The sequence below is a fragment of the Sphaeramia orbicularis genome, chromosome 3 (assembly GCF_902148855.1).
Source record: "Sphaeramia orbicularis chromosome 3, fSphaOr1.1, whole genome shotgun sequence".
In the NCBI taxonomy this organism is placed as follows: domain Eukaryota; kingdom Metazoa; phylum Chordata; class Actinopteri; order Kurtiformes; family Apogonidae; genus Sphaeramia; species Sphaeramia orbicularis.
This window is the reverse complement of record NC_043959.1, coordinates 48,320,804-48,392,892: the sequence shown is the minus strand read 5'-3', so window position 1 is coordinate 48,392,892 and position 72,089 is coordinate 48,320,804. Positions and strand designations below refer to the sequence as shown.

General features: G+C 38.2%; 2 protein-coding genes across 4 annotated transcripts; one reads left to right on the top strand and one right to left on the bottom strand.

Annotated features, from left to right (window-relative positions):
* Positions 1–9,105: 9,105 nt before the first annotated feature.
* LOC115414316 (cytochrome b5-like) lies at positions 9,106–13,637 on the bottom strand. Its single transcript, XM_030127621.1, has 5 exons — positions 13,146–13,637; positions 12,053–12,181; positions 11,483–11,509; positions 11,292–11,323; positions 9,106–10,847 (listed from the first exon to the last, which is right to left on the bottom strand). The coding sequence occupies exons 1-5, from the start codon at positions 13,341–13,343 to the stop codon at positions 10,757–10,759; spliced, it is 477 nt and encodes a 158-aa protein (XP_029983481.1). The 5' UTR covers positions 13,344–13,637; the 3' UTR covers positions 9,106–10,756.
* A 3,789-nt stretch (positions 13,638–17,426) lies between these two features.
* dhx38 (DEAH (Asp-Glu-Ala-His) box polypeptide 38) lies at positions 17,427–47,435 on the top strand. 3 transcript variants are annotated; one of them, XM_030127580.1, is made up of 27 exons: positions 17,427–17,659; positions 19,146–19,474; positions 19,741–19,958; positions 21,182–21,337; positions 21,430–21,592; positions 21,825–21,943; positions 22,044–22,117; positions 22,211–22,366; positions 22,484–22,645; positions 22,817–22,924; positions 25,432–25,556; positions 25,681–25,818; positions 26,476–26,662; positions 29,233–29,418; positions 29,583–29,723; positions 30,009–30,119; positions 30,337–30,453; positions 30,546–30,653; positions 30,770–30,882; positions 32,549–32,757; positions 34,370–34,524; positions 36,342–36,497; positions 37,487–37,621; positions 38,081–38,206; positions 38,301–38,396; positions 40,389–40,510; positions 43,816–47,435. In XM_030127580.1, the coding sequence occupies exons 2-27, from the start codon at positions 19,149–19,151 to the stop codon at positions 43,895–43,897; spliced, it is 3,789 nt and encodes a 1,262-aa protein (XP_029983440.1). In that variant the 5' UTR covers positions 17,427–17,659; positions 19,146–19,148; the 3' UTR covers positions 43,898–47,435. The 3 variants fall into 3 exon arrangements, with proteins under 3 accessions (XP_029983440.1, XP_029983457.1, XP_029983447.1); XM_030127597.1 differs by having other exon boundaries at positions 19,750–19,958; positions 43,816–43,897; XM_030127587.1 differs by having other exon boundaries at positions 19,747–19,958; positions 43,816–43,897.
* The last annotated feature ends 24,654 nt before the right edge of the window (positions 47,436–72,089 follow it).

The following is a 72,089-nucleotide window of genomic DNA, read 5'->3' as shown; positions in this document are numbered from 1 at the left end:
GGCATATAACAGCTGGGAGAAGTTAACCTTTAAGTCACGGTGCTTCATGTACGCAAGGAGAAAAGTAATTAAGCAACCACACTGTAGAAAGGTCACCACATTTGTGCCGACATGAGATAAGTTGGGAAACTTCTGATGCTTTGGTTGTTTATTTTGAAATAATATGCCCATGATCTACGTCACAGTATCCTTTACTGCAGTAGGACTTAGACTAAATACCATACTGTCATATAAAAGTTGATTTTTAAAGCTGATAAGCAAGACTTTTGTTTTCCAAAAATATTCAAAATGAAACTCAGAGCTGTTTTATGCAACTTATTTTATCCTTCTGGGAATTGTTTAGCGTCACCATCATTTAAGTGTTGGCTGTGCTAAATGATAACCTTTGCCATATGTCAATTTGTTGGAAATATTTAAATGTCTTGAGCATCAGATATTAGTGGAGGGAAAAAAAAAAAACACTAACTTGAAACTGATCTTTGTCAAAATCAAATCTGTTTTCTTCGTAAAGTTGTAGTAATACTGTATATAAATGTAAATGTGTGAAAAATTGGTATAAAATGGTCTATAAATAAAGAATTATGTCTTTGAAATAGGGTTTTAAATGGTCTTTTCCTGTTGCATTACAAAACTGAAACATGAGAAATGACCATTAAATAAAAAGAATATGCTTATGTAAATAAAACTATGTGGTATTGATCAGTGGACATGAACAACCCTTTAGATTAGCAGTCTTTTATTGCATTGAGCAGACGTGTCTTTATAAAGCATCAGTCTGTTTAGATGTACATAATCAGCTTTCATCATTCTTATTCTTGCTGGTTATATATGTTCTGCAAAGGCTCCAATGAGCAAACACGGAGTTAAACATCCAAGAAACAACGAAAATATGAAATTCCCCTACAGGACCAGAATTCTGCTGCCCTTACTTTGGTATATGACATGACCTGCACCGTCAGCCAAAATGCAGCGGTAATAGCAGCATCAAAATGCTGAGATTGACAAAACCTGAGGCCAGGTGAAACAGAAAAATCAATATTTTCAGGAAATGTAGATTGGATACAAAAGTTCTGTCATAAGATGCATCCTTGTTTTTTCTGTAATGTGAACTATTGTAATACATGATAGACACAGGATGCTGTCATTGGCGTTATTCAAAGGGATATTTTTATATAATGAATGTTATCACTGAATGTACAAAGGTGTCAAATTTAATGGCTGGTACCGGAGATGAAGACTGTTTGTTTTTTGGGGGTTTTTTGCAAACATTTGACTTTAATATGTGTTTAGTGTTTAGTTTTTCCATAATTATCTAATCAAATGTATTGCAGTACATAATTTGAAATGAATTATGCAAATAGCTACCTACTAGTGCCGTGTTACATAACAGTTTGAGCCAGGGGTATAGAGTTAAGCAGTATTGTTGAAAATAATGAAAAGATGAAAATGTCTAGTTTTGGCTCCTGCATACCACAAAAAAAAAAAGAAAATGAAATGCAATAGATGGACTGTTCTTACAAAAGCAACAACAAAAAAACCACAGAACGGAGCAAAAACAAGGTTGTGAAGCAAAGTACAAACCTAGTTTACCTGTTATAAATTTTTAAAAAAAAAATGAAGAAAATGGGGGGGAAGAGGGAAGGAAGGAAAGAAGGAAGATTATAACTGATATTTCTTACTGTTTACAAATTAGCAATGAAATGTGGATTTGAAGGTTAACCCATAAAGAACCAGTGCTACTTTTGTGGCAGTTCCCAAGTAAATTTTTCTCTCTATTTAACCTTTCTTAAGTTATTTATCACCATTTATTGTAAAATCATCCTCTGTATTTTGCATTTTTTCAATGAAAATCAGCTATTTTCCTACATTTAATTCACCGATCATGTAAATGTTCATAAAAACTCAGATTAACGTTGAGGGTTATTGTATCAGAAACAGAAAAAACTGAAGAAAAAGTGACATTTTCAGTCAAATCTATCAATAGATGAACATAAAACAAGTGTTTCCATCTACTGTCGTTAATCCAACTCCATGGGTTTTGCTGGTGAATCAATGTTGTAGAAGATGAGGGCGTTTCCACGTTAACTACGGAGCCTCTGAACGTCCAAATGGGTCATATCTGATGACCATGAAAAGATGATAAACTGTATTTCATACCAATTATTTACATATATTGAAAGGATTAGTGGATCAATAGGCATTAAACAGTTTAGATCAATAGATGGTTTTGGTCGCCAGTGGCTGTTTGGGTTTTTATGGGTTAAAGGTTAATTTTACTTGAATAATGCATGACTTTATGTGACATATGTGTTAACTTGCCATCAGGAAAAAATCCACATTTTCCAGAGAAACAGCCACATCTGATTTATCATAAAAGTAAGTTATTCAGAAGTTTTTATCATGAGATGTGAGTGCTTCCAAGCCATGGTCAAAGCTGTAGAATCCTTTTGGGATTAGCCTTTTGCAGATGAGCTGTTTTCTCTGTGCACCTTTGTAGCATTAAATTGTCACTGGGTTGTGAACAAATGAGAAATTAAATCCTAGCACTGACCCATATATAATCAACCCGAAGTACACTCAGCGAAGAAGTTGACCTTTACAGCCAATTCAAGCCACCTTCAGACATCATGTTTATTCCTGCTGCTTCCCTGAGTGTTTTTCCAGGCTTTTGAGATTTTTGCCGAGCCAATCTCCCAGGACACTGGAGTGTTGTGCATTAGCAGCCTCAACTCTCCTTGAGGATCACGGTTGATAAAAATGACAAGTGACTCAGTCATGGGGAATGATGTGTATCTGAGGGCTTCATATACACCCACAGACACAATATGCTGTGTCATAAGAGCCCATCAGTCTGTCTGCCGGTAACTGCTGCCAAAATAACCCTTACTGATACAAATGTGTAATGACCATTTACTGTGGTGTTTTTTAGAACAAAAACAGAGAAGGTGTTCAGTGAGTCAGAATTCAGACCCAAACACAGTCAAATACCTTGGAGTAAGAGGAAATAATGTTAATCTGTTGCTCAGGAACAGTTAATCTGAACCAGAGGGTTTTTAGTTTGAGAAACTGGACAGAGATGGAACGTATCAGTATCAAACATCATCTGAAAGCACACCGTTTATGAAAAGCTGCTTTGTTTTGTTTACTTCTGCCCTGAGCCTGTGAAAACCATGACACAAACAATGTTAAAATCGGTGATACATTTATTACAGTTTGTGCTTGTGGTTTTATTATTTATTTTTACCAACATGGTGAAAGCCAGTGAAACAACTCATATGTTGATCTCCTGAGGTTGTAGTGCCACCCTGTGTTTATACTGAGTTTTACACAGTGGGCTTTAAAAACAGGAGATCTTATTTCTGCTGCTAAATTAAAAGAACTGGCAGTTTGTGTTATATGATAAATCTATCTTGGGTGGTCTTGAGGTGTCATGGTGTTTAAAGAGATGAGCAGTTATTGGTCTTTGTTTTATATACTATCGAAGCTTTAGATAAAATATTGTGCTTTTTTTTAAGCTACTCGTCAATTATGTAACTACAATATCATCAGAAGGACATCCAGTTCTTAATATACACCAGCTGATTAAAAAGGATGAATCAATGTGTGTTGATTTGCTGTCCATGAGCTCTCGGTGCTCAGAGGGCTCTTGTGGAGGTTGCAGATGGGAAAGCGCTAATTTCAATCATTGCTTCCAGCTCCTCTCCACAGGAAAGTAGCTGGACATAACGAGCATATGCAGGACTCAAGTGCTATTCACTTTGTGCTGGTATTAAGCTATGAAACAGTCCCCTAACAAAAATAAATCACAACAGAAGAACAGAACTGTGTTATTAAGTGTATCACTACAGTTTTCATATTAAATCACAAAGGGAAAAAGGAAACCAGAGTGGGAACTTTCAATTATTTTTCTTTATTCCATTCACCTGCCAGTAAACATGGGAAGTAAGACTCATTTTAGAAGACCCAGTGCTACTTTTGTGGTGCTTTCCAAATGATTTTTTTTTCTCTCTATTGAACCTTTATTAGGTAATTTATCACCATTTATTATAATATTATCCTCTGTGTTTTGCGTTTTTTTTTTTTTTCAGTGTATATCATGTATTTTTCTATATTTAATTTACTGATCATGAAGATGCTCATAAATCTCATATTAAAGTTGAGATTTATTATATCAAAAACAGAAAAAATTGAAGAAAAAGTGATATCATTAACTGAACATAAACCCAGTGTCTATCATTGATCAAACTCCATGGGTTTTACTGGTGAATCAATGTCGTAGAAGATAACAGTGTTTCCACGGTAACTACGGAGCCTCTGAACGTCCAAATGGGTCATATTTGATGACCATGAAAAGATGACAAACTGTATTTTACACCCGTTATGTCCATGTTTTAATAGGATTAGTGGTTCAACAGTTATTAAACATTATAGATGGGTAGATGCTTTTGGTCACCAGTGGTTGTTTGGGTCTCTATGAGTTAATTCAGAAGCCACATACAGTGTAATTTGATCTAAAACATACCAGTAAAATAATAGCATAATAACTCATAAATGATGTCAACTTCAAATGTTTCTATTTGTTTTAGTGCAAAATAGGTGTGAATGTGAGAGCGATTGGTTGTTCGTCTCTATATGTCAGTTGTCAACTAATTTACCTGGTTAAATAAAGGTTAAATAAATAAACAAACAAACAAACAAACAAATAAATAAATAGTAAAATTTAATAATGATGTTAACATTTACATACTATCCTTTCACAAAGAAAAATGTGACAAACATGAACAACCATGAACAACATGAAACTTCTGCAGAAAAAATAAGTGCAATTTTATGCCTTGATTTATCATTTACACATTTGCATTATAGATCACAGTGGATCTGGAATGCACAAAACATTTAGTAATAGGCATAATATTGTTAGGATTTTGGAGCTGTCATTATATATAGGTTCTTATATTATTACACTGGTCAACAACAAATTTATTGTTTAAGTTTTTTGAGCTGATTTAGGATAATTTCGGTGTGCTGAATCCAAAAATCACAACTTTGCTCAATCAGGTCAGCTTTCTGAACTATGCTACATATTGGCTTTTTAACATTTTTGCTTACATTTATGGGCATTTTCACATCATATGATACAAAATTCTTTCATATTTTTTGCAATAAATGAGTTCTGAAGATTTTACTTTTGCCAATTTATGATTGTTTTTTTTTATATTACAGGTGAATGAAATGGCTTCTACTAGAAGATCTTGCAAAAATAAGCCTGACGTATTCTGCTACATCTGCGGTGAATACACCATTGTACCTAACAGGAACCAAGTGATCAAATTTTTTTTTTTTTCTCTTAAAAACCTATTTTGGGTGAGAACTATATAAAAAATCAACTGATAAAGTCACAAAAATGTAATCAATTTTGTGAGAAGATCAAAATCAAATTAGCAAAAAAACCTGACCTGATTGAGAAAAACAGATGTCATTTTTGGATTTAGCGGTGCAAAATGGTCCTAATTCAGTTGAAAAAACCTAGACAACTTGCAAAAAACATTTTTTTGTAATCCAGTGTTATTTTATCAGTCTGACCTGCTTGAGTTTGTATTGGGTTGAATGTGGCCCCTGAACTACAATGAGTGTGACACCTTTTACTGTTAATGTCTTCAGTGTAATTTTTAAACTTTACAAATTCATCCCCAGGGCCAGATTCGAACCTTTGGTGGCCTGGTTTTGGCCCATGTGCTGTATGTTTGACATCCTTGCTGTAAAGCCTGAATACGAACTAATTTTTTTTTTTTTTTTTTTTTGCACAATATCAGCTGTTGAATGATGATAATGAGTGAAATTCTACCAGCTGTCAAATATTTCATTCATCTCAACTCAGTGCAATACAGGGTCCAATCAAGTGAAAGTGAACATCAACATTAAAAAGTAAATTTGTACACATCATTTTGTGAAGTGGGCTCATTTTTTTTAGCTAAAGAACTCTATTTTATGAAACTGTTGTCCATTTTAAAATACCACTTACACAGTACAGGAGAAGTTCCCAACCTTCTGCTATAGGCTGCATTAAATTAACAAAAAGACATGAAAAGACAGTCTATTACTGTGTCAAATTGAAATTCTGAATGATGAAGTTTGTGAGTTCATACACTGGTCACATTTAAAAAGACTATCTGTGAATTGTTATCGAGAATTTACTCTTCATTTGTAATTTACCTATATCAGTATGGACCACCACAAGTTGTAAATAACACTGTTAGAATTAAATCCATTAAATAAAGCATTGTAATTATATCTGGCTTGTTGTTTTAAAAAATAATTCAACATTTTGAGGGATGCATACAATGGTAAAGAGTCGTCCACGTGTTACTATGGCAACCTGTCCATGTGTTACCACATTCTCATGTCAATAAAACAGAGACTTTTCAATATTTTACTCCAAAATGTATTTTCAGCATAGTTGAACATTATATCTAAAAGGTTTTGTCCTACTTGATATCAATTTCTGTCGAGAACCGCACGTTTTGAATGTTTGTGTAAAGCTTAAAAAACTGATGTCCATTTGAAGTCCACATGTTACCGAGCAGTAATTAGACATTTTCGCCTAAAAGTTTTACCTCCCCAAATTTTGTTCTACATCATGTTTACTTATAAATACGTACTCAAATATTTATAATACATGCATATAAGTTATTCTGATTACATGATAGACTGTTGAACACCAAATGTGTCCATGTGTTACCGTTTCATCGGACCCTACAGTGTTCATTTAACCACAACAACAATGCTTTCAGCCATAATTATCTGAAATTGGAATCATACAAAAGCAGGCAGTTAAAATGCGAAAAGAACCTCCAGACCCAACAGTGTTGACCACAAGTCTGCATCCTGACAAACTGTCCTGATAACACTTTGGTGAGTGTTTTTCCTTGCACTGCTCTCATCACAGTTGAATTAGGTCTGGACTTCATACACATTCTGCTGCAGTTTGTGCCCAGCTGCTCAGTGCTTGTGTTTGGGATTATTTCTTGCCCCCAACATCACCCTGTCATTTCTAAACTTGTGAGTGGTCTCAGCAGTAATTGAGGTCAGACTTTTGGACTTTAAAGAGCCTGCAATCCAGTTCAGACGCCAATTTCCAGACATTGTGACACATCTAGGGTTTGTGTCTGACCTCTGCTAACATACTGACTGTGTTCTAATGCATCTCCAGTCTGATGTATTTTCTTTTTATAAGATTACACGTTTCTGCCTCAATATTTAATAAATCACTGTGGATTCCACCCTAACAAAAACTGAGTGAAATCACAGTGGAAGGGATCAAAACTAATTAGAAGGCTTTGTCCAGGAATAATTGGACTGTTTTTTTTTTTAAGTCTTTAGATTGTGTTTATTACCTATACCTTTTCTAAACTTTGTAAACTCATAAAATATTCCTATAAAAAGACACTCTTCCACAAACTTACTGGAGCACCACCTAAACCCTCTAAAACCTGTATTCACATAGTTCATTTACCAAAGTCTACTTTATATTTACCATAAATAAAGTATGTTTTCCCTGTAGACAGTGGCAATACAACTACAAGAATTAGAAGCAAAATAATTTAAAAACAAAATCAAATGTTTTCAGTAATTTACAGGTGGAATACTTCCCACAGTATTAAATGCTGTGCACATAAAGTATATTATAATCATTATATTGTTATAATATAATATAATATAATATAATATAATATAATATAATATAATATAATATAATATAATATATTATAATATACTTCAAGGCAAATGCTACAAACATTTATTTCAGCCATTGAACACCATCATACGCCATCATTTGACTTTTATATTTACATTACATGTGCATCTACAAAAACCTATAATGTATATTATATAAAATCCTAAGTTCTTGTGATGTTGTCTTAAAATATAAGGATATCTGATTTCTGATTTCAATTATTTCAAATAAATCACTATTTATGCAGGATAAATACCATGAATATTTCTGTCAGATTCAGTACACACTACCACAGTCATGAGGACTGCTGACTGGACAGTTGTCCAGAAGATACTCATCGATGTCCTCCACAATGAGGGAAAGTCACTGAAGACCACTGTTGAAAGGACTGGTTGTATCAGAACAGATTTATGGAAAGTTGACTGGAAGGAAAAGATGGACAACCAACAGGGATGACCACAGCCTTGGGACTGAGGCTGGAGTCAGTGCATAAAGAGTCACCACAGACAGACGAGTCCAGGGAGTGGACTACAAGTGTTGTATTCCTATAGTGTCAACCTAGTCCTGAACCACAGACAACATCAGAAGAGTCTTACCCGGGCTGAGGAGAAAAAGAACTGGATCACTGTTCATCAAAGTCTTGTTTTCAGATGAAAATACATGTTGCATTTCATTTATAAGTCGAGGTCCCAGAGAAGAGGAGAATCCAAGTTACTTCTAGCCCACTGTGAAGTTTCCACACTCAGTGATGATTTGGGGTGCCATGTCATCTGCTGGTGTTGGTCCGGTGTTTTATCAAGTCCAAGGTTGATGCAGTTGTCTACCAGGAGATTATGGAACACTCTATGATTCTCTCTGCTGACAGGTTTTATCAGGATGCTGATGTCCTCTCCAACAGGATTTGGCACCGGCCCATAGTGCCAGAACACCTCCTAAATGGTTTACTGATCATGGTGTTACTGTGTTTGATTGGTCATCGTACTCCCCTGACCCCAGTCCCATAGAAAAGCTACAGGGTTTTGTCCAGAGGAAGATGAGAAACATCAGACTCAATCAAACAGATGAACTTAAGGCCACTATCAAAGCTGCCTGGACCTCCATATCACCTCACACCTCATTCATGCAGTGATTTGAGCAAGTAGTCTCCTGAGTGAGCACTGTATGAGTGCATAAATAAACACACTTTTTGATCTTATGAAAAGTTTTATATGTGCAATAAATAATACACAATGAATCTGAAAGATAAAGTTTCACTGTTTCAATTTACAGAAAACCTTTAACTCCTTTACACTATTGGGGTTTTTTTTTTTTCCACATCTGTATTTATAATAAATGTCTGCTGTATATCAATAATAAACACTGGCACCTTCTATTTTCAAGTTTCAGTTTATTCAAAGAGATTTCTGATGACATGGCAGTTGAAAAGAACAGAACATTGCAATGACATGTAAAATAGCAGCAAGTTATCCTCCAAAATTGTGTTCTCATGTGAAGTGACAGAAGGCAGTTTTTAGGATCTTATAGCTGTATAAAGTTTTCCCTCATACACAGTAAAATAATGTCAGTATCTGTCTGTATGTACGACCTCTGATCTATAAACTGAAAGACTTGAAAGAAAGTTGAATTGTAAATTTGAATCTATAACTCAAACGACAAACCTTGTTTCCACACAGTGGCCGAACAAAAAAAAAACAAAAAACACCACTCTGGACTTCATTGAGTTGAACACAAACCCTCCAGTGAACAGCTGCCAGTTCTATCCATCCAAACCCAAGATGCAGACGTACAATTACACAAAGTTATGAAAACGCATCAGTTAAATAACAAATGGCATAGTGAGGAACACGATTAAGAAAAAAAAAACAGATCAACAGGGTTCTCCTCCATCACCTCCATAATTCACTTTCATCTATATCCTGATAATAAAATATTGTTTCTAGCATAGTACATAAGTTAATATTCATCTATGGATCAGGCAATATGTTAACACAAACGGGAAAGACTGAACACACTCTAACTTAAATAATCACAATCTGACACAATATAATTCTGAAAATGAATAGACACAAAACCTTTGACTTCTTTAGAACCAAGTTATAAATGCAATGACATAGTGCTGGAGTGATTAGTCAATAAATTATCAGACATGCAATTACTTTGAACTACTTATCATACCAAAATATTTGCACTTTTCAACTTCTCAAATATGAGAATATAATGATTGTTATTGTTTTGCTCTGATTAATGGAATATTAAGTTTTGCACTAAAAGTTGAAAATATTTGAATACATTACCATGGGCGGTATGGGAATTATATTTTTTCTGTAACTTTCTGCAATTTTACAGAATAAATGACACACTGCTTAGTGATAAATATAGTCAGCAGATTACTTTATATAGACAATAATCATTAGTTCCACCCTTGCAGCTTTGCTTTATTCCAAACTGGTGCAATAAGCCCTGCATGACATAAACTGAGACTTTAACAATGCTGGTTGGTCTGATTCTACTCCATTTTAGAAAACACATTAGAAATCTGAATTCAGTGTATAAAGTACAATGGTTGCTGTAAACCATTACAGAGGTTTCAACATCAATTGTCCATAGTAACAGATCTGTCTTTGTGTTGCAGTTTTAGTCCATCTGTGCAAAGATGATGAACGATCTAACAGGTAGCAAAAGCCTGTTGGTGGCATAAACAATTAATATAAAGAGACCAAACTGGGTCAAATGCATATGATATAAAAGTTATAAGACACAAAATAACAATTATAGCAACAGGCATGGAGACAATGACATACAAAGAAAAAGAAAATAAAACGTTGATAAAGACTGCTGCGCTGGCTATTTGGTACACTCTACATAGAGTGACAAAGACAAAGGTAATTTACAAAACGGCTCCTCTTGTATTCTCGCTGCAAAGGCATGGACACTCAAATGTGCGTTTGATGTGTGGAGGTTTTGGTCAACATTTCAAGGCCTCCGGATGAAAACAATGGGATGGAAATGGAATTTCAGCACTCAAGAAGACTTGTGTTCATACACAAAGTAACGATAAATGATGCCAATGACCGCTGCAACAACTGCAGGTATCAACCAGGTGGTATAGGAGCTGTTGGAAAGAAGCAAATACCTTTTTTAAGAAAGTGTGACTAAAATACAAGAAAGGTGAGACAAATAACAATTGATTTTAAATAGAAATATTTGAGTCTCAGTGCTTACTTTGTTCCAAATTACCATATAAACCACAGACCAATAAATCATCTCTAAAATGTCATTCTGTAGGTAGAATTCATACTTGAAACACTGCAGTTGTACTGTTTTTCCTTATTCACATTACATACATTTGATATTTTTGATAAAGGTGTCAGATCATAGTTTCCTCTACAGTGGTTTATGTTTTGTAGCAAAAAAACACAATTATGGTTGGAATTGTTGCTAACCATTTGTTGATTGAAAAAAAGAGGGTATGTATTTCTTTAGAAATATGGGACAACATCAACAAATAATTAAAAAATTCTAAGCCCTACATGTGGTGTATGTCATGATTACTGACCTGGATTCTCCTGAATTTGTGACATTTTCTTCCTGAAAAGGAAAGAAAGACAAACAAAAATGTCAAAGAGAGACAGAATAACTTTACATTAAAATATTTACCAAAGGTCAAAGCATTTCTCATTACTTCTGTTACAGTGCACTTTGTACTGAGGTTAAGATAAGGCGAGATGATTGGACAACACCGCTTACCTTTGCACTGGCTTTTTTCCTGTCATCCTGCAAACAAAAATAATATAACGGACATCACGTGATTGCTCTCAAAAATGTACATTCATACACAAGCTTAACTACTAGGAAACATAATTGGACTGCACATGTCTGACATGTATCACACTACAAAATACCCACATTTTCATGGGTTCATTTTACTCTATATATGTATTGTTGGAAGGACCAGGTCTTCCCTCACCCTTATAAAAACTGTAATTTTTGTAGTATTTTCAATTTTAACAGACTGTTAAAATTACGCAAGAAATAAAATAAAATCATACTTAGAAGCGTCATTATTTAATGGATTAGTTAAAAAAAAAAAACTATATCTAGCATAATTTCATGCTTTGTCTCTTTATATAGTGCTAATTTTCCTTTGAGAACCTTGTGTAAAATATGGCATCCTAGATTGAAGTGCTTGTGTAAATATTAATGCCTTAAAAATACAATACTGGAGAGTAAGTAACTAAATGAAACACATTAACAAAAAGTCACCTGCATATATAAAACAGGCAGTACACTACTGAGGAGACAGAGGTGTGATCTTACCATATGTAACTCCCCTACGTAGTACTGCTGAAGCATCTCCCTGGCATCTGTGGAATGACCCACATCCTCAAAGCTCTCTGTAGCATCTGCACCGGCTTGTTCCAGTAAAACCTCCTCACCACCTGGATGCTGATATTACACAGTAATAGCTCTGGTTACACACATTTAATGTCACTGCTATGGTGAAACGTCAGTAATAACAAACCACAAGTAATCACTGAGTATGTTTGTAACTATAGTCTTCTGCATGTCACTGTCGATGTGTATTTATTTAGTATTCTTTAACAAATGCCAGCAACCAAGACATTTCAGAGACAGTGTCATGTTATAAAGTAGTGAGAAAAATCCTAGTTTTACTTCAAATTATCCATTTTTGACTTATGTGTTTCAACTTTAACAAAAACATTTGTGTCTCACTTTTCCCGCTTGGTTATTTTTATAGCCAGATATAACGATAGAGTAACTGAAGTAAGTCTGCAATTATTACATATGACAGAATATTGTACATTTGGAAAATACAAATATTAAGACATATTAATACTTTGCAACTAATTGAAGTGTCATTGGTCAACAGGAGTATTGTTTAAAAGGTATTCAATGTTGTACTCAATACTTCATTTGGAATGTCTTTAACCCACAACAGTACGTCAGGGATTAAGGATTTGTTTTGGACCTGTAAGGTTTACTGAGCTGTAATGTAAGGCTGACATTCACTGGTGCTAAGTGCATCTCAAATTCCCATCATCAGTGGCGTTACCATTGTGACAATGTCACAACTCATCCCCTGTTTAGTAACTAGAGCTGGAGCGTTAAACATTAGCGCTGATCTGTGTGTTTTAAAGACACCCCATGATAGCGGTAATAATGGCTTACACTGAGAACACCTAACCTTTGATAAAATAAGGTTGTAATATCATGCGAGCTAAAAAAAACCCGTTCTGCTCGCTGGGCAACACCTCCTTACAGCGACTTTACTGGGAAACGTCATCATTACACAGCAACACAATGCTAGCAATTGTTCTGTAAATCCAGGAAGTAGTCTTGTCCGAAATGTGACATAAACCATAACCTTGTTGACGGGAGTGTCTCTTACCTCTTCAAGAAAACTTGTGATGTCGTATACTTTGTCGTGGATGATGAGCCATGTGTCATTGCTCATATTATGTACTCTTATTTCTTCTAAAGTGTAATACTTCATACCATCATCTACTGTTTCGCCGTTTTCCTCAACCCGGTTGCTGCCAAGTGCACAGTCTGTGTTTTTTACGTTGTCGTTGACTTCCTCTCCCATTTTTACGTTTATAGAAGAACGTATCTAGCCTTCCACGTTAGCTAATGTTAGCTTGTTAGCCAGGTACTTGCTAGCAAAGGTTAGCCGCTACACCAGTTTGAGTCTTGAGTAAATTAAACTGGTAGCTGTCGAACTGCTCCACAATAACACCGTGTAAAGGATACACACCAGTAAACACCCTATTACCACCGATTACTCAACAATTATGGTTACGACATCAAATAACCCTAACCCGGCGCGTCCATGGATGTATTAAGTAAAACATATCACCAGCACATCAGCAGACATGTGGAACAGACCAATGACATGCGTTGTAATTCACCATCCGGCACAAACACCCAAACTGACCAATCAAAAGCAGAGTTCAGGCATACTGACCAATCACAGCTGACCACTTGAGGATCATGAGACGACGACCTTTACAGAGGCAGTCAACTGTGCGTCATAGGTGCGCATAATGTTATTTACGTACGTTCCCAAATTCTACTTAATTGCATTTATTTCATCTCCACGTATACTACTCTACAAATGGAAAAATATATAACTATAACTGATTTGAATTTATAAGTAATAAAAGAGTTATTGGACAATTCACCTGTAATGTTATTGTAATGTTTTTAGGTTTGCTTTTTTGTTTGTTTTTCTTTTTCTTCTGTGGGACAACAGATGAAAACTGGCCTTTGGCTAAAATCTGGAGTGTTTACATTCATGTGAAAACATGTATGTTCATTAATGCTCACTGTCCCATTCAAATAAATAAATTGAAATTGAAAGACTTCAGTGTGAACTAACAGAAAGAAATGCCGTATAAATACATATAGCTTTCTTCAAAATGTAGAGAGCAAAAAAGTTGCTCTTTTGTAATGAAAGACTTTGACATGTGAGGGAGTACTGTAAGAGAAATAGTATTAGAAATTAATGGTAGAATAAATACAAGTAGATTATTTATTTGTTTGTTTATGGAACTGAAACAGTTTCATTTACAATATAAAAATATCAACTCTTGCATTTGCATTTGCTTAAATTGTTGCCCGGGCTTTGTTTACAATGTTGTAATCACTATAAAATGGTTATGTTGATGATGAATAAACATCCCATAAATAAGGAACACTAGATAGAAAATATGATATCTAAATCAAACCTAGTAAGACTGAGTTATGAGCTTTAAATATAGCTTTTCATCTCAAAACCTTTTCAATACAATGCTATGACAGAAATAATGGATTCTGCTAGATCATATGTTAAACAATGAGTAAATGGGTTTATAGATGCCATCTGTAGGTTAAATACGCATTTCCTCCTAAAAAGGAAATTTCATCCGAAAAAGTCTTCTGAGTGGACACTGCTACCAAACAGGCATTTAAAAAAAAGTCAGATACAGGCCCAACATATTTTTTTAAAGTTTAGTGAACATGAAATCTGATATTTTTGTCCTTCAAATTTCAGTGTAATAAAGTCTTTTTAAGAGTCTTAAGAGTTTTAATAAGTGTAAATAAGTCAATGTCAGAAGAGTAGCTTCATGACAACTGTATACAGCAGGGGTCAACAACCCTGGTCCTCGAGGGCTACTATCCTGCATGTTTTAGATGTTTCCCTCTTCCAGCACACCTGACGGTCGTTATCAGGCTTCTGCAGAGCTTGATGATAGGCTTATCATTTGAATCAGGTGTGTTGGAAGAGGGATACATCTAAAACATGCAGGATAGTAGCCCTCGAGGACCAGGGTTGGTGACCCCTGGTATACAGTAAAGAGAGGTAAGGACAAACAGGCAAAAATGGGTGTTTCAGTGTTGTCATTGCAGCAGTTTGATCACACTCTTCCTGATAAAAGTGTTACAGCAGTGTGCCCACTGAGCACATGGATCCAACTGATAAGATAGGGGACCAGGACCACAGTGACAAAAACATTATGTTAGACTATGGACATGTCATGTTTTACAGCGCACTGAAATATATTTAATGACTTATTGATGATTAAACATATAGACATAATGTACAGTATGTTTATTTAATCTAGTTATTACAGTGATTACCACCTTTCCCATTTTAGTTGCATATATTATTATTATTATTACTATTATTATTATTATTATTATTATTATTATTATACATTTAATGGTCCCCAAACTGTAAAGTAGTGTATTTGCTAGATCTACTAAATAATATCAGGACTGCTAAAATTGGTTATATGAAGTGTAGATTAATTCGTACACCATTTCTTTGATTAACTTAGCTGTTTGGTTTATAAGATGTCAGGTGCAAAATGACAAATGAAAAAGTCATTTTCACCTGACATTATCTGACATATATGAGGTTTTTATATATATATATATATATATATATATATATATATACACACACACACACACACACATACAGGGGTTGGACAAAATAATGGAAACACCTAACATTGTGGCATCATAGAAGGTGTTTCCATTATTTTGTCCAACCCCTGTACATACTTACATACACACACGTCTTTGAACCGGCAATTGGGGAAGTGGGTGATCGATAAAACATACCAGTTGCTGGAAAATGCTGGACTGAAGGACAGTGTAGAGGCACCACACATGACTGCCCAAAAATAGGCCCTGGACACCAGAGCAATAGAGGCCAGGGTCCACCACACCAAACAAGACCCCAGGTGTAGGCTGTGTAAAGAAGCCCCTTAGACAGTCCAGCACATCACAGCAGGGTGTAAGATGCTGGCAGGCAAGGCATACATGGAGCGGCATAACCAGGTAGTGGGCATAGTCTACAGGAATATCTGTACCCAGTATGGACTGGAGGTCCCAAGGTCAAGATGGGAGACACCCCTGAAGGTGATGGAGAACAAACAGGCCAAGATCCTGTGGGACTTCCAGATCCAGACCGACAAGATGGTGGTGGCCAATCAACCTGTCATAGTAATGGTCAATAAATATCAGAAGACACTGGTAGTGGTGGGTGTAGCAATCCTTAGTGATAACAACATCAGAAAGAAAGAACACGAGAAGATTGAGAAATACCAAGGGCTGAAAGAGGAGATAGAGAAAATGTGTGGTGTGAAGGCAACAGTGGAACCAGTAGTGATCGTGGCACTAGGGGAAGTGACCCCCAAGATGAGAGGATGGCTCCAGCAGATACCAGGAACAACATCAGAGCTCTCTGTCCAAAAGAGTGCAGTCCTAGGATCAGCTAGGATCCTGCACAGAACCCTCAGGCTCCCAGGCCTCTGGTAGAGGACATATCTCCTGTCCTGTGCTGTCCTGCGCTCAGGTCTCTGCACTAGCTTCCTGTCACTCAGAAAATAGACTTTAAAATAGCACTGCTGGTATATAAGTCTCTCCATGGTCTAGGACCAAAGTACATCCCTGACATGTTGGTCCCATATGAACCATCTCATACCCTAAGACCCTAAGGGGTTCAGTTCCATACAGCTAAACTCTGGAACAGTCTTCCTGATAATGTGAGACAGGCCTCTATTCTGACAATGTTTAAGTCCAGGCTGAAAACGGCTCTGTTCACATGTGCAGAACAACTGAAAGTGCTCTATCTGCACTCTTCTCTTTTACTTTATTTTAATTGATTATTATTTATGTTTTATTGATTATGTTTTAATTATGTGTTTTTACCTGGTCTCTTTTCCATTTTTGTAAAGCACTGTGAATTGCCCTGTGTATGAATTGTGCTTTACAAATAAATTTTTCTTGCCTTGCCATATATAAATGACATATCATTGATATAATTAATGCTGTTTTGTTAAAAAAAAAAAAAAAGAAAGAAAGAAAAAGTATAGTAAAATGTTACAATGTACTTATTCTAAAAAAAATGGAAATGATCAATAAAATCACCGAAATAACCAACAAAACAACAGTCTAACTTTGCCTTACTTTGGTTAATAGTCAGTAGCCGATAGGTGGTTAATTAATTCGATAATCGTTGCAGCTCTGAATAACTTTTTTTATCATTACTTTTTAAATTACTGTTAATTAATTTTTATCACATGAAGAATCCCATTCACACACGGAATACTGAGTCTCTTGTTAAAATGCGCCGTTTAAATTAAGATTTTTTTTCCTTTCACCGCATGGGATTGTGGGATTGAAATGGCTGCTCCCTTTCTGTAAACATTTGCGTTATGTTTACGAAATCTGCGTCTTAAAATAATCCTTTCGGTGACAGCCACTGTGCTGTAGCATTCGAGTAAATTTGTTTCTTACCTACAGAGACATAAATGGACCTCAGCTCTTCATCTTAATGTGAGGATTTCTACATTTTTAACTCAAAAGGGACACGCGGCTCGCTGTTAGCTAACATTAGCATCTGTAACAGAGGTAGGTACCGGATAGTTTCACTTTATTTCTGCTCCCTGAGTGTAACTATAATATGTTAAACACACCACTACCAAACAGAAGACAGTCACAGTTCTTACAAACAAAACGTGGGGTTGACATAAGAAACAGATCTGCTATGAGGTTTTATTTAGCTGAAAATTTCAATTCAATGTAATTAGGGTTTGATGGAATAATTAAGAATGTATATATATATATATATATATATATATATATATATATATATATATATATATATATATATATATATATATATATGAAATAATGATAGACCACGACACTTGATTTAATGTTCTGATGAAACGTGAAAATGATTCAAGCAGCAGTTAGAGTCCAGCTAGTTTGGTAAGATGCCCTATTTAAACATGAGATTCGTAACAATGATCTGAACTAGACAAGTGCTTTATCTTAACTTACCATGTATTATATGCAGCACTTGTTTTAAGTGAACTATATTACTCGATCTCTCTCGCGGACGTATCCTCGTTCCAGTTAAACCTAAAGTGTCTTGAGATGATTTTCTGATGATTTGATATTTACGTTTTATTTTTTTCAAAGGAAATTACACCTGAAGTTAGTTTATTACGTGTATTTCATTAAAATGGAATATCGGTTGAGTGATATCACACTCATTACTCAAAATAAAGATTTTAGTTAAAAAAAAAAAAAAATTAAATATATGTATATGTAAAAAGAATGATCACATTTTTGTTTTTTTTAGATGTGCGTCATTTATTCATTCATTCAGTGTCCTCAATCTTAATGATATTAAACAGAACTTTTTGTTTTGTTTTGTACTGGCCAGACAAACAGGTAATCAAGCATATCTGAAGTGTTGTTTTTTTTTTTAACCTTTTCATGGTATTTTGCAAGTTTAACATTGAATAAAATAGCATTTTCTACCGTAAGTGATCCTGGACATTATGAGGTAGCCAAAATCGTTATGAGAGAAATTTTCATATCAGTTGATATTGGTTATTATCACAATAAATATTAATGCCATCATTAATTTTCAAGTGGAAGACTAAATTTTAGTGCTCATTGCAAGTTGATGAAACCAGGTGGTCATTTGAGGTTTGAACTTTCTTATGGTCAGAATGTTTTAGAAATTTAAAAGTAAAACTTCAAATAACAGGTTTGTTCAAAACAAAACATGCATGAGTAAATTTAAAAAATGTTTTACTTTATAGTATTGTATTGTAAATGAATTAAACCCTTTCCAAGTAAAGTTATAGCACATAGTCTAAACATGATATTGTGATGTGATCTAAAATTATATTCTGATAATCATGGCAGTTTTACTGCCCAGCCCTAGAAGCAGCCCAAGTTACTTACAAGTAACTAACATTAATTAGAAGAAGAGGTTTTGTTTTTCAGGTACCATAAGTATTTATACATTTCATACCAGTTAGCACCCTGGGTAGCATCATACCTCTGACCTCCCCTGTCTGTCGTTATGTTCCTACAGATAATGGATGACGATGTTTCCATGCATAGACTGGAAGGGACAGATCCATCAGCCCAAATTGGTGGACTCATTGTAAAGAAGAAGAGTGCTGCTGCAGAAGCCCATGTTTTTCGGGCACCAACTCCACGCACCTCTTTGCTGGGTTTGGACCTTCTAGCAGCCCAGAAAAGGAAGGAGCGTGAGACCAAGGAAAAAGGAGACGGTTCTGATGAGGACAGAAATGGAAAGAAATCAAAGGTTTCCTCCTATAAGGACTGGGAAGAAAATAAAAGTGATTCTGGGTCAGATGAGGAGGATGATGATAAGAGCAGAGGTGCTAAGAAGGAAAGGTAAGGGTTAATAATATTTGTCACAATGATAATAGATAATAACCACTGTATGTATAGAACCACAGATGTGTAAATTAATACAAAACAGAAATGTGCTTGTACAAAGATATTAACAACCCCCTCTGTGTGGTGTTTTACTCATTAATAGCTTGACTAACTTTAATAAGTTACACACTCTAATGTGAAAACAGATGACTGCATGGTAATATATCAGTCACATATCAGTTTTCACTACCCTGTATTTAATTTGTAGTATTTTATCATTGTCTCAGCAGCAGGAAGTATCGTGTGACTGGATCTGAGACGCCGTCCAACCCTGGAGGGGTCAGTGAGGAGTTCCGTCGGAAAAACCAGCAACGGGAGAAAGACCGACGTGAGCATGGAGTCTATGCTTCCTCTAAGGAGGACAAGAACAGAGACAGAGACCGGGACCGGGACAGAGAGAGGAGCAGAGATAAGGGTAGAGACCGACGAAGTGAAAGAGGTAAGGGTCATTATGGATTAATTATTTTATGGTTAAATTAGGGTTGGGTAAGTTAAAGTATTACTCATCATCATGTACATAGTTTTTTTTTTAGACTTTTGTTTTAAGTTTTTGCTTTTTTCTCCTATGGCTGTCACTCTCTCACAGATACACATTCATTTTAAATGGGACGAGTACAGAGTAAATGCTGCATCTGAGTCTGGTTTAGAGCAGCTCTAAATGTAAAGTGACAAGAAAACCTTTTGTTATGATGTGGCACTATATAAATAAAATTTGATTGATCATGAGTGGTTTGGGTTCCTGGTCCCTTTGCGTATAGTGATTGTGGAGAATCAGGTAAATGTGGACTAGGGCTGCACGATTTTGGCCAAAAATAAAATCCAGGTATTTTTTCCTCTTAAAAACTCAATTTTGGATTTCAATTTTTGGGTAAAACTACGAAAGACAACAGAAGTCAGCCTGTTGTTTTTGTGAGCAGCCTGCATTGCAAGGCAATGCTCCCTACCTCAAATCTGTGATGGTATCAATGGAATCCCCGAAAATTCCATGATGAACCCACAGAAGCTATACGTCAGTGACAGGCGTCAGTCATGCATGTGTCTGTGGACCATGTAAGATGACTGATCCCATTGCAGTTATATTTAAATTGGGGGATCCAAGCGTGGACCATGGCTTACACTGGTATCACTAATGTGGGCCCATCACAGATTTAAGGTCTGTGGTCATTACATGGACTTCTGTGAAAGACCACTCTTGCAGTTAAGAGGAGGAGCCTACGGTAGCCCGGAGGCATGCAGCCTGGAGACACGACAGAGAGGAAATCGATTTGATGATTTCCCTTTTTTAAAAATCATCCTAATTAAAAAATCTGATTTCAATTTAAAATCAATTCATTGCACAGCCCTAATGTGGACAAACTTGAAGTGTTCAGTTAGTCCACTTTAACCTGATTGAGTGACATGTTTTACTGTTACGTTAAAGTCAAAGCCTTTGTGACATCTTGTACATATTTGATCAGGTCTAAGTGTTTATACTGATAAATAATTACTGAAATGTTGCAGATAGCAACTTCAAAAATGTCTGTTTCACCATTTGTGTAATTTTTATTCTTTCCATAGAAAATAATAAAATGTCAATTAAGGACATAATTAAATGAAATGTAAAATTAATGAAGTAAATATAGTGGAACTTTTGTTCAGTTTTCCACTGTGTCTTTCTGTCAGATGATCGAGAAAGCAGCTATAGCCGTGGCAGCAGCCGGTCAGAGCGTGGCGACCGCAGTGAGAGAAGTGAGCGTTCACAGAGAGACGGTTGGTCCGATCGCATCAGCCGAGGGAGCAGGAGGGATGAACCAATGACGCCACAGCATCGCCCCAGAGGTAGCTTTTCTTCACTTGTATTTTAATCTTGTTCTTATAACTAAAGTAACTTAAATTTTGTTACTTGACTAAGCATTCTGATTTTTATGTAGATTCGTTCACACCCTCGCGGTCCAACTGGGATGAGGATGACAGCGGTTATGCCAGTTCACGCCATTCCCAGTGGGAGTCTCCGTCCCCTGCCCCATCTCACAGAGAGTCCGAGCGCTCAGAGAGAAGCCACAGATCTGGCCGAGAAAGTGAGAGGAGGGACAGGTAACCATCTGCCATCGGTTTATCTCACATGTTTACTTAATTTGTCATTTCATTGGTGTTATATCTGATTTAACATTTGTTTCAATCACTGTTTATATTGATAAATGGATGCAATGGGCTCTTTTATATAAACCTTTATTTTATATCACATTATTTACAGTAACAAAATGCATAACCTTTGAGGAAATGCTGCTACTTTTACTTGTGTGATGACTGTTTGCCGTGTGTTTAGGTCAGTCAAGGGTCGTTACCCTGACGACACACCCCTACCTACACCATCCTATAAGTACAATGATTGGGCCAATGACAGGAAACACTTGGGCTCTACTCCACGTTTATCACAAGGAAAAGGTACCATTTATAAAAAGAAGCTTCTATTTTTTCTATTCTCTATTCTGTCTTTGTTTGTATGGTGGTTAAAATACTCTTACTTACTTATGTATTACTTTAGGTAGGAAAGATGGAGAAGGAGGCATTATGTTTGATAATGAAGATGAGAAAGAACAGTGGGAAGAAGATCAGAAGGTGAGTGCCTAAAAATCGTCCAAAAAAACAAAACTCATCTATTGTAGAAGCTGATGAACTTTGTAGCGTCTAATGGTTTTACTGTTTTCTTAGCAAGCGGACAGAGATTGGTACATGATGGATGAAGGCTATGATGAGTTCCACAACCCTTTCACCACCACATCTGAGGAATATGTGAAGAAGAGAGAGCAAATCCTTCAGAAGCAGACGCAGAAACGAATATCAGCCCAGAAACGACAGATTAATGAGGTACAACAAGAATGCTGTACATCAGCCCGTCTGCGTGTACTTTATTTTGTATTTGTCTTGTTGGTGCATCCATCTGTGTTGGTAGGTAATTATAAGCGGTTGTGTTTCTCGTGTCAGGATAATGAGCGATGGGAGACCAATCGGATGCTTACCAGTGGCGTCGTGCAGAGGTTGGAGGTGGATGAAGACTTTGAGGAGGACAATGCTGCGAAGGTTCACCTGCTTGTCCACAACTTGGTTCCTCCCTTCTTGGATGGAAGAATAGTCTTCACTAAACAGGTAAATGAGATGTTAAACCATATGAGATGACAATTGTTAATATCCACAGACAGTTTGCAGTGCAGAGTTTTCAGCCATCTTAGATAACATTTTTATATCCGAAGTAAAACAGTGGTGGTCCAAATGCATAATACAAATGTGTGAATATGTGTGTTTGTTTTCCTGCTACAGCCAGAACCAGTCATCCCTGTGAAGGATGCAACCTCAGACATGGCCATCATCTCTCGTAAAGGCAGCCAACTTGTTCGCAAACACAGAGAGCAGAAGGAACGTAAAAAGGTAGGCTGGTCATTAAATATAAGTTTTAGAAGGAGGAATGCTCTAAAGTATCATGTATTATTTGGATACATAATTGTCCAGTGTTTGGTATATAATGATTCTGTGTTTGCTACAAATGGATTTAACAAAAGTGACCCTAAACATGGTTTGTACAGTTTAGGTTAAACATTTATACCTCAGCTGAAAGCATTTATACTCAGTGTGTTACATTTCTGAAGTTTTTATTTCCATATATATCTCCTTTGTTAGTTCAGTTAACCTAACTACTTGATTTTGTTGATGTGACATTTCAAAATAATAATACGTGGAATTTTTGATTGTAGCTTTTATTTATTTTCTTATCTAGAAATCAATGTCATGACTGTAGAAAAACTTTAATAGCTACATCTCAGGACCTCCCTACATTAGACATTTGCTTGCCATCATGATTAAATCTTAAGAGATTAAAAAATTAGAAACACCACACCACCACAACAACAACAACAACAACAACAGTGAACTAATGGCATCATGTGGAAAGAGAATTATATAGTTATTCTGATGTTTCATTTGACAATATTAATTAGTAAGATAAAAATTGGATACAATTAGATCTTACTGTGGGAAACTGATCACAAAAATTGCTCCTGAATGATACCAAATCTTCTTGCTTGTTACCTCCACCAAGGAGGTTGTGTTTTTGCTGGCGTTGGTTTGTCTGTCTGTCTGTCTGTCCGTGTGCAAGATGACTCAAAAAGTTATGGACGGATTTGGATGAAAATTTCAGGAAATGTTGATACTGGCACGAGGAACAAAATATTAAATTTTGGTGGTGATCGGGGGGGCCCACTGATCTGCCTTGGCGGAGGTCTGCGCTCTCTGAGTGCTTCTAGTTCACAGTTTTCCTCATCTGCACTCATCTTATATTAAAAAAAGTAAAGATATTTGAGATATTTGTCATATTTAATTAGGGATGGAACGATTACCAGTATAACGATAAACCATGGCAAAATTTCAGATGGTTAGTATTACCGTTTAAATTCTACGAATTCAGGAATCAGTAGGATAATTGATGAGGAATTGGCTTGGTAAGAATCGACAATGGCATTGATACTGATAAAATCCTATCAATTCCCACTCCTAGTGCAGATTTCTCTTAGGGCCAAAGGTGCCGTCTTTAATGCACATAGATAGATAAACAGATTTACTTTATTACTCCCCAAGGGAAAATACAAAATGTGGTCACCGCTCCACAAAAACAGTCGTACCATATCAACTATCAGTAAATAAATAAATGTAGAATATAAGTAGCTAAGAATAAGTTAGATTGAAAAGAAAGTAGAATTAAAAGACAAAATGTGTTTTCTACCTATCACATAAAAACATAAAAAACATACCCCCCCTCCCCAGGACAGAAGTCTTCCTGAGCTTCTACCTCCTATACACCCCCACCCAGCTGCTCCTCCTCCTGTCTCTTCCCACCTCCCTTCCCACTTTTGTATGTTTGATATTTACATGTTAATATTTTAATGTTTCTGCCAACAGAAAGTACATTGTGCGTGTTATTTTATTTGGGTTTTTTTTTTTCCAAAATGCAACTTAATTAATTATTTCAGTGTGTACTTTCTGAACATTTTGAGCACATTTCAACAATACCGTGATAATAATAAAACCATGACAATTTTGGTCTCAATAACCTCGATATTTAATATCTATGTGTAACTCTCAAAAGAGCTGAGAGGGAGGTAAAATAACCATTTCAAAAGCTACTTCCATTTTCAACTCTGAGAAATAAAGTATGTGTCTTTCTTGTTTTAACTGCTTTTTCTATTGGACAAGTGGGATTTCAACATTTACTAGTCTCTCCACTATGATGATCTTTCACATCATCACAATAAATACGTTGGCCTAACTGACCTATACCAAAATAAAATGTTTGAAAAAAAAAAAAAAAGGGTTTCAGTGCATTTATCTAAGGTGTATTTACACTTTCTGACCTCAAGTGTAAACAATAGTGAGGTAAGTTGGTGAAATGCCCTATAATGCTTTGGCTTTGTATCTTGAAAGCAGTATTACTGTTGCCATTATCTTGTTAGAAATAAACCCGTGTGTAGGATGCACTTGAAGAAACTCAAAGTATATATCAAAGTTAGACAACTGAAATTGTACTAGTGTTACATGTCATTGTTATTTTACTGAATGCAGGAATGTGATGCAACAGTGCAGAGATGATCTCTATACTCTGCTGAGAAATGTTAATGGGGTTTGTTGGTTCATACCTGTCTGGATGATAATGCCAGTGCTGTCTAACTTCATCACTTTAGTAAATAATTTATTCACGTTTATGGTAACTGGTCAGTTGATGACATTTTCACTGCAGACCAACATGACAGTTTGACAAATGCATGCCTAGATGCTCATCATGCTTTCATTTTGTGTTGAAAATATGTGACCATCTCAAACTTTAAAGCAGGGAGCAGCTTTAATCTTTGCAACAAACAATATCATCTCAATAATTATGTTTTCAGGCACAACACAAACATTGGGAATTGGCAGGCACCAAGCTGGGAGATATCATGGGTATTAAGAAGACAGAGGAAGAAGACGTCTCTGGGGGCAAGGTTGTAGGCGAAGATGGCAAAGTAGACTACAGGTAGGAAGACGTTTGGAGCTTGATGAGATTTTTGTTTATCCGCAGATTTAACACATTGAAATGTAGTGTCATTTGTCTGACCTATCTATTAATTTGAAGTGTTTTTCCTCTGTCTGCCTTTCAGAGCAGAGCAGAAATTTGCAGAGCACATGAAAGAGAAGACTGAAGCCAGCAGTGAATTTGCCAAGAAGAAAAGCCTCCTGGAGCAGAGACAATATCTACCAATTTTTGCTGTCAGACAACAACTTCTCAACATAATAAGGTGATGTTATATTCTGTATATTATCATCAAATCCTACTTTTCACCTCAAGATGTTCTTAGATTACTTCAGTGAATTCTGTGATAGGTCTTTTTCTGCCTCTGACCCTGGATATCCCTAGTATGGTGATATATGTTTTTAGGTTGTCTGTCCTTTTAGTGAAACCAGCATCTGTCACTCTGTTTCTTACTGGAAATTATTCACTCCATGTCAAGATAGTGAGGACTTCCATTTCACCATAAAATACATTTTTAGAACAGATATTAGACTCCTTCAAAGCCTACACTGCATATATTATACCAGTGTTGACAAATCTCTTCTGTCCCACTGTCTTGTGTCAGTCTGTCACTTTGTTTCATTCTGTCTTTGTACATTTTTGTTTATATTAGTCGTTTTTCTATGTATATGCACACTAACAAGGAATGGATGATAACGGGAATGTAAATTTTTGAGACAAGGTATGATAAAAAATAAAGTTGTCCTCTTAAGAGGGATGGTAGTGGTAGGTTTAAAAAAAAAAACAAACAAAATCAGTGTTGACAGATATGGAAATAAACTGCAACTTGTCAGGTTGACAGAGGGTTATGATGTGAGGTGGTAGTTGTCGTGTGAATGAGCTGTAACGTGGACTAATGCGTAGTATTCTCTGGCATCTGCAGGGACAACAGTATAGTGATTGTTGTTGGGGAGACAGGCAGTGGAAAGACCACCCAGCTGACCCAGTACCTGCACGAGGACGGCTACACCAGCTATGGCATGGTGGGATGCACTCAACCCCGAAGAGTGGCGGCCATGAGCGTCGCAAAGAGAGTCAGCGAAGAGATTGGCACCAACCTGGGAGAGGAGGTCAGACTGCTTAGTCTTAAATTCACTTCTGATTGTGAAACTGTTGAGATCATGTTAAATAACTGCCATTATAGGTGGTTAAAGGTAATAGAAACACAACTGAGTATTTCTGCTGCGCAAACTCTAACAGAAAATTAAACTACTTGAACTGAAATTACTTAAGGATGATGTTTAACCTACAGCAGGGTGTCTGCACATCCTTAAAAGCTCTTAAATTTGATTGTCCTAAATTAAGGCCTTGATTATCTTTAAGCTCGTGAAGCTGGCACTTGAAGGTCTTAAAAAATCCCAAGAGTCAGTAGATGATAATTCTGTATTTGCTTTGTAAATCTTTGTAAAGAATTTGTAATTGGTGTTCGGCATTTTATCATAACAGAGGTGAATGGATGGACAGACAGATGGACAGAGGGACTTTAGTAATCCCAAACTGGGAAATTACAGTGTAGCAGCAGAATGACATACAATACCAATAGAGTACCACAGCAAACATGAGTAAAAAAGAAGTACAGAATGAGAGCAAACACTATACATAAGTAGTGCCAGGCACAACAAACCCTGCCCTTTGCACATATTGTAGGTTATTTTGGCATCGATCCAGCTGATGTCATCATGTCTATGCGTGTGCTGATGTCAGCATATCAATTGCCTCTATACATGTGGCAAGTTTTAAGTAAATTGAAAACAAAATGTTTTATAGACATGTGAGATTTCTACCATTGTAAGTAAATGGGAGAAAAAAAAAAGATTTTAAAATTCATAAAAAATTTGGACTTTGGCCTACTCTTTAGCTTACCAGCCGACAGGCCGTAAGCTATTGTCGTCTGTCGTCATCGTCTGTTGTCTGTCGTCCGTTACAAAAACTTCAATCGTCATCTTCTCCAAAACTACAATTCCGATTGACTTCAAACTTGGCATACAGCTTCTTTATGATAATGTCAACAAAAGTTAGTGAGATAATTTGGATCCGGATCTGATTCTGGATTTGGTGCCACTTTGAAAAATGTCCCCATTATAAGAGATAGGAAGTGGATCGATGCAATAACTCAGTAAATATAAATGATATCAAGTTGAAATTTCTACAGTACAGCCCTGTTGGGGAGACAACAAAACATAATGTCCACATGCTGATCAGGATCTTCTTCTGGATCTGGGAACTTACGGAAAATTTAACATGGGCTCTTATGGGGAAAAAATTCAATCGTCTTCTTCTCCCAAACTACAGTTCTGATTGACTTCAAACTTGGTATACAGCTTCTTTATGATGATGTCAACACAAGGTATTGAAATTATTTCGATCCGTATCTGATTCTGGATTTAGTGCTACTTTGAAAAATTTTCCCATTATAAGAGATAGGAAGTGGATTGATACAATAGATCAGTAAGTATCAATGATATCAAGTTGGAATTTGAATTTTTTTACAGATCTGATTGGAAAATGACCAAAACATGGGCTGTTTCTGTAAAATCATAAATACACATAATTGGGTGATAATAAATGGCATCTGGATACATTTCCCAAAGCTTTTAATTTCGCTGGTAAGCTACAGGGCCATTGTCCTATTTTCCAAATGTAACTGGATCTATTCTGGGTCACTGGCAGTCTATAAACCCAAATGGTATGAATTCAACCAACTGTTTTGCTGCTAGAGTGTTAACAATCAAAGAAACAAACCGAACCAAAACAATACCCTTGCCTTTGCTTCGGGGGGTGGGGTAGTAAATTAGAAGTATAAAAAGATGAGGGTAGAATCTGGAGAACAACTGTAATGTGCTAAAATAGTACTATAAGGTGCAAAAAGTTGAAATATTCCAAACGAGAAGGTGCAAAATGACATTTAAGTGCAAATGGATTTATGATCAGAGACATCAGACAGAGGTGAGTTATTATAGGCTGAGATGAAATGTAGCAGGAAAGATTTCTTGTATCTGTCTGTTCGACAGCAGAGCTGCAGCAGCTGCTTGGAATGAGTAGATCTATCAACAGTCATTCATGGGTGGAGGAGTTCAGATATGAGCTTTAGCAGCTGTAACATCAGTAACAGAAATATGAGTCCTGGAGAAATGGAAATGTAACATTGGTTGGATTATAACACGGTTAAGACCGGTTCAATACAGCAACTATGAGGCCTGTTGTAATTGTTATTTTGTGTAAAGAGTTAAATTTGATCAAACGCCTTGAAAAATGTCTTAAAACGTCATAAATTTGGCTTAATCATATCTGCAGATACCCTCTACTGCCACTTTCCTTGTTAATTCCATTTAACAATTATCTTACCAGGTGATCTGCTGTACATTAATAGTAGCTCAACCACTTCAATGTTGTGTAGGTTCTGCATTGGGTCTTATGCTGCATAATACCGCCATCTAGTGGACAAAATGAAAATGTAAAATAATAGCTGGCCTGACAAACAGAATTGACCAACAGGAAAGAGAATAACTGTAAATGTAGAAAGAACTTGGTTTAATACCATCTCTATGTTATTGTTTACTATAACTACAGATGTAGTTCAAAATAATTTTCTTGTTTATAAATAATTTGTACTTGACGACTATTCATTTGTTGCCTGCAGGTGGGATATGCAATCCGCTTTGAAGACTGCACATCAGAGAAAACGATGATAAAGTACATGACAGATGGTATCCTGCTCAGAGAGTCTCTGAGGGAGTCTGATCTGGACCACTACAGTGCTGTAATCATGGATGAGGCTCACGAACGTTCACTGAACACTGATGTGTTGTTTGGGCTTCTGCGTGAGGTCAGTATTCAGCTGCAATATTAACACCCAAGGGTAGATTTGTTGTTTTTATTTTAGACTGTCTGCCCTGTTCCACTGCTGAAATACTCTGTGAGGTCATTTTGTGCCTTTTTGACTCAACATTTGGAACTAAATTTTCTCTTTATTCTGCTGTTCTTTACCAGGTTGTGTCTCGACGCACCGACTTGAAACTTATAGTTACGTCTGCAACTATGGACTCAGACAAGTTTGCTGCATTTTTTGGCAATGTACCTATATTCCACATTCCAGGAAGAACATTTCCAGTCGATATCTTGTTTAGCAAGGTATATTTCTTATTTCATTGTACTTCCTTTGCATTTCCATATTTTTCTCTCTATATTTACATCCTTGCCTTTTGTAATTTCCCGAGAAGTGATGGAAACTGAGAATACTAAAAGGCCACCATTCTACAGATATTAATAGATTTTGGTCATGTTTATTTTTCCACAAAAGTAATGACGGATTTATATTAATATAATGAATTAGCTGAGCAGTAATCCTGATAAATATCACTTTTTTTGTTCATTTGAGGTTTTGTTGGTCTAATTGTGTCATTTTGCTCTGTGTAGACCCCTCAGGAGGACTATGTGGAGGCAGCAGTGAAGCAGGCCTTGCAGATCCACCTCAGTGGGATGGTCGGAGACATTCTCATCTTTATGCCCGGGCAGGAGGATATCGAGGTAAGGCTGATATTCACTCACTCACATGCATTGTTCATTTTTATTTTACCACGTAATCCCTTTATGAATGGAAATAATACTTGTAATATAAGCTTCTTTAGAATGAGTTATGTGCGAATTAGTTTTTTCTTATAATACCTCATACTTGCTGTTTGGATACAATAACATACATATTGTATTGATGACTTCACATAATTTATAAAACATGCTCTTGTAGGTGACATCTGATCAGATTGTGGAGCGGTTGGAGGACTTGGAGAATGCTCCTCCTCTGGCTGTGCTGCCTATCTACTCCCAGCTGCCCTCTGACCTCCAGGCCAAGATCTTCCAGAAGGTTCACATCAGACCATATTGTTATATTTATGCTCAATTTCCCAATATTTAACATCATATACTTAGTGAATTTTATTTTTTTTCCTCTTTTAGGCTCCAGATGGTGTAAGAAAATGCATTGTTGCCACAAACATCGCTGAGACTTCCCTCACTGTGGATGGAATCATGTTTGTTGTGGATGCAGGATACTGTAAACTAAAGGTGCTCCACTCCCTATGTACATTCTCATTAATTTTTCACATAGCAATCAGAAACGGCCTTAAACTGTGTACAATATTTATCCAGACAGTAGGTTTAACTTCTTGCTTCTGTTGCAGGTGTTTAATCCCCGCATTGGTATGGATGCTCTGCAGGTCTATCCCATCAGTCAGGCTAATGCTAACCAGCGCGCCGGTAGAGCAGGACGTACAGGACCAGGACAGTGTTACAGGTGATTGTCTGCATATATATACTGTCAAAACACACAAATAAAACCACTTAGCCTTTATCTGTCAGTGCTAAAAGTAAATTCAAAGTGTATGCTCATTCGATCCATCCTGAAGGCTTAGCCCACAGGTACAAACAACTGACCAGATTATGGTTTTCTCTCTATTCCTGATTCTAAAAATGTATAGAATTTTAGTTTAACTGTTCCGTGAGTGTGTTTTGTCATTTTCAGGACAGTACTGACTGTATATAGTTTTCTTAGCACAGACATAATCAGATTTCCAGACAGTCAGGGGGAAAAAAGCCAAAGGGTCATTTCATGCCATTTAACTCTGTTTACAGCAGTCAAATATGCCACTAAAGATCAAGTGAAACTTGACCTCTGTCTCTGAAGTAGACCCTGACACTCATTTTGCATCACTAACAAGCTAGGATGATGAGGAGGTCATGCAAATTCACACAAATGCTATAAATCACATTTGGAGGAGCTTTAAACTGAGTAAAGTGAAAATATATGAGGAGCTGTGGCCGTGATAGAACAGATGGAGTAACAGTCAGTGGATTTGTTTGATTGTGTTAAAATCCTCACTCAGAGACCCTTCAAACTATGACAGCAGACCCTACACTCACTGAAAAGCCATCTATGCTGTACATTGAAATCATTCTGTAATCATTTTAATGTATGTGGCACTACAGTAAGTGAATGTTCCTTTACAGTGTTTCTGTGGGTCATTAAAAAGCATTAACAGTCATTAAATAGATTTTGTGAAAATTAAGGCCTTAAATGGCATTAAAAAGCATTAAATTCTATGTCCAGAGGCATTAAAAAATAAATACACTTGATGGAAAAAAATAATTGTCATTCACGATTTATTTTGACTAGCAGCATTGTACCCATGGTGCCATTGTACGATAGCGCCCTCCCGTGGTGCAACAGCGGCATTGCACCCGTACGCTCTCCCGTGCTGCAACACACGTCGGACAAACACCGGACAAAGACGCACAGAACGTTCATTATAGTAGGATTATATAAACATTTCATAATTTTGATGGGAAGTATAATGTGATGACTGACAGGCGGAACCCTTGAGTTGGCTATTGTTTATGGCCAATTCATGAAGTCGTTAACACAGGATGCTTGGAATGCAACGTGCTGTGAGTGTGCTCATGACGTGGTGAAAGAGCGGAGGGAATATTGGCAAAAATCGGAAAAATGCAAGTTTCAGCAGAAGTGATTGGAGGAGGAACTATTCAGAACCTGGTTAAAGCGTGTGGATGGTAAACTGTCACACTATATATAAAACTGTATTTGCAGTAGGACATGGGCGTTAAATTTATTTAAAGTGGCAGTCAAAGGGCATTAAAAAGCATTACATTAGATTTGCTGATTTGCTTTAATCATTTCGTAGATCTGCATCAGGGCTGTATGGTCATAGTAGCATGTGTTTTTTTTTCTGTTCAGTTAGAGTCTGTACATTTAAAAAAAAAATTCAGAGATTATGCCTGTGTGCTGTGTGCTTCGGTGTGATTATGCCTCAGGTGTGTAGGGTTTCAGTTTACATTCAGTGTAAAAAAGTAATGAAACATTTGTTCATTTCTAGTTGAGAATAGCAGTGTTAATGGTTGCTGATTTTTCACTTCCATCATGAACGTCTGACCTCTCTGCTCAGGCTCTACACTCAGAGTGCCTTTAAGAATGAGATGCTGACCACGACCATCCCAGAGATTCAAAGGACCAACCTGGCTAATGTGGTCCTCCTGCTGAAGTCTTTAGGAGTCCAGGATCTGCTCCTCTTCCACTTTATGGATCCACCACCTGAAGACAACATGCTCAACTCTATGTACCAGCTCTGGATCCTGGGGGCTTTGGACAACACAGGTGGGCTTAAAGTAAATGTAGGGATGATGCTTTAATATCTATACATATTCAAAAAGCACTTAACATACACTTCATTTCTGTCTCTTTTGTCATTTATTCATTGTTACTTGCTTGTATCTTCGTAGGTTATTGTCATGTTGATTATGCTCATTTTAAAAACCTCTTTGCATTTTTTGGTCTCACCTTCACAGTTTGTTGTATTTTGATCTGTTTTTCTTCCATTTCTTTATTTATCATGCAAATGAAATCAAAAAAGAAAGGAAAAGAAATCTAACCTTAGTAGGGAAAAAAGGAAAAATGTAATTATTAAATTGAATTTAAAAATTGGCAAATCACTGTTTCCCCAACATCTTTCTGAGGACCCATTTTTTAAAAGGTCAACCATTGTGAACGAATGTCTTCTGAATTTTAAGTAAATTATAAGATCAAATTTCTATATAAATGCTCCTGTTCCTTGTATTTGATCTTGTTCATCCCATATACATTTGATAAATCACAACTTCTTTTATACTTTTATACATTTCATTAAAAAAACACAACAAAACATGCACATATTAAAAACGTAACAAATAAATGCAAATGACAGTTTTTTTGTTTTTATTTCCTTTTACAAGTAAAACAACAGACACAGTTTAAATCCTTAAGATAAATGTACTGCATATATAAATAACAAAGTACTATGACAAATTGTGGAAAATATGTGACGACCCTAATGGAATCTGCTGTAATGTTTGCAGACAATCTTTGGGAATGGATGGACTAGAGTTGTTTCAGCTCTACTGTTCAAATAGTAATAATTAAACTGTAAGAATTAGATTAGTTTGCAAAATAGCCCAGTTACATCCTGTTCACTTGTATATTTTTGGCTCTCTGTTGTAGCCGTAGCAGAAGTAAACCATCCCAGCATACTGCAGGGCCAAACAAATCATCATCTTTTTTGAGCTGAAGATGAAGCTGTTGATAGACGAGTTGTAGGGTTTTCTTTCCCCCTCAGTGCTGCTTTGAGCTGCTGATGCTGACACCACAAACACATGAAGAGGACTAGTATCTATAAAAGATGCTGCAGTGATGATGCAGATGCTCCAAACAGGCCTGGAGGAGGTAGTTGTGAGGTTTAGCCAGTGGAGTAATTGCCTAGTAACTGATCCTGTGTTTGATTTGACTGGTCGGGTCTCATTTCTGTCTCATCCTCCCAGATTCCAAGGGATTTAGGGATTTGGGGATAAGGGGGGACTTTTGATGATTCCCTGTATGGTGTGTTAACAGCAGATTATCTCTGATTAAGGCTTACCTGCCCCAAACTGGCTGCTCTGCTTCTCTGCTTTTCCTCCTCATAAGCTTCTTAGACTGTGTCGCCTAATCATTTAAATCAGAACCGGCAAAGTTTTTGATCTTTCTTTTTTTTTTTCTTCTTCTTCTTTATAAGTATTCTCAACTGTCAGCAGTTCATCCCCCTCTGTCATGCTGATAGACAAATAAGTGTCACATTATGCTGACTTCTTCCTCTCACTAGCAGTTGCGCTCATGCTTGTCCTTTCGACATTCTTCACGTCATGTACTTTTATGTTCTTGCCGTGTAACCATTTAATTGTTCTCTGCTTCATCCTCACAGGTGCTTTGACACCGACCGGGCGTTTGATGGTGGAGTTTCCTCTCGACCCTGCTCTGTCCAAGATGCTGATCGTGTCCTGTGACATGGGCTGTAGCGCCGACATCCTTATCATCGTGTCCATGCTGTCTGTGCCAGCCATCTTTTACCGACCGAAGGTATGTGGCAGCTGACACTTGGTGAATGTAACCCTTGGGTTGTTTTGATGTTGAGACTCTGCAGGTCAATCAATCTGTTGGTCTGAGATTTATCTATCTGTCAAAAGCATGGAGTTTATTTATTTATTTATTTCCCTTTTTAGCTCATTTAAGCAACATTTACAATGGAATTCATGGTCAGTAGACCTCATTCACATAAAATCATACTGGTTGTTTTTGACTTTAAAAAAAGACACCATGAATCATTTTATCCATTTGTTAGCTGGGGTGTGTATTGGCAAGAATCTGGCGTTACGACACAAATCACAATACCAGGATCATGATACGATATATCACGATACATCATGATACTGTTAAAAAGGCAATTTTTTGTTTGTTTCTTTTTTTAAATTATTATTTCCTTGAAGAATTGAATTACATCAAAAATATGCACAAATACTAAACACAGTTTTAATTTATCAGAACAGGATCTAATGCTACATCACAAAATGTTCCTGTGTTAAAACTTAAATTATGTTTTACAGACATTACAGTTTAAGATCCTGCTCAAATGTTCCTATTCTATTAGTTCATAACTAACATCGTAACATTATTTTTGTGCAATCCCAACAAAGGAACTAGCGTTATTTAATAAAAGAGTGTTAAATAATAATAAATAAAAGAAAAACAAAAAAGAAAAACAAAAATACAAAAATGAACAATATCTGCATTTGAATAAATACCTAAAATATCGGTACAGTACTTTTGAATATCAGTACAGTACTGTGAAATGAAATATCGCGATATATTGCAGTATTGATATTTTCTAACACCCCTATTAGTTAGAAGGAGGGGAGTATATAAAACGGAAAATTAAAACCATTTAGGGATCAGTTTTTATCTCCACAGAAATCTGAGGTTGTATGTATGTTAAATAAATAGATAAGGTAAGACTTTATGGATCCCACTGTGGATGAATTTCACTGGTAGTAGCAGAAAAATACAAAAACAAAGAGCAGGGAAGACAGGCAGAAAACATAGATGAGTGAAACATGAAATATAAAGAGGCAAAAAGGAATCTGCTATTTCTATAAATATTTCTATAAATTTAGATTTAAATATTTAAATAAATGAATGAATCCATAATTGAAGTACTTAAAGTAATGGACAGTATATTCATTTGCACAGAGGATAGTGTGGAGGCATCCCTGTTATGTTTTTGGGCAGTTATTTTCCTGTATTAACATGTGGTGTGTGCACAGGTTGGTCAGTTATGATACACTCAATGACCAACATGATGTCATGACTTGAGTAATTATATACAGCACTTTAAGTCACTGTGTTATCTGTACACATGATAAACTTTCCGCATGTATGTCCACGCCGTGTCAAATACCACGCACTGGGGGTTACGGTTAGGATTATGTGAACCGGAGATCTTGCTGTATATTGACACGCGATCAAATGCTGTTGAATAACATGCAAACGGTCCAAAATGTGTACATATAGCACGCCAAATGCCATAAGAACTGGCGGGAAATACAACGCGATTTCATGAGATCAGTCTCCAATGATATAGTCATCTGCAGCGCAGAGGGACTCTGATCCTGTAGTGACAGCCAGCAAACCAACCGATAAAGATGGAAGACGCTACGGCTGCAACCACTGTTCTGTTGTAAAACCTTAAAATTTTACATTGAAGACTTCAATATGCATAGCCTAATGTGGAGGCCTATTATTGATTTTTTTGTATCAAATGTATGATGTGTCTGCAAGGATTTTGTCACGGTGCACCGATCACTTCCTAATCATATATAAACGTATGTGTCCCCCTTCAGGGCCGTGAGGAGGAGAGTGACCAGGTGAGAGAGAAGTTCTCAGTCCCAGAGAGTGACCACCTCACCTACCTCAACGTCTACATGCAGTGGAAGAACAACAACTACTCCAGCATCTGGTGCAACGAGCACTTCATCCACACCAAGGCCATGCGCAAGGTCAGTGTCACTGCTGCCTCAACTCTGTTCTCTGCCTTCATTCAGAAGATGACGGACGAAAAGTATGACAGTCTGTTCATTCATTCATTCTTTTTTCTTTTTCAAATATCAGTGTCAGATTCTGGCATATTTCTTTTATTCTTGTATCAATTCCTAAATTGAAATGTTTTTATTTTCTTTGTTTTCATTTGGAGCTTTTAAGTTTTGAAATATTTAAATATTTCAGTTTCTGTGGGTCTAAAATCCAGTCGTCTATATTTTAGGCTTTGAATATCTTCATTTGTACAATTTTTAATGATTAGATTAGGAAGTTAAACTTACTTTCACAGAGTAAAATTTGTATTGATCAAGTTCTGACAAAACTAAAACATGAAATAACAAGGAACCAGTAACCACTACTGCAAAATGTGTTGCCTGATCCCAGTTTCACACACACCCAGTTAGCCTGTCATGATGTTGTTCATGGGGTAATGTGGCATCTTCTCTCATTAAAATGAAGCTATTTTAGAAATAATGAGTTTTTTCCTATTAATATTAGCCTACTTTTATTTAATATAGGAAGTAGGAGCTCTACCAAGATCAATGAGAAAACAGTTCATTTAGCAGGTGGTTGAAGCATGTGACCCAAAATCATTGAAAATAAGATCTTAGAAATCAAAAAATAAATAAATAAATAAATAAAATAAAGCTGCCGTAAAAAGTATTGTTCTGTATTCACACTGTGAACATCACCAAGGTCTGGTCTGATCTCAATACTAGTACAAGTCTTAAATTGCCTTCATAATGGTCATAAAAGGAGCCTTGTTGAAACATGCAGAAGCCCCGATAGACGCTGATAGATTTTTACCTGACAGAAGTGAGATATTTTCCCCTCCAACCGCAGGCTGTGAGGCAGCTGTAAGCCTTGGACAGTGTTACAACAGGTCAGAACAGATCAGACCTGTTTCTTCCATATGGTTCCTTGTCTAATCTATATTGTTTCTCTGCAGGTGCGAGAGGTGCGCTCACAGTTAAAGGATATCATGGTGCAACAGAGGATGAATTTGATTTCCTGTGGCTCGGACTGGGACATCATCAGGAAGTGTATCTGTGCAGCTTACTTCCATCAAGCTGCCAAACTGAAGGTAGTGTGCTCGGTGCAGTTGCGCCGGGTTTTCCTCAGTTAATATGTTACGCCTCATGGCGACTGGTTGTGGCAGATTTATAGCAGTATAATTACAGAGTTGTGAAATATCCCTTCTGGCCTCACATTAATACAGCACTAAAATCTGAAAGGGAATTTGAAATCATGACTATATAATCAAGGCTCTCCATTTGACTTATGAGTAGGGAGAAAACTCATGCAATCATAACAGTGTTGGATATGCTTTAAATTTATTTTCCTGCTGTCTAAGCCAGGTGGAGAAGCACATTAGCCCAGCTGACTTGCTTTGCTGTGACCTTAAACTGAACACGCAGACACATGTTCAGATGCACACATGCACTTACACATAAGACATGCTACACACTGGGTCCCAATTTCCTGATCCAGAAACTCTAAGTTGCTAGTTTAATTACTGACGTATATCTGTGTTTGCTCCCAGGGCATCGGTGAATATGTAAACGTGAGGACAGGCATGCCATGTCACCTCCACCCGACCAGCTCTCTGTTTGGGATGGGCTACACCCCCGACTACATCATTTACCACGAGCTCGTCATGACCACCAAGGTAAAAAGTCTGGATCCCGTACGACTCATGCACCATAGAAACGATGTAGTTCAGTATCTGTGCGATGGATTGTAACTCGTTCCTTGTTTTGTAGGAGTACATGCAGTGTGTGACGGCAGTGGATGGAGAGTGGCTGGCAGAGCTCGGACCAATGTTTTACAGCATCAAACATGCAGGAAAAAGCAGACAGGTACCAAGGCAGGAAGTAGTTTATTACCTCCATGACTAAACAGCTACATTCTCCTCAGATTTTAATGGTGTCATCTGGACCAGAAGAGAGACTGTTTATGTAGTAGAGACAAAACTGATCAATAATATTGACCAAGACAAACTATAAGTACTAATAGATTCACTCATTCATCTCTTACTTCAACATAGGTGTTCAGATGAAGACTTATCAAATGTCAGATGGTTAATTACCTGCTTTTTACATTTTTTGAAGATGGGGAAGTGATATCGGGCAATATTTGGTTAATATTTTAAAAGTCATTATTTGTAGTCCTTTAAAAATCCACTGTCACTTCACCTCTAATACATGGTTACAGATATATGCAACGGAAATAAGACAGTTTACAGTTTAACAACTAACTTTTAGTACTTTACACCAGTACATTGAACTCAACTTCAGTTATTATAAATTAATTATATAATTATACAATACAGAAACACAAATGCAATCAGTATTACTATTTTTTTAATAAGTGAAGTTCATGTCACTGTTGCTGAGTCCAATTAATTGTCAGACTCACTGAAATAAACAAAATTATAACATGATTTTACATGTTTTATAAAATAAGGGTCTTGTGGGCAGGTATTGGAAAATATATACATGAATAAGATGTTTGTGAAAGGCCCGTATCAGCTGATAGACGGCTCTATTTACCACACAGGGACATATATTATTGATTGTAGAAAATATAAAAAAGGAAAAGTGTATAGATCTTTTGTCAGAAGTATAAAAGTGTAAACTGTTTATTCAAGATGCGTTTTCATGTTCGGAACAGGCAGGCTTTGCAGCCAAAATGTTTACCAGTGCATGAGAGCGCTGGCCTGGGTAAGCTTAATGCTGGTGAAACCAAGGATAGGAGTTTGGCATGCGACTGAATGCACACTCCTACGCAGAGCTGCCACTAAACCTTGAACCTCATCTCCCAGTCTGCGTAGGAGTGTGGACTGAACAGTGGGTAAATGCAAGTTTACCAAGAGTCACAAGTTTTTGATGTACCATACATGTTAATAGTTAAATGTTTGTGGTAGTTAATTACATAAACATCCAGATGTTTGTGTTCAGATGTTGAATTTGTCTGGAAACTACTAGAAAGTAAGTTCAGGATGAGACGAATCAGAAAATCAACCAAGTCAACTGTCAGACCACGTCACCCACCAGGCAACAGTGGATGATCTTACAGATGCCTATCAGGAGAAAATCCCTGCAGGTTCCAACTTATTAAATGAAGACCCTCAACAGCATCACAAAGCCCCTTTTCCACCAGAACTTTAAATTTACCTGGATATTTGAAACACCTCTGCACGTTTCCAAAAAAATTAACCGGGTCAAAAAATTTCCCTCAACCCCAAACTTTCCTCAAATGAAGTTCCTAGTTTGGGGGTAGGACTTTAAGATTTCCAGGAAGTCCTGGGGGCGGGGCTGTGTGCTGAAGAATGCTGATTGGTGGAACACACCTGCAGCATTCTGCACTTACGTTCACCCACTATAGCCAGTGTACTCCGACAAATGTCTTTATTCCATTTTTAAAAGCTTCACTTCCTTTGTGTTTTGATTGTTTGGAAAATGGAGCAAAAGAAGAGAAGCTACGAGAAGTGGACAGACGACAAGGTCCATTTGTCGCATACGATCATTTGAGGTTTTCAGCGTATTCGGCTTACTCCCACAAAGGCATTGCACTAATATGTTTATGTATCCGAATACACTTTGGGTAATAAACCTGGACTTCATTTACAACCTCACAAATGACCAGGAATTCTTTTATCCAGCTAAATAAATTCCTAATAATAAATGTTCCTGGGAATGTTGGTGGAAAAGAGGCACTTGCTGTCCTCCAAAAACCACTTGGGGTACAGTGTTTTACGTTCCACATGTAAATAACTATAACTGAACCGACTGCTGCAGGAATCTCCTTTTTTCAGTTCACTCAGTTGTTTGTTTGCGTCGTTCTTCCAGGAGAACCGTCGACGAGCCAAGGAGGAGATCAGCAACATGGAGGAGGAGATGGCGCTGGCCCAGGAGCAGCTGCGAACACGTCGAGAGGAGCAGGAGAAGAAGAGTAACCCCGGCAGCGTGAGGCGAGTCCGCCACCATCACACACAGGCCTCGCTCCACAATAGTTTCCCTGTGGCCCTCATTTTCCATACACTGTCAAGATAGAAACGTTTAATTTACCTACCTCGCTGCCAATCCATATCATCACCCCTCCCTCTTTCTCCTCCCTTGCAGTCTCTCTGCTACGCCTCTCTCACTCTTCATGATGAGCTTTTCTCACCTCTGGTCCCTCCAGACGAGACAAAAAGAAATAATATTGACTCCTGGCTGACCCCTATTACTGCAGCAATTTAAATTGTGCCATAGCAGAGCAGAGAAAGGAGGGGAACGTTCATTTTCAAATTAGACCAAAAAATTAATTTCACACCCATCTGTAGACTTTACAGAGAAAAATAAGGTTATAAAGACAGTCTTAAAAAAGAACTTTTAGTGTTAATTAATCAGCTGTTTTATCTCTGAGTTTGTGTGAGCACTTGTGACAGATCTGTTGAAAATAATCACACGTGAGGCGAGGGATTAAGAATTAGATTTAAGCGGAGGAAGTTGGATGTGTGATAATGAACATCATGGGCTCTCCTGGGTTCTCTGCCGCCGTCGTCTTCCAGCATCACAAGAGTGTCTCTGTAAGTTCAGTTTGTCCAAGTCGAAACGTCCCTGCTCACCATCGCACATCGGTGGTGTGAAGAAGTAAACGGTGGTGAAATATGTTCCGTTTTGAAACAAACAATGTGAGTGAACAATTATTATTAGAGCTCCACTATTGATCCATGTTGGAAGTCCTTTATTTCAGTCCTTATCCAATGGCCATATTTACTTTTTTAACGCCAAAAACAGGAACATACAGGCCACACCTTCTACCTGAAAACCCTGGCGTGCTCTGATCACTGCAAAAATCAAAATCTTACCAAATGTATTTTTCTCATTTCTAGTCAAGATATCTCATCACACTTAAAATAAGACATAATCGCCTAAAGCAGGGGTGTCAAACTCATTTTAGTTCAGGGGCCACATTAAGCCCAAATTGATCTCAAGTGGGCCAGACCAGTAAAACAGTAGCATAACCTGTAAATAATGACGACTCCAAAGTTTTCTTTTTGTTTTACCGCAATCAAAATTAAAATATGAAAATATGTAAAGTTACAAAGTATCCAAACAAAATAATGTGAATAACCTGTAAAAACTGAAATTTCTTGAGAAAAATAAGTGCAATTTTAACAATATTACACCTTAACTTTACCATTTATACATGCGTATTACAGATTGGATCTCCAAAGGCACGAAATATTTAAGAACAGGAAGAATAATGTTAAAATTTCACTTTCAAAAGTTAAGGTTTTTCACATTTTATTGTTAAAGAATAGTTTGTAAATGTTAATATTTTCATAATTTAATGTAAGTTTTTACACTAAAACTAGGAGAAAAATTTGGAGTTCATTATTTATAGGTGTAATATAATATGTTTTTCACATTAAACTAAGAACGTTTGGAGTCATTATTAATAGGCTATAATGCTATTATTTTAGTTGAGATCACATTGTTCTGTATGTGGAACGTCAACTAAAATGAGTTCGACATCCTTGATTGTTAATATCTTAAGTGTAATTTTTGTGGTTTGCAAATTCATCCCGCGGCCGGACTGGAACCTTTGGCGGGCCGGATTTGGCCCCCGGGCCGCATGTTTGACACCCCTGACCTAAAGAGTAACTTGTAAGTGAGATATAATAACTTATTTTTAGACAATAGATCTTGAAAATCTTATTTCAAGAAATCTTACCAAGATAATTTTCACTTGAATTAAGCAAAAAAAAACCTTGAATTAAGCAAAAAAAAAAAAAAAAAATCTGCCAATGGAACAAGTGAAAATTATCTTGGTAAGATTTCTTGAAATAAGATTTTCAAGATCTATTGTCTAAAAATAAGTTCTTATATCTCACTCACAAGTTACTCTTTTGGTGATTTTGTCTTATTTTAAGTGTGATGAGATATTTGGACTAGAAATGAGAAAAATACACTTGGTAAAATTTTGATTTTTGCAGTGATTGGTCAACTCCATCTGTGGATCACTGACCCACTGATGATCCTGTTGTACTGACCTGTAACTTGTAGGCAGCTCAGAGGTCGTCTACAGGGGTCATTGAAGAAAGCATTTCATTAGACGCACAGTTAGTATGTGTCCCTGAGTGGAGGGTGAGTCATCAATTTGATCATTTCCCAGAACAGGACAGACCCTATTATACTATTAAACATGCCTACTGAATGACTTTTTTATGACGGGTATCACTTTAGTATTAAATTAGATTTCATAGAGACAAATAGATTTCATAAAGGACAAGTGTATTTAAGGGACTTTGAGCTCCTTAAGTGCAATTGTGCATAGTTCAGGCAGGAAACCGAACATTTGGGGCTTTTGGACCGCAGGAACTTTTTCATAGTCGACACCATTGAAGGAAATATCCCCTTTTTGGTGTCTGTGCCGCAGGTACAGACAGTAATCATAGTTCTTGAAAACCATTTAACAGGTTTTTTTTTTTTTTTTGGTAACCTACTTGTCGAAGGACTTGTCCGAAACCTTGAGTAAGTGCATGACCTTGGTCCACACATGAATCAAACTGGCATAACAGAAACTGACATTTTAAAAATCTGTTAGCAGCGTAACAAAAAAAAAAAAAAAAACATTAAAAAAACTCAGAACATCAGCCTTAAAAAATGGAACAAAAATTGTAGAAATGAACTGACATTGAAGTCCAGACTGTAATAAAACAAATACAATGAAAATCGGAGTGGTAAAAACTTCTACTTACTATACCAACCACCAACTGTTTACTCACTTCAACTAAAACAAAAAACTTCATAGCCCACAAGGTGTACATCTCCCTCCACTACTGTTTGCATGTATTTCTGTAATTACCAAACACATACATTTGTTGTGGAGCTATTGTTTAACTGAGAGAAGTGCAGCAATTCCCACTGAAGTGAGCAGGCAGAGCGAGGGGACACAGTGACAGAAGGGGGTTATGGCCTGATGATTGTAATTGGTGTGAGAGTGTGTGTGTATGTGTGGGGAGAGATGAGGCAAGTGTGGGCAGTGTCAGCGTGTCATGCCGCTGTAATTAAAGATGATAGATTGTGCTGTCAAAGGCGTCAGGCTCGACATCCCAACACTCTTCAGAGACACTATCCTGCCCTCTCACTCTCCTCCAGTCCCGCTACTTTCACGTACACTTCAGTTTTTGTGTGTGTATCAAAAGTAAATATAGCCATATGGAACTCATGACTGTAGCCCATTATGTAAAGGTTTTCTGTCTTTTTCTTTTTTTTTTAAATTCAGGGGGGTGAAGATCTGCACACCAGGACGAAAAGAAGAAGTCCCCATGACGCCCAGACGCACCCCCGCTCGTTTCGGACTCTAGACCACATGACCCGCGAAGCTTCGTCTGAACTAATAAGTGGACCACACCAGCACAAACAGAGCAACACCGAGCTGACACAGAATCAGCTGCAGTTCCTCCACCAACCACTAGAGTGAGAACTTGTATAAGGCACAAGACTCAAAGACCAGCTTTGATTCAGAGCCATTTCAACGCCTCCTTTAGCTTTATTCACAAATAGTGGTGTCCGTGGTACAGTGCAGTCATTTATTTCGCTGATATTTAAGGTAATCTTTGCTGTTGTCTTTGTACATTTCATATTTATTAGCTGCCGAATACATTCGTGGCTGTAAAGATGCCACCGCTGTGTTTTTACCTGGAAACATTTACATTTTCTGCCTTTGTTTTTTTTTTTCATTTTTCTTCATTCTCAGTGGGTTTTCAAAGGGGGGACAGAGGAGCAAAGAGTGTCTGGATTTTAGGGTTACTTCTTTCTGTCTTTGCATTTACTGTTTCTTGCACCGTTGAGGCTTACGCAGCATATGTGCCACCATAAAGTGCTCCTCCACTAACTCAAGCACTATTCAAACTGTACTTGTGTCATGAGAGTCTTACACTCTAGAGTTGCATTGTAAAACCTTCGATTACACACACAAAATACACTCATGCAGGCAATTGACCTTATTCTACTTTCTGTTAACCTTATTCCAACAATGTAATATACCACAGTTTTATCACATACAAGTATACTGAGTCAGATTAACCCTAACTGGATTATTTTTTACAGTTGTTTTTGTCGAAACTCAACATATTTCTGTGATTTTGCTTTAAACCGATGCTTTCTTTCGTGTTTTCTATATGTTCCTCTTGTGCGTCATCAGCTGATCATTATATGTGATTTCAGGCAGACGATCTGTAAAGAAACGGTGTAAGTAAAGCCATGTTTGGTAGTGACATTTTTTTTCTTCTATTTTTTTCTACGACTGCAGCATTGCTGATGGGTTTTTTCCTTTACAACATTTTGTAAATGAGAAAAAAAAATAAATGTTAACTATTTTTGTAAGCCAAGGTGATTTCATTGTTTGATGCTGTCATCAGTGCTGATGTTTTTGGCAAGTTTCGACGGGTATTTTTACAATGGCATAGCAGTGGCATTGAAAATAACTCAACAGTAACTGAATATTCGACTGTGCATGGAACAGGAGCAAATACATTAACACAGACACTAACATTTACTTTCATTGTTGGTGAAAACGCAATTTTTTTTATAGATATATCAAGTAAAAACGGTGATATTTTCCCAGTGTACAACATCTTATTCAACTGCCCTAAAGACCTGATATTTCACTGTCGTGTGTGACAAAGAAACCAGCAAATTCTTACTTTTGAGAAGCTGAAACTGGGAAATGTTTAACACATTTGCTTAGAAAATGATAAATGATTGTTTTTTTCCCTGATGATAAACTTGTAATTGTTAACCATCACTGAAATCGGGACAAATTAACCAAAACTAAAATCTAACAGAAGACTAAGATAAACTTTCCTGTAAAACATAGTCACAATTACAGGCTTTAATATTCCTGTATGTACATGTAATTATGTGCCGCCACCACCACCACCAACGCTGTGCCTGTAAACCACATCACTGAGGTGGTCATAATGAAATACCCTGAACATTTGTTTGCATTGTCAGTTTCAGAAGCATACACACACACACACACACACACACACACAACACATAGAGGCAAGTTGAAGTGATCAGAGGGAAGGATCCTGGGTTTGTCCCTCCCTCACTCAGACATTCGCACCCACAGATGTCACACATCTACATGAGTGATCCCGGGGCTTTGAAACCCCTCAGCTGTAAAGACATTGATACGCTTTAGATGAAGAGCCAAGCTATATGTGGGTGGATCTTGTTTCTGGCTTTATTGAAGCTGTATGTAAATCCTCAGGTCACAAGACTGTTGAACAAAAGCCTGGATGGTGTTCCAGTGGCTTCATCATAGTTACGCTGACAATTCTTGATGTCTCTTAGCAGAAACCTCTCTTACTAGCTGCCAGCAATTTGGACGGAAAAGACAAAAAGAAGCTGGTCTGCCTGTGATTTCTTCAAATCTACTCTGCAGATACTAGCATTGTTTTTCTCTTAGTTGAATTCATCTGCGGGGTTTCTTTGTTGTTGGTCAGTGATAGTCTGTCTCAGTGTAACTCTTTATGCAAATGTGCATGATTATGAGCGTTCCCTTGACCCTCCTCAATTCGCCAAGTCGTCTTGATTGAGTATGGCAGGCGGAGGAGGGGATGGATATAATGGACTCCACCAACTTTAATGAGACAAATGTCAGCTGTGGGCTGACATTTTGAAATAGTCCTTGTGAATGACAGTGTCAGCAGTCACCTTTACCAAAGCTTTCCAGGGAAGGTCCCTGTAATGATGGAGGGAATTAAAATGGCCTCCAAGGCGGCAGAGATAGTAGCCACAGGATTAAGGTGCAAAGCCACGCCTCTTAAATGAGCTCTTCTGCCACACCCCAAATAAAGACGCCGGCTTTTCATAAGAGTACAGCTCCTCACTACATACAGTCACCCTGGGATTTGATGCAGGGATTATGGTGAATGTTAGTTGTTGACCACAGTGAGATTTGTTGAGATGTGCTGTCCGTCACATCCAAGGCCCCGCCCCTCCTCGGCTCTCATTCTACCCCCTTGGTTGTGTGTGTGGTGGCAGACAGGGACAGGCTGTGCTGTCATTACAAACTTAATAAGAGCAGAAGTGAGATTGATGAGAAAAACAGAGGTATCAACTGCTCTTTTAATTAACTCCTATCCCATAATGGTGTCGGGACAGAGGCACTGAGCAAAAGAATGAGACATTTTCTTTCTCTTTCCACCCCTTTCTGTTTTGTTGCCTCTCTCACCCCGATAATGAACAGCCTTCTGGGACCCAATTACATCCAAGGCTGCATTAGGAGCACAGCAGGCCCAGTGGAAACTTCAGCTGAGTTTCCCCTCGTCTCCCCCCGCCGCTGCCTGTTACCCTGCTGGAGACGGCCTTCACTTGATTGAATTTTGAATGTTACGTTCCCCCCCCCCCCCCCTCAACTCTTCTCTAGTCCCTCACCTTCACCAGTTCTGAACCCACATGTGGTTCACGATGGAAACAGGAGACAATGTATGCTTGTGGTTAGCTGTCCTTCACTTGATAACTGCTTGCACCGATAGTGGCTTTGTGTTCTATGTGCAACGTGACTCACTAGGCCACAGACAAGGCCCCTGATGGTCTAAGTTGCTACTTCATATAATATTCACTCCTTCTGTGTTGTGACCCTGCTGGATATAACATATTCTTGTGAGACCTTGCGGAGGGTGATGACGGAAAATCCTTGGAATGTGGCCTTTTTGAACTGAATGAACATTATAATTCCATGTGAATGAAACATCCATTCAAGACTGTGCTGACCCCTGGTAAAGTAGTTATCTGAGAATAATCAGGTCTTAAACTGCAAAGACCAGATACACTGTACCTTTCTATTAGGGCTCCTGTGGTACATGATATCAAGGTGGTTGAAAAATGCATAAAAAATACAGTATGAATCATTTTAATAAAGTGTAAATTGAACAAAGTAAAAGCCTTTTTTTTTTCTTTCTTTCAGTGGAAAAGACTAAAGAAACTTCAATATGTTATCACAGCTGTAGATCTTCATCTATCATCCACTAAACAAAAGCATTTTAACTCATTTAGGGCTCATTGTAACTGACCGTGCATAATATTAGATACAATAATAATCATGTAATACTACTCTGGTGTTTTACAATCCAACTTTATTTAGAAAGGATTTTAAAATAACCACAGTGGACCAAAGTGTTGTACAGAAGAATAAAAGCACAATACAAATTAATAAAAGCATTAAAAACATTAAAATCAAGTCAAAATAAAACATTGCACGAGTGTTATTTTCTAAAAGACGATATCATGAAAATCTCATATTGTTGCAATCCTGGTTTCTATTTGAACTGAAAAATAAAGTATTGCAAACCTTAAGTCATCTTTTTAGATTAAGGGTCAGTAGCAAAACTCTAACTACTCGCAAATCCTGAGTCCTTTTACTGTACTGTTTACTTTTTCAGTGGTGCACAATTTGCTTATATAAGTACTGAAAAAAGGATACAAATAAATGGAGAATGTCACCTGTGTATTCATGTTTCCACCCAATTCCTTTAATAAAATTTGGTAATAATTGCATTAACCCTTTCATGCACGAATTATGAGAACCTTAAACAAGATTTTTTTTCCTGAGTGTTTTTATTCCTCTTTAGGCATGAAAAAAACAAGGCAATTGAAAATTTTCTCATGATAAATAAATAAACAAAAAATATATATTAAAAAAAACGAAAAATAAAGTTAAAAAAAGACATACTACTACTACTAATAAAAATGATCTTATGAACCTATTTTACATGAAGTTGCAAAAATGTCCACTCAGCTGGACACTGTGCATTTAATTTTTGAAATGAAGAAACATGTATTTACAGATAAATTGTGTGAAAACTGGGGGGGGGGGGGTTGTAGTTCTGGGGGTGAGAGTATGCTCAGGGAGATCTACACAATGTTACCAATTCATGTCAAAAAAGATATGTAGTGTCTTAAAACTTTAATAAATATATGTGCAAAAACAAACAAAAAAATCCATTAATATATAAGAGAACAGCTGTAGAATAGCTGTCCACTGTAGTGACCAGTATACATGAAAGGGTTAAACTGATATTTCAAGATGATCATCATCCCATGAATATTGCTCATTGCTGCACACTGTTTTTTCCATTTGCAATAAAAAAAATATAACATGCTGCACACTTTTAATACACCTCAGCCAAATGTAGTGTAAGATTCTATTGATAGTTATTGCCCTGTAATTTAGATTAGATTGTCTTTGTGTAAAACTTACAATATACATATTTATATTTGAAAATACTCAGATATTTTAACTGCACAAGGCCATTTGACACTGAAAAATAGGTCAAGGTCACCTATTTTCAATAGACTTCTGCTCCATGCTAAGATGCAGCCACAGTATAAATTTGGTGCAGATCTCTCATTACATTGTTCAGATAATGCGATTATGTCGTTGAATGGACAGACAGACGACAAAACGATTACGATACCCCTTCGGCCAGACGTTGGCCGAGGGGTAAAAACCGAAGCACATGTCCAGGTGTACAGTAAATCTCTTCAGCCAGACTACACAGTTTTCAGTGAGAAGAAGCTGGAGCCTGGGAGGCTATGAGGGAAAGTGTACAGTATGTGACGGCTCATTGTCTTTTAGATGCTCCTAAATGCAATGCTTGGGGATATCAAAGGTATTAATAACAATTATTGGTGTTCTCCACTTTTTGTCAGACACCTTAAGTGTTGTCTATTGACTGCTGCGCTGGAAAAAATGTTGTCTATTGATCTGGCCAGGAAAGAAACCGATGGTGTCCTCTTCCTGAAAGCCCCGAATTAAATCTTAGAAGCTACTGGTGTGTGAATAACATACCTTACATCCCGGTAGCTAGAGGGCTTCGTCGAGTTTACAGCAAATTCACATGCGACAAAGTCTGACAAAACAAGAGATATGGACAAAGAAATGCATGGAATAACAGAACGAAGAAGACGAACTAGGAAATATCTGCAGTTTCCTAGGGAGCAGGAGAGTCATTAGTGCTATTTTAACTTTTCTGTTTTCAGTGGCTTCATACAAACTAGGTAGTATTTGCTTATGTTAGTAAATGTAAGAAAAGTAAAAGCATTGCGGCATCCAGTAATGTTTTTAGCGGTCCATTGTCTCATCCCTAACCAGCGCTGTATACTGTACTACCATGCTTGGTCTACCTCCCTGTGGACTGTATGGTTACTAACAGCTCATCCACTATTGCTTAGGGGTCTTATTTTGTTCTAGAAGAAAGACTTTATACTGTCAAACTCAGACATCCCCTGTGATTGAAGGCCGATGGGCATGGAACTCTCAGAGCTGCCCTCAAAGCTGCAACAATGCCTGCTTTCACACAGCCCACTTCTGGTGGGTGGAGTGGAAGAACAAAGGCAGACTTGTTAAGGTTCAGATGCCTTTATTATTCTTTTATTTGGCTGCAATTTCTTGTCTATCTGCCCATATTCATTAAGATTTTGGCTGCACTGGCTTGTGGGGTGTGTGGATCTTGGAGTAGTTTTTGTGACTTAAGGTTTTCAACATTCGTCAGTTTACTTTTGTTTTGTAGAAATCAGCAAACAGTAACTTTATCATAAAACACATCTCATGTCCATTTTAGCTCATTAAATATTTCACTTTTCTTCAATAAATATAAAATAAAAACAATAGAATGATTTAGAAGATGTAAATAAAACACCATTATCACTTGACCAAACTGTTCCATATGGTAGGTTTTTAATATTTTATATAATAAACCACATTTACAGTTAAATAACCATAAATGAGTATAAACTAATAAAATAGTAGACTGAATTTATGTACACAGAGTAGAAGTTGAAGCTTTCTGTAACATGTGGACCCTGTTTGTGAAAACCTGGTGGGGTTTAACAGAATCCCCCTCTCATGTCTTGCAAAAGCTTATCAAAACAGATAAATGTCTGATTAGGTTCTTGCAGAAGAAGAAAGGCCTTCCCTCCTGGGCCTGCTGAATCTCTCCAAACTAGGCAGCGAATCCTTTTTGGGGTAAGGTGGTTGCACTTGGCAGCTGGGCCTTTCCTCCTCTTCTATAGGCCTTGTCTTCCACTAATCACAGCTCCTCCGTCTGTCAGACTGAAAACACCAGAGACAACATTCACACCATACATACAATGAACATGGGATCAAAGAGCACATGGACCACTACAGACTATGGATGTTTAACACATATGAACGGCTTAATGGAGTTAAACAGTTAGGGTTTGGATTTAATAGTAGTGAGAAGTTGGAAGTGTTATTCCATTTGGAGAGATTAACTAGTTTCACTGAGATAGTTTATTTTTTCATGTATTTGTTTTATAAAAAAACTAGGATAAAATGACATGATTTACAAAAAAAACTGTTTATTGTTCAAAGTAGACCACGAAACACAAACAACGGGAAAATTGCAGTTTTTTTATTTCCTTTTTTTGCTTTATCTAACAATTGTCATCATTATTCATTTTATTTAAGTTAGTTTTCACTTCTAGTTTTAGTATTTATTGTAATATACTGCATCAACTACATGATGCCTAGAGCTGGATGTCATTTGATATGGTACTTTTTTAAATTTTCATTGGACTTAAAGTGGACCTTACTTATTCAGTTCGTGTCCCAGAACTGTAGAACCCGTTGCCCACGGGCTTCAGGGTTCCGGTATCAGTTGTCCCATTTTAAAACCAACTTTTAGACTTTTCCTTTTAATGATTTTATTTACATTTTAAATAGGCATTTTATAATGATTAGACTATTTTTATGTATTACCATTGGATTTGATGTTGTATTATATTGTATATATTTTGATTTTTTTTTTTTTTTCAATGCAATATCCAACTTATTTATTTCATGTGACATTTTTGGCATAAATTCCTTCTTAAATGGTGCATTATTTTATCTTAATATAAAGCACTTTTTGTCTATGTTTTGAAAAATGTGATATGAATAAATAATTACTGACCTGACACTGACACTATAACGATGCTTCTTCTAATATCTTACTTTAAGGAAGAAAAATATTCAAGAAAATCAAAAGAGGAGTAAGTCTCACATATGTGACCTGAACAAAACTGAATCTGTGAACACTTCTGAAAATCACCTGCCAGAGTTAACTTTTGGACCATTTTGAGTTACTAATCCTATTAATACATGTAAATAATTTTGGTAAAATGCAAATTCTCAGCTTTTCTGCTGCATCAAATTAGTCTTTTTTTGATGTTCAGATGTGCCGTAGTAAACATGTCAACACTGTCATCCTCTGTAACACTGATTCATCACTAAAACCAAAACAGTTCTACAAATTGCAGCGGCTGTAGACACTAGTTTTTATGCTCAATGACATATTTTGCTGAAAAAGTAATTTCTTCTTTTTTTCCTGTTTTCATATTGTAACCTTTGAGTTTGCTCTGAGCTTTCATGAACATCTACACTATCAGTAAATTAAATACAGGAAAATACCTCATTTTCACTGAAAAATGTAAAATGCAAAAGATAATATGAAAAAAATGACGATAAATCACTTAGAAAAGGTTAAATGGGGAGATAGACTTATCTGGAAGTCACAAAAACAGGTCTAGGTCTTTAAAGATTAAACATGCTAACTAGTTCTTTCCACTTTGGTGTTTATAAAGGTTTATTTTATTCTATTTGCAAGTATATATTATTTGGGGTTTTCTAAATATCAGTATTGGTGAGCTGACTGTATGAATTAACCTTTATTTAAGCACGTGTCAGCTACAGCAACACTTGAGTAGCTTCTGAATTAGTCACTACAAAGTATGTAATTCCAAAAAAAAAAATCATAAATAGAACTTCCCATGTGGTCATTTTACTGTATATAGTTAGTACATTCATAGCCAGCACATCTGTTAATTTAATTGTAGTAAATGTGAAAATATGGCATGAAAAATTAAATTGGAAGTAACTACAAAAATAATTGTAGGTCTTTGCGGGTTAAAGTTTAGTGGCTGATGATGCTGTGAACTCATTGAATGGTTGACCTGTGACCTCACACATGATGCTGCTACCACCGGTGTGAGTCTGAACTGACCTGCAGATCCTCCAACAGCTGCTGCATCACCAAAGCCTGGTCCACGTACAGTAACTGGAAGGAGAAGAGATTGGCTATCAGCCTGAAAAATCACAGGAACAAACAGAAGGCTGTAACAACGGAGCCCAAATCCCCAATCAGCAATCGCTTGTTAAGCTCTTTTCTGTGTCAAAACACTCCCTCATTACATGAATGGACAAAAAGGTTCATGGCTTTTTCATTTGAAAAACAGGTCTCTAACCAGATGTAAATTCTAACAGAATGCAAATTTGCTCTGCTTATTCTGGCCAGACTCCCACAATGTCCCAATCCCTCTTAAGCCTCTTGTTGACCGCATCTGCCAGCTTTGTGTACACAATTGGCTCCTCAGCTATTCCAACTGCATCGTTAATGTCTGCCCTTTTGTGCTGCTCAACTCCACCGGAATAAACAGAATCACACGTGCAAAATTATTTTCTAACACAGATAATTAGCCAAAGAAACAATCCCGAGTATGAATAAAAATGTGCCTGGGTAACATTATAACTTTTAAACATGGGAAAAGAAGGGATTGGAATGCCAAGGGAAATGAGCTTATCAAATAAAGCTTGAAAATGTGCAGTGAATGAAATGAGTCAATCATTTTAATGTGAGATGGGGGAGCCCTGAGGAGAATAAATAAGCAATCGTCACATCATGCAGGGAGAACAAATGAGCATGGTACACAATTAGGCAGGGTCACATTCTGCCAGAGCTGTGAGCATAGGATGGGCTAATGAGCTGTGTGAGCAAGTGTGTGTGTGGGTCTGTTTGTGCAAATGTGTACAGGAAGGGAAGGAGGAAGTAGGAGATGAAAAGCTGATCCTTAGCCCTCAAAATTCTGATGTACAGACTAAGACAGCCAGACAGACAGACACACACACACACACACACACACACACATACACATACACAAACGGTAAGGCAGGCAAAAGACAAAGATAAAAGTAAAGAGGGACTGGTGGAGGAGAGGTGGGCTATCAGTTGACTTGGCATCTGGGGCAAGTAGACATGCAGCCAGACAGAGCAATGGGCAGGTACGGCAGCCAAACAGACAAAAAGAAGAGAAGTGCCTCAGAAGGACCAACAGCACAGAGCTTTCAAAGGCGACTCATAGTTATTAACTATTCAATCACATAAAGGAGAGCTGAAGGCGTGAAAGGTTGCGGACCGAAGCACTTTTGCTTCAGTGCATTAAGAGCCTGGTCCAGTACTCTGGCTGCGTGAAAGAGAAATAGATTGCCTCCCAGGAAGATGACTGCTCAAAGGAGTTGGCTTTCCCCCCCTTAATAACAGCAATCTGCTGTGAAAATCTAATCCCAAGTACCATTTACACTGAATCTAGATAACTTCTGCTCGGAAAAGCGTACAATATGAATATTTCATTCCCTGATATACAAATAAACAGAACAAACCTCCCCATCAATCAGTGGACGTTCTCGGAGTGAGTGAACTGGAAGAGCAAATCACTAATGAATACCACATTGTAAGGGATACGCACTTTAAAATACTATTGGTGGATTGTACAACTGGCTGAAATCAGAAAACAAAAAGAAAATGTCTCACTAGATCATAAAGTCTGTTTGATTGTTCACACATGGAAACATGACCCATATGGGCATAAAAGCAAACTCTTCAGTGAAAACACTCAATTAGGTAACCTGTGTGTGACAACAAGAACAAACCGAGCATGAACGCTGTCCCTCAATCTAAGTAATAGCTCCATCTTTGCCATTAAAGCCAGATATGGATGCACACTTTAAGCTCCCTGCTCTCTTTCTCGCTGGCCTAATTCCCCCTCCTCAGTGGTGGATAAGAGGGATCAGAAATCCATCCATATGCATGGCCAAATATCGGTAGAGGGGATGTCAGGTCTCAGCCTGGCCAGCTTTCTGAAAGTACTGGTAATGACACTTAATGAAAGCTAGGGAGTCGGGAAAGCCTGTGTATGTACTCCCCAGCCCCCAGCCAGCATCCAGACGAGGCCTTCAGACACCATAAATAAACAAACGTACTGCATGAGAATGGATTCGCTATTTCCCTGGGTTCTCTCAAGCCATTCCATCTGCTTATTTATCTATTTATTATTATTCCCTGGATCTGTGTTGTTACTTTCTGACCACCTCTGTATTGCTGGCACCCTGCAGGCTTTCTGAATGTCCAAAAAGATTCGCTGGCCTCTGCTACCAGTCACCCTCTGGCACTTAATGGACTGAGTTTACATTAGGTCTCCACTGGTGTCGGGCATCCATACATCCATCCATACATACACAAATAAACAAACATACATACATAAGGACAATCTGAAAACAAATATCCATGCATATCACTTATCTGTTATTCAGGATGTTTAAAAGGCATCAGTAGCATACATCTGCTCTAAATGCTTTTTCTTTATATATATCATATTTTCCTTATTCAAGCATTATAAAGTAGAATATATGTGAGTTAGGTTCATCTACATTTTGCCAATAGGTAAGTAAAAGTAGACGCAGAAAAGCCTGAAAAAACAGACCCAAATCAATTTAACTTGTCACAAGCACAGTTTTAATATTATTTAATGACTTGAATGAAGATGTAAGGCTTTTTAAAGGTATCAGTAACACAAATTTGCTTTTAATACTTCTACTTTTTTTAAGGTAATTGTTAACCACAGTTGGATATGTCATATTTTCCTTATTCAAGCATTATTAAGTAGAATATATGTGTTCAGGTCAGTAAAAGTGAACGCAGAAAAGCCTGACTCCCAAAAAAAACAAAAACAAATCAAACTCTCACAAGCACAGATTTAATATTATTTAATGACTTGAATGAAGACGCGTTAAGGCTTTTTAAAGACCCGCAGACATGCTGTTATTACCAATCAAAGGCATTACTCTATTTTCTGTAATTGATTAACAAACTCCACAAAACCCCCACCAGGCTTAGTCAAGCATTGATTTTTTTAATTGGACTAATTCAGCAAACAAAGGAGCTCTTGTGCCTCCCGTGATGCAGGTGATACGGCAGAAGTTGAGGAGAGAATTGTGAGAAAGGCGGCGTGGTTGCAGTGACGCCTGTGGAAGGTGGTGAGGCTCAAAGTAAACAGAGCGAATGAGGGGATAGAGAGGCTCTTCTTAGCACAAGCCCCTAATCAGTACAGTCAACACATGGCAGATTGGGTTCAGATTTTTTTCCTTTGCTCTCCCTCTGCCTCTGTCCTCCCACCATCAAAAATCTTATCCCTTCAATCAGGCCCAATTTCCCTTCTTTCCATTTGAGAGGGATATCAGATAGGAATGTACTGCAGGCAAATGCCAGGTAACACAAACCTGGCTTAGTCTGAGGCAGCCCAGAGTTGGCTGGGAAAAAAAAAAAAAAAAAAAAATCAGATGGATGGCTTCAACTGTGGGGCGCCGTTCTACCAGCAAATAACCCTTTCTCGAGCAACATATGAAATTCATATTTTAGCTCCCTCGGTGATGCTTGAGTGACATGTTTGCTTAAAAGTGTCTTATGTGAACAGAGGGGATTGTAGTAAGCACAAACAGGACGAGCACTGTCTGTCCCGGCCAAAGGAGGAAAGGATGTCCTTGGGTTATTTAGGTGGAAATTTGTCACCTCTAGAGGTTCAAACTGTGTCAGGGAGGAGGTGAGACCCCTTCTTCCACTGCCCCATGTCCTGTGATTACTGAATCCGGCTGCCAGCCTTCATATTTCCCAGCTAACTGCACAAATGTGTCTTTGGTGTTAACAAGCTTTAGCCATCAGTCGAGGGTGGGCCACAAAGGTGGGGTGGACACAAGTTGGCTTGAGTGGAGCAGATTACAGCGGAGGTCAAACCAGGTACAGAAGAGGAGGAGGAGTGCTAAACATGGTTGTATGTAAAGGAGAGAGGGAGATGGGGAACGATGTGCTGGGGTTACATTAGCAGAAAGACCCAGAGGCACGACCCAGGGGGCCGACAGACTTCAAATACCGATGTACAGGCTGTTCAGGGCTCTCAGGCTGCTGATTTCACAGCCGACAAACACAGACCATTAGTCACACAAACACACTGAGGCCTATGCTAATCCCAGAACAAGAAAAATCAACATGACAGCCAATAAAATCCTGGAAGTTATGCAGCAGCTTTGCTTTCAGTGATACTGTCTGTGATGTGCTGGTGAGTGTTTGTATTGACGCGTGTTTTAGACGAACTGCTCCACAAAGCCTCACGCTCTGTCTGAAAGCCCACTACTTTGTCACTGACACCATCTCCAGAGCCGTTCGGAGGGAAAGCAGGGAACATGTAGTCGCAAACAGGAGCTTGTATAGATTTGCAGCCTCTTTTGCAAGAGAACCTGACTTCGTGCCAAGACTACGATAGTTTAACACAGCAGACAGATCAGAGCTGAAGTCACCAAAAAGGCCAGAGTCTGCAACACTTCACACGAAAACCTAACCGAACGCATAGAAAGGAAATCACAATACTAATAAGGATGGTTTGACTGTGTCAGTGGGAGGTGGGGGACTCTGTATTGTGCTTGTAAAAAGGCTTCAGAGACCTAACAAAGAACATGAAACATCATATTGTTAAGAAAGAGGAGCAGATTCTGAAACTTTTGTTTGAGAATATGCTGTGATGAGCTAACATCATCCTGTCATAAAGTTAAAAAGTCCTTCTCAGAAAATATAAAAGCTTGTAAAAATATAGATTGTTCTTTCCATCGCAGAAGTAGATTTCTTAAAGGTCAGTGCTTATGTCATCACCGCAAATTATAGAATCGTTTAATGTCAGTAATTCAGCAGTCAGATCCATACAACCCACAAGTTATGAATCATGATAAAATATAACAAAGTGAAGCCTTTGACTGAGGAGCTTGTGTCAAGGCTTAAAAATTCATAAATTGATAGAAAATCAAAGCACACATTTGACATGTATGTGCTGTGATATTTTCCAGGTTTTGTCAGTGAGAGCTTGTTCTGGTTTACAGTACACCTGAGTTATCTGCTCTTCAATCCTCTTCTCGTCAAGCTCAGCTTTAAGTCTTCTGACCTCAATTTGCTGAGCTTCAACACCTTCGTCTAGGTGGATTCAGACGTACGCGAACACACAAATATTCACTGTATTTCATACAGTAAAGCACATACATAGAATTCTCCTCTGTCCACTTTCTCTTTCCTGGCGGAGATGGATGATCTTTGTGCTTTGCTCTTTTATTCTCAGTGCCAGTTTTTCATTCGCTTGCCTGCAGCAATGTTGGGATATGATAAAATGTGCATTAGCTATTGTTGGGATAGAAACCAATTATTGTGCAAGTGCAGAGAGACCTCAGCAGCGGTATGGTGTGTATTAAGGTCTTACTTGCGTTCGAGGACCGACTGGTTGACAGTCAAAACATCTTGTGGACACGAGAGCTGCCTGACCAAACACAAACCCTCCATGTTATACGGTGATGGCGAGGGAGAAAGAGGGAGGCGAAGCTGAAGGAGACACAAGTAGGAGGGAAGGGAATCATAAACAAGTCCCATATCTTCATGTTCTGTAGCCGATGATCTGAATACTTCAGCAGTCGTTCTATTGTACTTCTTTTGCAAACTCTGGCTTAGAAACTAATAAGACTGTCGCCTCTTTATGCCTTTGAGGCTAAAATAGCACCAAAATGATTAACACCTCCTGCCAATCTTCTTACTTTGTCAGGATATGAACCCATTTTAATTATGATCACATATTTCCCACCTTCTTCAGATTTTATATATAGCCAATTAGAGTGAAAGAAAAGAGTGAAAGAGAACTCTCTGTATCAGTGGGTGACACGTGTCTATTAAGGGGCATTAAAAAAAATAACAATTCTGGTGTATATTTATTCCACTAACTTCGTCTGAAATAATAAATTCATGTGTGTACAACCTGCCTGTGGCTACCCTGTTGTGTCACTTGTTTCCCCAGCTTCAGTCCACAGCCATTTCCTGCTCGTCGGAGAGATGGAGGCTGTGAACACACCACCACCATCACAATGACCTTTCCACAAGCCCAGGGAGCACGCAATGCAGAGGAGAGGCAATAAAAGTAATGAAAGAAGCAAAGGCAATTAAAGTGGTGTGTGTGAGGGGAGCGTGGCGGAGATGAGCCTAACTGGAGGCAGCCCTGGAATGCACTACAGCTCCATATCCCCCATAATCCCTGTGTGATCGCAGAGCAACCCTGGTGTGCTCCCAGTCTGATCATCCTCTCGCAGCATTCACCAGCTAATCCGTGCAAAAGGACAGCCATGCACATACACTGCACAAACAGACACACACACACATACACACGCATACACACACACACACACACACACACACACATTATAGTCATTCGGAAACACGTCCCCACAAACACTGCTACAGTAATTATTATAGGCTGAATGCAATATGTACTGCGCGACAAAGTGAGAAAACTAAAAATAAATTACCAAACACAAATGCATTCAGGCACAGATGCACGCACACACACACACACACTCACACATGTTTAGTTTGAGAAAATGAGTTGCTCTCCTCCCGCCCTCTGCAGCGCAGTGTTTCCTCGCGGGCAGTGAGAATCATTAATGCCCTTCCTCTGATGCAGCCACACAACCAACAGCAATTATTTCTAAAAGCAAAAAGTGAAAACAGACAGCAAACGCACAAATATACACGGCACATAATCATTATTTTTTTGTTAGTCTGGCTGTGTGGGGGTTGAGGAGGTGGCAGCAGCCTGGACTTCATTTTCTCTAGCGGAGTTTACTGACCGCAAAATGACAAGGATGCTTTTCCTAAACCAATTAAGAGGCTGCAGTGCTGCTGTTACCATGTGACATTGACAGCACTTAAGGAGGCTGACGCTAGGCCTTAGAGATGAGCCAGAGATGTGCTCTTGGTCCAGGAGTCAGCACGCACACACACACATATATATACAGAAAAACACACATGCACAGCAACACACAACAGTAACGGAAATGGTACTGTACGGCACAGGGCAAGTAACAGCGCATACACCAGAAGCAGCAAAGCAAAACAAATATATACGTAATAAATGCTAACAGAGTTTCATAATATTGAGGTCTACAAGTGGCTGAAAACAAACATACACTGTTCCAATGGTCATATCAGAGAGAATTAAATACAAGCCTCTGCCCAGGTCTCCAGTTCATGAAAAAGACCTCATTATCTAATCAGCTTTAAGAATACAAAGAAAGGGCAAAGCTTCAAGTTACCCCTTTTCCTGACAACAGACTTGGATCCCGCCTGTAGTGTGCTATTAGTGAAGAGTGTGACCTCTGGAGGTTATGACTCTTCTTGAAAAAGGCTTTGTGGCCCACGCTAATGACCAGGATGGTCTATGAAGGGGCTCAGCTCTGGCCATCTTAAACTAATACGCATGGTTGAAAAAAGAGATGACTCCTTTTTATTCTAAAGCTCTAACATCATAGCTCCGCTCAGGGCACAGACTGGTCAAAGTGCAGCTTAAAGGAGAGAACGCTGGTGTAACTGATCAGCATCAACTGCGGTTCTGGCTGCCCGGATGCTCTGAACACTTTAGAGGAAAAGAAAGAGAAAATTGTGACTCTGCAGCTCATCATGTAAGTGTCTGCTGGTGGCTTGTAGTCTGATCATCTCTTAGTCCTCTCCTGCTGGCCTGCCCTCTACTCTGTCAGCTGGAAACTGCTGTGCTGCAGATGGGACATAACGCTGCTGCACACATGCCAACCCACGCTTCCTCTCTGCCACAGCACACGAAGCAAAACACACACTCCATGTATAATACAAACAAAAAGTAACTCGCTACATGAAAATTTTACAGGGATGTGCATGTTTACGTTTTTAACCAGGTTATCAAGTCAAGTCATAGCTTTATGAAATATAGGTGAAAGAAAAGTACATCGCCACAGCAACAGTAGATCTGAACCATTTTAGCCCCAAAATGAAATTAACATTTGCCAGTCATCACTAGCCTACATGAAGCAAAAAATTTATATCAATCATTTTCTTTTTCATATTCTCTGATTTAATGATAGTAAATAGATTAGAGGAGATGTCCTGGTGGTATAGACTGTACACAAGTGGAGACAATAAAAGAGCTACAGACAGTCTTTTTCAAGGCAGGAGTTTGCATTTTAGACATCAACATGTTGGTTCTTTGGCACCAGAAGTGACCACATAAAGACATCAGCTTACTAACACAATAAAAGGGTAACTTCAATAACATCTGCAAATATCTGACACTCCTGTTTGACTTATAAACCACAATTACAATTAGAGTAGAGAAAACAAGTGAAAAAGTAAAAAGTGCTTACTAATACCCCCGCCCGGTTGCACAACACTTTGCCCCTTCTGTTCACTGATACCCTGCCTACCCAGGGATTAATTTAGAGTCTTAACTTAGAATCTTTACAAAAACTTTTCTAAAATTTGTAAAAAAAAAAAAAAAAAAAGGAAAAACTGAGAGAAAGGCACATGTAAAGAACATGTGTGTTCAATTTGAAAAGAATCGGGTGAACTGTGTCTGAGAGATGGTTTGGACACATTTTCTAAGTTGAAATATTTGTTAAAAAAAAAAACAAAAAAGAAAAAGAAAGAAAATCCATCAATTTAAATTCAGCCATCAAACTGTGCCCTGCACCTCTCCTAATGGTAAAAAACATGTTTGTCCAATTTTAAAAGCATCGGGTGAACAGTGTCCGAGAAATGGGTTGGACAAAAATCTTGGACGGTCTGATAGAATTCCTGGTATATCTACTGTATGTATCTATATATATTTTTATGTTTACCCCAGAGGGCAGGCAGGGGTATATATAAAAATTCAACCAACAAAAACTCTGCAGCTGTGTCTGGTCAGTCTGAGACAAGCTTCCATTAGACAGAATTTTGTTTAAGGAACAATAATTAAAAGATGGAACACCAGAACATTTTTTAGATGGTCCACATAAAATGAATGAGACCAGAGAAAATGATTGACATATTACTTTTCATATTTTGATGCAAGTCTATGGGAGCGAGGCCTTTAAGGAAGCACTTCAAGAGACTTCTGAATCGGCTTCCCTTTGGAAATGCCGCGCTCACTCCTTGCCTTGTAGTTGAGGTTACAGTGATGCTTATTTGATGTAAAAGAGCTTTAAACACACCTGTACTCTGAACCTTTCTCAGGATGAGTCATGAAAAAGCAGCCCATCTTTTCTCCGTTTGTAGAGTTGGAGTTGAGATGAAGCTGCGTTATATTGTTTTCACATACCTGTCATGTGATCCCTGCTCCATGACACACCCCTGCAGACAGTCCTCTCTTGCTCATCCGTCTACACAGAGAGATAATAGGTGGCTATCAGTTACACCCCTCTGTCCTCATCTTCTCCTAATCGGCCCTCTCATCTCCTCCAGCTCCATGGGTGTTGGAGTTTCACATGGGACTAAGTTTGGCAGTCACGTTCCATCTCAACTCTGCGGTGGAGATTTAAAACACATAGGTGGGCAGATGAAAGATACCCTTATATGCATGAAAGAGATCAAATTGGGATTAAAGAGATTAATTTCAGATGGTAATTGAGAGAGAAACTTTTTCATCAGATTTACCTAACTTTCTAAAAGATGTCAAATGTGGTGTGATTTAATTTGCTAACAGATGAATGGTTGGTAAATTGCTGTGCTTCAGGCTTGTGTCCCTTTGGTTGGTGTAGAATCATATATCGTCAAATTTCATGACTTGTAAAGATCTGACTCATTTCTCTTGGCTTCCTCTGGGGTTAAAAAATAATTACTAGTTTTGAAACACAAATTCAGACTGAAACTAATTCAATTTGTGAGCATGGCTGGAGGGTTACTCTGAGTGGTGTAAAAACGGTTGTAGCTCGGCTCCAATCACAAGACAAGCACAGGGAACAATCCCCTTTCAGAGACGACAAAATGACCTTGGAATTCACAGTTCAGACATCCAAATAGGAACATCGTACCAAATTAAGACCGCCACCTCACAGTCCCCTACTGCTGCTGTATGTAATGAATATCAACAGATAAACAGCAAAATTAATACTGTTTCAACAGTTGTGATTAATACAAAATCGACATGTGTTAGTGTGCATGCGCATGTCTTGCAAGTGCACAATTTCCCCGTGGAGCTGAAAAGAGTATTTTATGCATTTAACAATGAATTACGAGACAAAGAAGCCTTTTCATAAACAATTAAGTGCTATATTAGTTCAGGTGGATGACTAAAGCTGCAGTTCTTTGGATCAGTCATTCAGTGTCTCTTTCCTGACTTTTTCAAAGTATAATTTCATGTTTATTATGTAGTTCTCTCTGCAGAAGTCCTATGGCTGGACAGGCTGTTTTGTTCTGAATGTAGCTCTATAAGCATTTGCTTGAAGTTAATGTGTCTCCAAGGTCAATACACACCATCAATTCCTAATCAAAAGAAGTAATGAGCCACTGAAAGAGTGAATAATATGATTAGTGCAACACATTTACATTCATACATTTTACATTAGTGCACCTCAGTACAAAACCTAATCTAAGCATGATGATTCCACTAAACAACAGACTTCGCAGCATTCAGTTTAGTAGCTCACTAAATCAAATGGTGTGAAGTTTCTTTCTGTTTCCTTCTCTGAGTCTTTTTTCATTCAGACCCATTTACTTATGCTGCCCTCTTGGTCTTTGGAACATTATGTCTCTCCAAGGTCTTGTAGTTAAAGCCCCTTCTTCAGTCAAATGAGACTTTCTATAAGGCTATGTTCAGACTGAAGGCAAATGTGGCCCAAATCTGATTTTTTTTGCCCAAATGTGACCTGTATCCTATCTGTTAAAGACGGTTTGAACAGCATATATCTGATTTTTTCAAATGCGATCAAGGCCACTTTCATATCTGCTCCTAAATCCGATAGGAATCCATATTTTGCAATGCGACTTCAGTCTGAACGGTCAGGTCGCATTTATCTGACCGTGATGTCACTGAAATGCGACAAACATCACAATTCTGCATCCCAGGAGTGTTATTTTCGTAAACACAGTGCGTGCCTCCATGGTCACGTATAATGTCAGGACCTCTTTTGCGCATGCGGGTCACTTCAGGGCCGCATTCAGTTCATACTCAAAACTGATAGAAGTCAATTTCTTCCTAAAAAATCTGAATTGTGCATTGAGACCTGCTGTCTGAACGTAGCCTTATAGTATTTACAACTCTAGACTGAGACGTATGTTACAAATCAGAAAAAAATAAACCCATGCCTGTAGAAACTTTATTGTGGGCAACAAATGACAACCAAAAGCTGTGTGACTGAGAATAAATCCAGTAGAAAACGATTCAACCATTTGGCTCAGAAGCCGGTTGTGCCCTGATGAGGCGAATTGAAGAAGAAAAGATTTAAATCCTGATAAGATTCAAGCAGATAAAACATGCACAACCAAACCAACCATGTGTTTACAGAGCAGTACACTGAGACACTTACTTCAATCAATATATTGATGTTTTGTAATAGGCTCTAAATGACTCAGGTTAGAGACTGCTGTGCGGCAAACCTTCTCACTGCTTCTGTTTGTGCAACTCAGACAAGATGAATCAGAAACAAGAAACTTTTTAAAAATAAATAAACAAGTAGAGAGACAGACATTTTTGTTGATCTGAATGATTTACATGCAAGAATCCTTGTCAAAGTGACCTCTGTGGATTGTGGGGTTTTTTTTTTTTAATCACAAGTAAAATGAAAACAGCATTTCCTCTCAGTGTGCTTAAGTCACTCTAGTTGTCTACAAACAACATGGGCCATGGTTGAGGTGATGAGGCCAATTTACCTAAATATAGTAGTATAGTAAATATTTTAAAGTAGTATACTAAATACAGAATCCCTACCTGTAGTCTAGATTATTTAGTCTAATGCAGTGTGGAAGGAATTCTATAGCTATACAACAAACGCGGAAGTGACAAACCCTTATGTCATCAACCAAGTGACTGTTCTGTTTGTTTGTCTGCAATGGTGGCGAGACAGGCAATATTTTTCTACCCGTTAGCCTGTTTGAGGCAAAGAGAAGAAGAGCGACCTTCGTTGTCCCTGATATATCACTGAGAGGTTCGGTTGATAAGGTGGTGCTTCAACAATAGTCGAGTGCGGTACTTTCACGCTGTCTATGGTCTCGTGGTGATCAGGTCACTTCTGGTCTCGGGTACAGACCGCTTTCACACTGCAACATTCCATACTGGAGTCCATGCAGTTTGCATCTAGGACTACCTTCTCAGCTGGACTTGGGTACAGTACTCGCGCGTGGAAGGTTTGCATTCACACTGATCAAATTAAGTGGACTTTGCAGTCCAACGTACTCAGATCCCAAGTCTGAAAACACCCTAAAGTTGCAGAAGGCATAAATTCGGAGAAAGAGCGCAACAGAACTGAAAATCATTGAATTATTGCAGTATTTTATGCAAACTTATAGTATGTTTCTCTTTGTCCTAAAAGCTCTACAGACCATATAAACCAGTGGTGTGAAACATGCGGCCATTGGATTAAAACTGGCCAGCCAAAAGATCCCATCCACTCTGCAGGATGAATTTACCAAATGCAAATGTTTACTGGAGATATTAACAGTCAAGGGCATGATTTATAGGTTACTATGCTATTTTTTTACTGGTGTAATCTGCTTGTATGTGGCCCCAGAATTAAAATGACACCCATCATGTAAACATAATACCAGACTATGGAATAGAGGACACAACACAGTAAAGTGAAAATAAGCGCAGATCTCATTCAAATCTGTGCAGTCCACACACATCTGTCAGATGGAGGGTGATCAGCTGTTACAGGTATGTTTTTCTCACTCTAAAAGACCTGTCACTGGCTAACCTGTTGTACCCCACAGATTAGATTTTCTAAAATCAGTCGATAGAGCAAAGAGGTAGAGAAGTTCAGTTGCCTCTCAGAGCTGGAAGGTTAATGTGGAATCTGTGGAATTGAACAAAGGTGCAAAACTACTAGCTACTGAAGCATTCAAGCTATGTGGTTTAATTCAGTTTCCCCTCCTTAATATGGCATTTGTCTTTGGAGACTGTAGACCAGAGGCCAACTGGATGAGCTTCGCCAAGCTACCCTGTGCACTAGAATAATTCTGTAAATATGCAATCATCCTGTGAAATACATTTTACATTTTTTATATTCTCCATTTTTATCCTTTTGTATTTTCATAGTTGTATAGAGAGTTAACTGCACCGTCTTGTAGGACTTTACCTTGTATATATATTTTGCACCTTATATTTTATCTATAATTACCTGTTCGCACTGAAAAAGGAGAACCTCTCCAATCTCATACATTCAGTATAATGACAATAAAGGGCATTCTATTCTATTCTATGCACTCCTCAAACTTCAGGCAGCCCCAATAAGTTCCCATTTTTCAGTGGCAGCTTTAGATACGAAGTTTATAGCAAAGTTTCTTCTCCCAAAAAACCCTCCTAAAAGCTCTGTCTCATTGAAAAATGACATCTTAAATTCACATTTCTTTAGCACGTCTCCTAATTGATTGCTTCTACATTTAGTCCTTCATAGGATATTAAAGTGCTGAAATATGCAGCTAAATCAATAAAAGGCCATGTGTGCATGTGTGACAGATTCAATCTGACCGGGCAAGCTTTTGCATTTAATGAGAGGATGTTTAGTAATTCTGCTGCTCAGTGTTGTTTTATACGGCATGTTGTTTTATAATGGAGAAGTGTTACTGAGGCATAAGTGAACTAGAGTCACAGAGGTGTGGTGTGTGTGTGTTTGTTCAAGAGCTGACCCAGGTCTATTTACTGGCATATGAAGCAACTAATTAAATATCAGAGGGCAGGAAAGCTCAGTCCCATCTTTCCCTCTAACATTAACTACGACCACAGCCACGGGTCAGAGCCCTTATAAACTCAGAGAGGCGAGCTGGAAGGTGAAGGGAGCAGCAGAGAGGAGGGAGAAGGATAGGGATGGGTGGAGGGTGACACTTTATTAGTACATAAAAATACTGCAAGTGAAGCCCCTGGAAAGCCTTTATGGCTGTTCCCTGCTTCAAAAGTCAAGAGTGAAGTTGTTTTACAGACTTACAGTCTGTGGTAAGTTTAAAGAAGGGAGTGCTTTCACCACATGATGCTGTACCACCGACCCTGACGGATGTGCATGTGTGTGTCACGAGCCGGTCATGGCGAGGGATACTGTGAGAAAAGCCTGGAGCCTTTCCGATGCTCACCTCCCTCTCACATCGACAAGTGAGGTGCAGTAACAGCTAATCGATGGCTGGTGAATTCCCCGTGCACCCCCCTCGCCAGGCTGATCAATATTCCTGGCAATTAGAATCCCCTATCTGCATGGCTGCAGGGACCTTGGGGTGGCTTGCCAGCCCACAAACACCCAATTTAGTCCTCAGCCTATCACTTAATTACTAAATCCTCCCTAATGCCTATTGGCAGGTGGCGGGCGTACTCACAGCAGCCCCAGTGGCTGAGTGAACATGAGACCTTTGGCAAGGTGCTGGTTAAGATGCTCCTATCCCACTTCAGCCGGCCAGTTAAACATCTGATTTCACACGAGGGCTCTGACCTGAAATGATCCGTGTATTGAGTGCCTGGCCCACACACTGTCCAGATGGAGAGAGTGGAATTGGAAGAAAAGGGGGGCTGTAGCGGAGGGTGGTAAAAATACAGGATGCTGAAGGCCTTCACACACAGGAGATGTGACAAGTTAATGATGCACAAATATAACATTCCCACATGCAAATATAATGCATCTAATCTATTCTAACCATTAGTGATAAAAATTTGAGAAACGTGCAAAACTTGTTGAATAAAAGATCAGAGCAAAGAAAAAAGAACGAGTTCAACATCATCTGGAGTCATCATATGAAGCCTATGCATGCTTCAGTACATATGTATGTTCGTAGTCTATGCAGAGCTCAGGTGAAAGCTTAATATGACATTGTTACAGCAGATCTTCCCTATCTGGATAATGCCTGTTTGGGAATGCTCCTCCATGTTGTCTTTCAGTTAATTTTTTGTATGAGTGGATAGAAACACATGTCCACAGCTGTTGTTGTGACATGACATCTGTTCTGCACAATGTGATCGGTTGATGCCTTTATTCATGGTGTAGGTGTAAAATCTCTGTAAAATCAACCTCGTTCTGAAACAATATGGTAATTTATGGCGTACAGTATTTTCATGCTGTGTTGAAATACACTCATGACAAAAACAGTTTGAAAAAAATCTGCATTGACGAGGACTTAATTGCATAGAAAAACTCCACTCCCAGTGTGTAAAGGCCTTAAGAATTACAAACATCTATCAGCTGGAGGCTCAGGGCTGGAAAACATCCTGGTGTGTTTCATATCAACAAGGGATTACAAGTGATATAAGGGAAATGCAGCCTCGTGATAATTTAAATCGTAACTGCTCTGTGAGATGCAAATGTTTCTGTTCCCAGATCACAACACCCAAGGGACTAGAGTATACCCGAAGCTTTGCAGTTAATACTCAGTCATGCATATCTTCCTCTAGAGCTCCATGCTCTTCACCAGCTGATGCCCACCTGCTGACAGCAAAGCCCTTCCCTCCTGTCAAACCTGTTTTTGGACTCAAATATGAGCAAAAACAGACAAAAGAACACATACACTAAAACAAATATATATGCACTCTCGCACAAACACAAACCTTAAGACACATTTGTCCCTGCACCACTGCTTTTCTGTAAACCTGCAATGCTGGGGTGACATTTTAAAGAGTGGTTGTTAGAAAGTGTTTACAAAGTATTCCCACAACTGCCAAGGTACACCTACTTTCAGAACTTATTGCTGCAATGTTATTGTGTCTGAACTGCCCCTTTTCAAACACAATATAACACATAGCAACATGCTTTATTTACTCTTAGTTATTTTTTCAGATTTCATTCCTTGCATCCATATATCCAGATTCTTTTGATATCTGCAAAGGAATTAATTTTTAGAGTTTTGTGAGTGTATTTCTGGAGTGGGTATGCTGTCTAGATTAGATGTGTGTATCACACAAAAGGCCTAGGGCTGTGAATTGATGGGCAAATCCTTTGCAGGTGAGTGGCTGAGGCAGCTGTCACATTACACACACAGGTGACTGTCTCGCGCAATATATTAAAGCCAACATCGGAGGCGAGCTGACCTGACACAAAAACCTGTCACTGTCATTCCCCTTTACTTATCCCTCTTTCTCTAACCTATGCCATATCAATCATTCTCTCTCTGTTTTAGTGATTTGTAATTTTAATAGCCTTTCTTAAAAGACACGAGAAAAACAAAGGCTGATAGAAAAGCAGACAATAGACAACACGTGCATTTGACAACTTTCCCTCTGAAAGACTTTTGGGAGATTCAGGACATTTCTGCTCCATCTGACAGTGAAGAATGACAGCGGCGGAGAACAAAGAGACGCATATAAAAGCACGTTTCTCAAAGTGGTGGAGGGAGGTGGTGAGGAACAGGCTTCTTTTTTCCAACAGCTCTCATACCCAAATCCTGATCTTCCTTTTAACTTCTGGGCACGATGCATCAGCTGGGCCAAAGAGAGGCCATGCTGGGTGTATCTGTGTAATACTGCTGCCAGACTCTGGGTCTCCAGCTGCTTACTGCCATGTTTCCGCAACACTACACTGCAGAGCTCCCTATGATTTTAACACATCTATCGCTGCCTGATACGAGACCCCCATCTCTGCCCTATAATGCAGTAGAACATGTAAGAGGACAAAATGAGTCAAGTGTGTTAGGGTGCATATATGTGTGCTTAATTTCTCATTTTGTATAGTGAAATGCTTCTTACTGTAACATGACATTTGCCAGCTGGTACCTGCTCTCTGTCTGCGGTGCTGCTTTGAGCACCCTCCAGGTCTTGCTTGAACGTGGCAATTCTTTGGTTCAGATCTCTTATCTCCAGCTGCCTTAAAGGTTCAGTGGATACGAATTCTAATTACATAAATGAAACACAGTACTCGCAATTGTGTTTCATTACTGTATAATTACCTGAAATTAAGAGCACTTATTTCTCTTAGAATGAACCATTTATATATACAGGGAGAGTGAATCGCTGTCCCGCAGCTCAGAATAAACTCTTTTTTTTTTCCAGTTTTGTTCTCTTTCATCAGAGGAATTTAGCACTGAAATGCATTATGGCCCTTTCCTTATTAGAATTATTATTAATTATTACAATGTGGACTATATTCCATAACACAACACAACACAACACAACATAACCTCTGTATGCAGTTCTTGCCTCTTAAAGGTGCAACATATTCAGCCAAGAATGCAAGAACCCATGTCAAGACACATGCTGTTCTCATCCAAGACATAAAAAATACTGTTTGATAAAGTGGTATTTTTTCTTTTTTAGTGATTGTCACTCAACCTGTTAGATAGCCATCTGTAAGCTGCTTGAGTGGACACCTCTACTCCGTTGACACACCCTTGCATGATGCATACTCAACTCCTGGATGCCTTGGGCACACTGCTTCAGGGCCTGGGGGAGAGCCTGCCAACACATGTGCACACACACAAGTAAGCACACGCACACAAACACACAGAAAGCTGTCACTTTTCTGTCACATACCCATGGAAATTGCCTGAGGTAAAGTAAGGATGGGTGCCCGGAGCTTTACAAATCCTCTTGAAGGACAGAGCAGAGGAGCACCTGCCTTCTTCCACCCCCAAGCTATCTCTACACCTGCTGCACTGCGCTTACTTGCCTGCTTGCCCTTAATTTGGGATTTTCACGAGGATGACATGTGTTTCAGGCAAAGCAGGAAGTATCCTGGGTCGAGAGAGAACAGCTTCCAGACAGGTGTCACCTCCAATCTGCACAGGCCCGCCTCTGATGTGTTAACTATTCAATTAACCAGCACATCACACTGCGTGGGTGCCAGCACCTAATTACCTATGAGACTTAGGCTGTGAATGGAGTAAAATATATACGTGTGTGGATGACAGGTCACACGTCATGTTACTGTTAAGGTCTCTTCTCACTCTGAACCACTGCGATATGCACAATGAAAATGTGGAGGATGTGAGAGAGGGACAGGGTGTGCCTGCCATGCTCAGTCACTCCTCTCCCTTTCTTCATTTCTTCACATCGACCAAACACTGCAAACCTTGTAGCTTTTAGTAAAATATGAGCGTGAATATTAACTGAAAATAAAAACAGTATCATTTAGCCATGTTTGAAAATTACTCCTGTCTTGTGGCCTCTTCATCTCACACCATTAAAATAACGAGGTGTCACTGAGCTCTGCTTCCACAGCTCCAATGTTGACACCCATCAAGACAAATCTATATTTCATGGCCACTTACAGATGTATAAATAGCCAAATGAGGTGCGCTAACCATCTATAAAATGGCACTAAAAGGTTGCCAGAAGATGGCGAGTGTCATGAGCCAGTTGTGCTGGTAATCAATCTGAGGTGAGAGGAGAGGGGAGAAGAGTAAAGGAGAGGAGTGGGCTGCATAGCGTGGCTAAGAGGCGAGGCAGAACGCTGTGCAATGAGCAGGGCAGTAAATCACATCTGCACGGCGCGCTCGCCCCACTGACACACAGCCACTTTAACTGACATGGGGCTTGCTCGACAGCCTGATGGATCACCACACTACACTCCATTAAAGGCAAACGGGCACGACAAGCACTGACATAACAAACAATTAGTCACTGCTGTGGGTATGGACTTTACATGCCGAAGGCCTGTCTGCTGATGGGCATTCGCTTCCTGTCTTGACACTGATAAACACGGGTTTATGATTCTTTTCTGATATTAACGATAAAGATGAGATGTACCTTTGTTGATCCCCTGTAGCACAAATTGACACAACAGTAGTAATTTAGGATAGAGCAGAATTAATAGAAACCATAAAATATCAAAACAGTGTACAGCTGTGTTGTATGTGTGTCACTCATATAACTCTTTCTATAAGGCTAACTTAATTTCAGGTTGAAGGTGCTGAGTGCTATGATATTGTAAAATCTGACGGGTAATTGTATAAAAGAATCCCCCAAAGCAATGATGAACATCCCACTGTGGAAATACCCCATTAAAGTGAAAGTTATTAGTTAAGTACAAGTGTGAGAAGTGCATTGTGCAGTTAACTAAAATTATCTTTATCAGTTTTTTACAACTGTGGTGTGACATTTTCAGATTCATATTCCTGCTGCATTAGTGTGTATGTTGTATTCATTTCTGTACATCTTTAAGGCTGAGCTCATTTTAACTACTTCAGATACACTTAGTAGATTAATCTAGGGATATGCATCATATTCTATAAAGTCTTCACATAGTTGTCATTGTCGTGTGAGAACCAAGAATATCTATTTTCAGCTTTGTACCAATGCATTTTCCAGCTATTTCAAGAGGGTTTTTAGAGCCAAATTTAGCAAGGTACAATATAATAAATGTATAATATTTGCCTCTAGGATGGAGTGGAATAGAAGTATTAAGTAGCATGAATTGAAAATCAAGTATAATTACCTCAAATT

What these genes read in the sequence shown, in the direction of transcription:
- LOC115414316 (XM_030127621.1), bottom strand. Translation starts at nt 13,343, where the DNA reads ATGGGAGAGGAAGTCAACGACAACGTAAAAAACACAGACTGTGCACTT. An exon ending in TCACAAGTTTTCTTGAAGAG is followed by an intron (nt 12,182 to 13,145) that starts GTAAGAGACACT and finishes GTGTAATATCAG; the next exon opens with CATCCAGGTGGTGAGGAGGT. An exon ending in ACAAATTCAGGAGAATCCAG is followed by an intron (nt 10,848 to 11,291) that starts GTCAGTAATCAT and finishes TCTTTCCAACAG; the next exon opens with CTCCTATACCACCTGGTTGA.
- dhx38 (XM_030127580.1), top strand. Translation starts at nt 19,149, where the DNA reads ATGGATGACGATGTTTCCATGCATAGACTGGAAGGGACAGATCCATCA. An exon ending in GCACCAACCTGGGAGAGGAG is followed by an intron (nt 26,663 to 29,232) that starts GTCAGACTGCTT and finishes TGTTGCCTGCAG; the next exon opens with GTGGGATATGCAATCCGCTT. An exon ending in GGACCAGGACAGTGTTACAG is followed by an intron (nt 30,883 to 32,548) that starts GTGATTGTCTGC and finishes CTCTCTGCTCAG; the next exon opens with GCTCTACACTCAGAGTGCCT.